At 35.7% G+C, this 72089-nt stretch overlaps 3 protein-coding genes across 4 annotated transcripts; 1 reads left to right on the forward strand and 2 right to left on the reverse strand.

Moving 5' to 3' along the window:
• Positions 1–14241: 14241 nt before the first annotated feature.
• Positions 14242–17246, reverse strand: LOC137744701 (29 kDa ribonucleoprotein A, chloroplastic-like). The gene is made up of 5 exons (XM_068484468.1): positions 16814–17246; positions 16591–16692; positions 14952–15263; positions 14763–14867; positions 14242–14520 (listed from the first exon to the last, which is right to left on the reverse strand). The coding sequence occupies exons 1-4, from the start codon at positions 17177–17179 to the stop codon at positions 14805–14807; spliced, it is 843 nt and encodes a 280-aa protein (XP_068340569.1). The 5' UTR covers positions 17180–17246; the 3' UTR covers positions 14242–14520; positions 14763–14804.
• A 2864-nt stretch (positions 17247–20110) lies between these two features.
• On the reverse strand, positions 20111–24407 carry LOC137744700 (synaptotagmin-3-like). Its single transcript, XM_068484467.1, has 12 exons — positions 24297–24407; positions 23761–23859; positions 23622–23672; positions 23413–23536; positions 23204–23322; positions 22971–23072; positions 22794–22868; positions 21763–21839; positions 21358–21610; positions 20725–21126; positions 20325–20450; positions 20111–20239 (listed from the first exon to the last, which is right to left on the reverse strand). Exons 1-12 carry the CDS (start codon positions 24405–24407, stop codon positions 20111–20113), a joined length of 1668 nt encoding a protein of 555 aa, XP_068340568.1.
• Positions 24408–37295: 12888 nt separating this feature from the next.
• On the forward strand, positions 37296–44877 carry LOC137744766 (ethylene-insensitive protein 2.1-like). Of its 2 annotated transcripts, XM_068484561.1 has the most exons (9): positions 37296–37551; positions 38147–38894; positions 39220–39306; positions 39447–39557; positions 39638–39850; positions 40547–40741; positions 40859–42100; positions 42140–43573; positions 44173–44877. In XM_068484561.1, the coding sequence occupies exons 2-9, from the start codon at positions 38646–38648 to the stop codon at positions 44542–44544; spliced, it is 3903 nt and encodes a 1300-aa protein (XP_068340662.1). In that variant the 5' UTR covers positions 37296–37551; positions 38147–38645; the 3' UTR covers positions 44545–44877. The 2 variants fall into 2 exon arrangements, with proteins under 2 accessions (XP_068340662.1, XP_068340661.1); XM_068484560.1 differs by having other exon boundaries at positions 40859–43573.
• The last annotated feature ends 27212 nt before the right edge of the window (positions 44878–72089 follow it).

A 72089-nucleotide genomic window follows, 5' to 3' on the forward strand; every position in this document is an offset into this window, starting at 1 on the left:
CACCCGTATCAATTGTAATTGATTGAATTAGTATTTCGATTGAAGACACTCCTTGTATCTGAAACGATTCTTAGATAAGATTTGTATCTCGAAGTGTTTCTGCATCATTTTCCATTGAAGATTCTAAACGTTGGTCAGCGACGTTGTCGTCAGTTGGGTCTTGTTATGGTATAGCATACACGTTCCTCTGATCCATCTTCTGAACAACTTTCCAACCTCTCCCGGCTTTAGGGTCATCTAGATACACAATCTGTTTTGCCATGTTTGCTAAAATGTAAGGGTCGTCATCGTACCAAGTTCTGTTAATGTTCACATATAGTAAGCCAGGGTCAATTTTAACACTTCTCTGCCCATTTGGGTATCGGTCTTTGTAAGGCAATTGCACAACAGTTGTTAGTTTGCCATAGAAATCAATGTTCGTACTTTCGCCTTCACTTAGGACATGGACACCGCTGTTTTGCATACACAACTTGTCATCTCGTGCAGTCCCCAAAAACTTGACGCCATTAACATGGCAACCCGAGAACAATTCAGCGCGAATCAGGCCGAACACCAAGTTACATAACTCTTCACTGTAAGTGGGGGAGTTCGATGCTTTCAAATTATTCACCTGATATTATACAAAAAAATAAACATTTTAGTTTGAGAAAATTAAATACTATAGTATAGATCACAAATACAAAACACTTAGAACTTACATATTCGAGAAACCACTGTGGAAACAATTCTCAATGTTGCTTGGCATACAAATGTGATGGATGCTCTCACTTCATCATCTCTTCATGCTCATCTAAGTATGCCAGTATCTCATCACAATTGTTCAGTACAAACCAATGCGCTACCTCCATGTAATTTTTGGAAAACGACTCACCTCGTACATGATCTCCAAAAGGTCATGCGCTTTGGGCAAAAACAAAAAGTTTCTCCTTTCTCACACCCCCGTCATTATTGCAATGAGGATGATTGAAAGTCATCTCCACATCTTTTAAATACATTCAACAAAAAGTAAGCAAGTCATATTGAACCTAAGCCTCTATAATTGATCCTTCGAGCTTCACCCTGTTGCATACACTTTGTTTCAGCTCCCCGAGAAGCCTGCCAAAATAAAACAATACAATACAAATTAGTAAGCATGGGCTAATGATGCATAAACAATTGATGAGGATTATATACCTTTCTATTGGATACATCCAGCGATAGTTGACAAGACCAACAAGCAATGTCTCTTCGGGCAAGTGAACCATCACGTGGATCAAACTTGTGAAGAAAGCTAAAGGGAATATCATCTCAAACTTGCATAGAAATTGGACAATGTCATGGCACAACTGATTAACGTCCATCTTTAGCAAAGTTCTTGCCGTCAGTTGGGAAAAAAAACTGGACAACAACATGATTGTCTTCACTACATCTTTCGGCAATAGGTGTCGAATACCCACAGGAAGTAGGCGTTACATAAACACATAGTAGTCATGACTCTTTAGTCCAGCAAATTTACCCCCGTTAACATTCACACAACGCGCGATATTAGAAGCATACCCATCGAGAAACTTTACAGATGATACAAACGGTAAAAATTCTTTTTTGTCATTTGGTTTCATGGAAAAAAAACGCAAGATCCCTTCTGGTTTTATCACTGTCCCTATTCATCCATAAACCTTTACGTATGCTCATTCTTTCCAAATCAAACAAGCTTTGATCTTGTTTTTTGTCTAGCCCTCGATATCTAGAATGGTGCCCACCAATATGTCAAAGACATTTTTCTCAACATGCATAACGTCGAGGTTGTGTCTCAATTTTAGTTTCGACCAATACAGGAGCTCAAAAAACATAGGCATGTGCGTCCAATTCATATATGTAGAAGGTCTGGTCCTACTCACTGTTTTCCCAAACGGAGCAAAATCCAAATGGTTAATCTGTTCCAAAATCTGATCACTGGACTATTCTCTAAGTCTGAGGCGATGCTCTGTGTTCCCATCGAACACTTTACCCTTTTCTTGCCACTCGTGGTCCCATGGCAACCATCTCCGATGACCAAGGTAACAAACTTTTTTACTGTGCCAACCAGATGTTACATCATTCTTGCATATAAGGCATGCCATATAAGCCTTAGTGCTGTACTAGAAACCATTGCATAAGCGAGAAAATCGTTCACAGTCCACATAACTGCTGCCCGCAAAGTGAACATCTTCCCAGTGGACTTATCATACATACGCACACCGTTTGTCCATAAATCATTTAGCTCATCAACCAACGACCTTAAGTAAACATCAGTTGACCTGCCAATATCCTCAGTTATCAAAAGTGTCATCATCATGTATTCTTTTTCATGCATTTCCAAGCGGCAAATGATATAGGAATACGAAAATCAGCCAAGTGTTGTGGTGTTGGTTTAGAACCCTGAACGGATTGAATCTGTCAGTGGCAAGTCCCAATCTAATATTCCGAGGATCAGCAGCAAACTCGGGGAACGTTCAATCGAACTTTTTTCATGCCTCCCCATCTGCAGAATGCCTCATCACATCGTCGTCTACTTGTTTTTTTCTTACGTCATCTCATGTCGGTGGCAGTATGTGTCAACATATACAATCGCTGCAACCTAAGTTTCACGGGCAGATAACGCATGACTTTTTGTGGGATCTTAGTCGTTCTATTATGAGATGTCACTTTGAACCTCAACTCATTGCATATAGGGCATTTATCCAATGCTTTATTCTCTTCGTAGAATAAATACAATTGTTTTTGCAAACGTGAATTTTTTTCATAACCCAATCCAAGACCATTCAACACTTTTTCCACATGTCTATGGTATTTCGGCAAACAATTGTCCTTCGGAAGCATTCTCTTGAAAAACCCCCAAAAAGTAATCGAAACACTGGTTCGACATACGATACTTTATTTTTCTATGCATTAGTTCCACAATGGCCATGAGAACAGAGAAGCTCTCGTACCCTGAGTATAACTCTTGGTTGGCATTTTTTAATAGTTTTTCATATTGTTCGAACTCTGCATTGTCCATTGGTGTAGGCACGTCATCTTCCCCTTCCTAATTGTTGTTTGTCGATCCAAATAGAAAAGCATCATTTATAATATCCATGACTTGTTCATTAGGATCCACAGTAGGTTCAACATTGTCCACTCTTGTGGCATTTGAAGACGAAGCATTGTCTAACTGTGGCCCATGATGGTTCCAAGTATTATATGTCTCAATCATTCCATTCCTTACTAAATAAAATCGAACATTATCAATTGTCTCCCTTAACGTGTTGTTACACCTCTTACAAGGACATCAGATTCTAATTGCATCCGGGTTGTGTGTACATGCAAAGTCAATAAAATCCTCGATTCCATCCAGGTATTTGTCTGCGCATTTATTCGGGTTTTGTATCCACATCCTGTCCATAATTCATGGAACCAAAATAACAATACAACAATCACAACAACTTCATACAAATGATAGTGTCACCTTATGCCTCCGGTAAGGGCCCTATCCCATTCGGGAATGCATAGTCATGTCACGTAATTTACAGCTACATCAGATTAGATTTCGACGTGGATGAATTTTGGCAGCATCTCGGTACAGTTCTTCAGGTGTACGACATATATATAAAACACCTATATGCCACCCGAAGAATGTACAGAGATGACACTGAAATCTCCACAACTGAAACCTAATCCTTCAACCATAAACTACGTGGCATAACTGTGCATTCCCAAATTGTCCAAATAATGGAACAATTCAAGAATTAATTGGAAACCAATCTTGCTTTCGCATCCATGCACGAAATCCAACTAATCCTCAAACGGAAAACTAAGTTTTACTCAAAATTAAAAACAAGTACGAAGTTAATTTCAATTAACTCCGTACATCACAAAACATATTTGTATGTCACATTCAAATTTAACAACATAATATAAATATAATTTCACAACACAATATAAACATAACAAACACGTTCAACATAATTTAATTAATTTGATATTTTTAAATAATAAAACGAAGAAAATACATTCTCAATCGTTCTCAACCAATTGCTAATCACACACAATATCCTTATAGACAAAATTAATGGTGTTAGTATGAATTTACATTAATACTTTTACCCTAACAAAAAAAAAAATTGCTTACCAAACACACCGAGATAGCTCGGTCAACCTAGAGAAAAAGATGAAGGGAGTATTAGATGATGAAATTGAGAGAAAATGGAAATGACGGATGCTGGATTGAGCAAAACTGAAAGGGATAGGTGCAGAGGCTACATCTGCAATTTTTGTGCAGTTTGCCTCTGCACAAGCTGAGTCTAGATTATAAAGTTCGCTTTTGGATGAATGATTTTGCGTGATGAACAAGGTCTTCATCGCGCAAATGACCTTTGCGCGACTAACATAGTCTTCATCACACAAATAACATTTGCGCGACAAAAAAAAAAAGTATTCGTCGTGCAAGTTTACCATTTTTTTATTTTATTTCCTTCACTTTATAATTTATTCTTTTCAAAAAATTGCGCGATGAAAACATGTATCATCGCACAATGCATATTTTTTAATTTTTTTCATGTTTTTCCGTTTTATTTGCATGTAATGTAAATTTTTATTTTATTATAAATAAAAAAACTCAAACCTAATTAAACATTAAATTAATTAACAAAACTAATTTACTATCCCAAATAGAAATTATAATTAATGTAAATATTAATCATCCACATAACATAAATTTATTAATTAAATTAAAGGGTAAATGACAAAAAAAACTACCTCAAATATTGGTGTTACGACTCTTTCATACCTCATCTTTTAAAATTGACAATGTCATACCTCGTCTTATGAATTTGTGACAATGTCAGACCTCCGTCAGTTTTTCTGTTAATTTCTCTGTTAAATGCTGACATGGCTAGAGATGGGGTCCACTCACTAATCCAACTGGATTAAAAAATAATTAAATACATTTTTAAAAATCAAATATTAAAAAAATTAAAAAATTAAGAATAAAAAAAACAAAAAAATTTTAAAATAGCCTAGGGATGCTGGCCTCCCCTTTCCTCCACTTGCACCAACCTTCTTCTTCTCTTCGACAACCACCAAACTCTTCCCCGTGCCTCCAATCTTCCCCAACCCTCCCCCATCCCCCACCTCTTCCCTTCCCCTACCTCTTCCTGTCCCTTTCGAACGCAAACCCTAACCCTAATTCCCCATTTTCAAATAGAAAACCCCAACCTTCCTCACCCATCCCCCTAACCTTCCCCACCCGTCCACCCTTCCCTACCCAACATGGGAAGAGAGCTATCCCCGGCGAAGAGGTGGTTATGAGGTGCCACTAAAACGTCCATGCACCAAATTTTCAATGTCATACCTCTGCACCAAATTTTCAATGTCATACCTAAATTCCGCGTACGCCTCAACCATATTTTTGCCTTCAAAGTACAGTACTTGCTTCCGTTGATGCCTCTCTAATCACACTACAAGTTTCTTTTTCCCAGAACCTTCTCCAGAATCGGCCATTCGTTTTTGAACAAAAAATTTTTGAAAACTAGGGTTCTAAAACTGTGTTTATATAGCACTAGGATCCCTTTGTTCGACGAAGATATTCGTTGCGCAAAACACGTCATAAATACGCAACAAATAGGAAGGTTTGAACGCAATCTGACTGTGTTTTGCAAGACAAACATCTAATGTTCGTTGCACAAAGTCATCTTACGCGACGAACATAGCATCACGCAATATGTTTAGCGATGAATAATCATTGTAATTATAAGGTTTACGTAAACATATATATCTATGTTTACGTAAACTTTATAATTACAAACAAATATTCAGTTAAATATTTTTTCAGAAAATATTTATTCTAAAAATAATTAATACTTTAAATATTTATTCTATAAATAATTAATACCAGAAATATTTATTCTATAAATAATTAATACCTTAAATATTTATTCCATAAATAATTAATTCCTTAATCCATATAATTATTTTGACCATAAGTATGATATTCATTGAAGATTGAAAACACATACAAATCAAGGATAGGGTGCTTGCATTAGGCCTCAATAAAAAAAATCAAACAGGAATTAAAGCCTAATTAAGTCCAAATACATAACTTATAAAAAAATAAAAAATAAAACCTTAAATTTAAATATTGTCATACAAAACATAAATTTAAAACTACTATTTCGATGATCCTGATCCATTCCGCAAGACTTCATAACGCCACCGATTGTAACCTCCCTCCAACACATCCTCCATCAACTTCATCAACTGTTTGTTCATATATCATCAAGAGTATACTTACACTGTTACACATATATGCAAATAATTAATTCTAACATATAACAAAAAATATCACAAAATTAATTATTGATCCATGAACAGTATACTTACTAATAATTCATCCATCACCGCCTTCTTCACATTATCGGGCACATTTTTCCAAAAACGCCACTCAGCAGTCGGACAATTATTCCCCATGGCTACAGCAATCACATGCGCAAACTCAAAATGTTGCCTCAAATCATTCGGGTTGGTGGCGGGCACGCTCTGATCCTTATTTTTATCCTCCATATGTTCTTGAAGAATAAGGAGAATAGAATTGTGAAAAATAAGGACAGCGGAAGAGCATATTTATAGGAAGGTTAGGGCCTTTGCGCGACGAAAGCTTTGTCACACAAACATCTATATTAGATACGATATTGATTCCTCTAATTCACTTGCAGTGAATGGTCTAAGTGAAAACTGACAGGAACTTGCACGACGAACTCTTGGTCGCGCAAAGGTCCCCTTTTTATCACGCAAGTTTTTCGCACCAAAAAAAATTACCCCGCATTTTCTTGCTGACTTTATTAGACGACAACAAATCTTCGTCGCGCGAAGTATTCTTGCGCGACTAACATTTTCTTCGCGCAAATTAATTTTATTTTTCCTATCTTGTCTATTTTGCACGACGAAGTATTTTTTTCCGTCACGCAAGTACGTCTTGTGCGACAAAATAAATATATATTTCATCGCGCAAGCTGTTTTTTCTACTAGTGGTTTAGGGATTCAAATTCAATATTTACTATATTGCCTTATTCAACAATGATGGCTTATTATCACATGCAGCTTATTACTCTGGCAAGAAAATGAATGATCCCTGAGACTGGAACTGGAAGTTACTGTACCCTAAATTATTATGACTGCTACCTTTACACATGCTGGCTGGTAATGGCATTGGTAAATAGGTTAATGAGCCCATTGTCTCAGTAATCCTCATATTAATTTTATCAAAATAGTGGCCATATATCTTCAAATCTAAACTAAGCAAAAACAAGCACAGGCTTAGGAATGATGAAAGCTCACAAAATAAATACACCTTATTACATTGTCTCATCTTAACTAATCTCCTTGGCTTACAATATATGATAAAGAAGTTTAAGTGGAAGGTAACATGAAGCTCAATTGAAGCATGTACAAGAGCAATTAAAAAAAGATCATAACAAGCAAAAATAGTGAACTTTCTTCGAAGCGAAACTTGCTAACGATTGGTGGGAAAATAGCAGTCCACTCACCGATGAGCATTGAGCTTAGCACTTCAGCTTAATTGACAGTTACCACGTTCGATTTTAAAGTCTTTATTGTTGATTACTTCGAATTAGGTCATGATAATGTGTTCATCTATGATTCCATAAGAAGGCATGATTAGTTCATGCCTATTCTGCTCGTTCTTCAATTTGATAGCCTATAGATTCCCATTGCTCCAAGACCAATAGTCATTTTTCCATTAATTCGAAGGACGTGGCTAATTTTAAAGAACAATTTTCTCAATGGTACAAAATTATTTGATAGGTAATAAGTATTGTTTGTGAATTATATAAATATCTAAGGATTTGTATCTACTAATTAACCCGTGAAAGTTTTTCTTTTGGGTAGTGTTGTTCACACACCCATTTTTACTTCCCACACACTTTTGTTGTTTTTTGCCCATTGATCTTCTCCAATTCAATCAATCTAAGCACCAGAAATTGAGAGTGGTGTGGGAGAGATATAAATGAATGTATAGATAGCACCACACTTTCTTTTTGTTAGTCGTTAAACTGGTTCAAAAAGAAGTAAATAATTTTAATAATTCATTAGAGTTATTGAAAGAGAGAAATAATTTTAGTCACTATAGTTGACTATATGGTATATTATTTTTACATGTAATACATATATAGACATTGCACTTTTAATCATAACTAACATATAAAACATGACAATTATTATTAAGGTGGTAAACAAATATTTCCTCTAGAGACAAAGTAAATATTTCCTCTAGATAAATTGAGCTAAATGCGCGCATAAAAAAATTCAAAAATGTGTAAAAAGTGAATGTTATATGACTTTCTTAGGCTTCAAGTCAAAGATTACGAACTACAAAGTTGTAGAATCATTGTGCTCACAAATTTTTTGTCTTTGATTGTAATCAAATAGCCAGGGTAAAAAAGCCTGAAAGCTAATGAACGTAAATGGCTATAAACCGATCAAAAAATAGGGGGAAGAAAGGAACACATGTCAACCCACTCATATCAAAATGTGACTTGAAGCCATGATTGCCTCAACTTCATCAGTCATACAAGAGTATGAGAAGCCTCAAAAGGAATGGACATCGACATAGGATTCGACTGCAGCCCCGTCCATGCCACCAAATTATTTAAAAAATTCAAACTCAAGTCAAATCATGGGTGTCTAATTTTTTTTAATTACAAATTTACTCAAGACATTTAGGTAATAAGAAAATTATCTCGATGAACCATACATTAATACATTTGAAGGATTAAACGATATTTAATTTAATAATTTTTTGTATAAATATGATCCTTAACTGTATATAGTGAATATTAGTTAATAATCACGGCTAATTAGTGGGCAATAAAGTCTTTAATGAGGATAATAGTAATGTAAGCATCCAACCCATAACAATTAGCAACGGGAGGAAATGCCTAATTTTTTTTTTCTACTTTGATACGACAATATAGTTACACTAGGTGGTGGGAAATAAAGTGGAGATACCTACCTTTTTAAATATATATATCTGTGTGTGTGTAGATGTGTGTGTATATATAGACACATAAAACTAACATAATTGCTAACACACTTAATACAGGTGGTCCATACATTGTATGTGGATTCCAACTATATTAGAGCATGTGTCAACAAGTCTGTCAATTTTGTATGTCCAAATAAAGATCTCCCAAACTTTTAAGCTACTATGTAAAAGCTTCCATTTCCAATGTGGAACAACTCGCTCAATAGACTCGTATCAAGGTTGATAAGGTGTTTTGTAAACCAATATAACGCATGTATAAACAAACGGAAAATGATTGGGAGACCATCTTTTTAAACCTCATTTTGTAAACCACATAATGTGGCAATAAAGTAAGACTTAATAAAAAATTTTAAAAAGAAGACCAAACCGTCAACAACCACATCATATAGTTTTCAAAACGTGGCTGAAAAAAGAAGATATCTAGCTTTACCTTAAATAAATAAAAAATTGATGTATGTTCATGTCAATTATCATCAGTTTTATTGTGTAAGTCGATTTTTCCAGCTTAGTTAATTTTAGTGATGATTTAAAATTATATTTCTCATGTCATATAGTACTACGGTTTAGTTGTATTTCTCTTCACTTGTAAGTGAGAGGTCTTAGATTTGATTCTAGCCAAATGCGAGTTTGAACTATATTATTGCTAGCCCATTATGAGGTTAAGCCCACATCTTCTCCCTTAATGTAGATAATATCGTTTGTTAAAAAAAAAAATTATATTTCTCACTAGAATGGACCAACCAATTTATTCTGGTCCTACTGGTCAAAGTAAATGGTGTTTAATCCTATTCTTTTCAAGGTGTGGAGGGGATTTTTGAAGATCATTTTCATCCAAAAAATCATGTCATTGGTCGGGACTCTTAAATTTGTAATTTTCAAGAAATAAAACGAAAAAGTGGGCCAAATCCCACAAATTCTATTTCTTTCCACCTTTATGGGTTTCTCCTATTTGTTTGTTTAATTTCGAACACACAGGTTTCTTGGGCCAGGCCTGTTTTCATTCAACACAGGCTACACATGGGCCACCACTGAATACATCCCTTACAAATTGCAATCAAGAATTTGTACACTACCAACGGCTGTCACACCACATTGTCGACACTACACGCTTCTATAGTTGCCCACCACGTACAAAAGTTGAAAAGTGAAAACCTTCTCCAATCCACGAGTTCAACAGAGTTGTAAGCGTCTTGTAGCTCGAATAATTATAAGCATTTACATCCGTACTCGAGTTCGTGTATTCGATTCTCTCCTCCTGCTAACTCTTGCATTTTGAGATCTGACTATGTGTGTGCACATGTGATTTGGTGCCACATTGTAAGCCACTCAAGTCCCATCTTGTTTCCCTTTGGGTTTTGCCTTGTAGTGCACCAAATAGTATGGTTCAATCTGGCAATCATGTCTTGCCCATCTCTAATGGTCCAACATGTGGCTGCAATAATTGTGCTTTAAATCTTACAACTGCAGTCAACAATTTCAGGGAATTTCAGATTTTAGTTATTTATTATTCTTTGAGATATTTCTTGTATTGATTACTTGTAAATGTCTTCTTCTGCAATGCTTCTTATCATTTTCACAAATAAGTGAAAGACCTTAAGTTCAAATTTCGTTGATTGTAAGAAGTTGTTGGATTTGCCAGCGGTGTAAAAGGAATAGCATTGAATCATGAGAATGAGAATGTAGGGATTGTTTTCATTGTTAGTGATATTGCTATTAAATAAGGATTTGGGTGTTCCTCTATTATTTGCGATTCATGGTGCTACCATAGAAAATACTCTATCTGAAAATGGCATGCCTATGACTTCGTTTCTTAGAAAATCTGTACAACGGAAGACCCTAAATTTTGAGACTTTCTACACCAAAAATATTCTCTTAAGTGAAAGTATTCGTGCTTGGATGGCAGTTCAAGATCAGCCTCATGAAGACCTTATATTCCCTGAGGAGGTTTTACCCCGTGGAACTCTTTAATGGAACTTTAGCTTTCTTAATGCTTGCGCTAGGGAGGAACTACTAGGGTTAGTGACTCACACTCGGGTACGTGTCCCTTGGACCCTTCCCCCGCCCGCCACGAGTAGAAGCACGCTAGCCCCCTATGTTTAGTCTAAATATATGATTGTAAATCATAAAAAATGGTTCTTATAAATATTAGGGATATAAAAAATTGCAAGATTAAACAGCTTTTACAGACTATTACAACCTCATGAACGTCAAGATTTGATTTGTTAAGAAAAATTGAAAACAATGAATATTAAATGTACTGTTACTAGTTATATCTTCTTCTTTTTTTATAAGACCAACTTTAATGGTGGGTTAAAAGCCAAATTACTTCTCAAAATTTCCCCCCAAACCCACTTCAACCCAAGGGGAAATTTTGGGCTAAATGCTAAATGCTAAATCAATGCCAAATTCTCCCCAAAATTTAGCCCAAAAATCGGAGTGTACTCCACCCAATATTTATCGGAATTTAAATTTTTTTAGATTAAAATGTTCATAACATTAATTTACGATAGTCTACATTTTTTTTTTTAAATTAATTTAACAAAAAAAATAGTCTAAGTTCATTCTTTAATAATCACGAGCTAAAATTTCAGGCTAGAACAGTTAGAGTAAAAAAACTGTTTCTGAGCTAAAAGATAAATTTTTCGGACTAAAAAATTAAATTTTTAACCTAACCAATAAAGATGCTCTAAAGAGGAGAGCAAAGCCCAGCAAGCATAACATAAAGACTAGGCAGGGATAGCCCTAAGAAGGGCCCTGCCAATAGTATCAGAATCTAAAAAATTAGTAGCAGTGGTAGGAGGAGAAACAAAACATGAAGACTAAGGGACAAGCCATGGCCCAAATCAGCCATGTGGTCAGCTGAGATATTTTTTTTCTCTATGGAGCGGGTGCAAAACCAAATTAGGTTGTTAAATCAAGGTAACAATAGCACAAGAGTCCCATTCAAGTATCACATCCCTGCATCTCTCATCCAAGTCATAGTGAGACTCATGTAAATACCTCAAAGCCCCCTACCCAAGTTAGCTGCAAAGCCCTTAATCCAATCCCCCTCGGAGTTACGAAGCAAAACCTCCAGCACTTATGTGGCTAACCAAGTCTTTACAGCTTCCATCAGTACTAATTTTGTATCCACCAATTGGCCGACGGATCCAATGGATTGAGATAATTGATCTAGGAGGCTTACTAGAAGAACATTCTTTGGCAGCGTACCAGTCCCTTGCAAAGTGAAAAATGGAATTTTGTGGTCAGAGAGGAGGCTGTTGACCATCATTGAACACAAAATTGTTCCTCCATTTCCAACAAAACCAGAGAGTTGAAGCAAAGATAAGGCTCCAGGGTAAACCATATATGGAGGTGCACTGAGTTTAAAGGTTTACAGCTATCCAGCTCTGAAAATCAAGAGCAAAGGAATGGCCAACTTCAAAGGGAATTCCAACATCATTCCAAAGAAAAAGAGTGTGCCCACAACGCCTCATGATGTAATCTATTGATTCCTCTTTAGTAGGACAAATTGGACATCGGTGGTTATTAGTAAAACCTCTTCTAGCTCCCTGCACATTAGTGAGCATTTTCCCAGGATGTAGAGTCTAGAGGAAAGTCGCCAACTTGGGTGGGAGATTAAGTTTTCCGAATGAATCCCAATTCCAGGAAATGATATCATCATCGCCAAATAGAGAGGTAAGTAATTTTCACGGAGAAAGTTCCAAAGTTGGTGAGGCTCCAAGTTAACTTATCTTTCATGCTACTAATTATATCAAATAAGCTTTTTATCATAAAATGCCTTGAAATTTAGGGATGGGCGTCAATCCCATTGCATCAATCAAAATGGGCCCATACGAATCATAGTGGTCAGTTTGGTTTGATTTTGAACACAAAATAAAGTCAAACGGTTCAAAAGCCAAACCAAACCATAATGAATTGGTTTAATTACGGTTTGAGCTTTTGTAAACTGATCTAAATCGAATTGGACCGATCACTTATGCATTGGTATTTAAATGATTTTATATTACACATGTAGCCTTTTCATTAGCTAAGAACTAGGTAAAAATATTGAACTTGGAGGTTGATGATGGAATATTGAAGATATTTGAGTTGTAACTATATTATGTACTAAAGTTGAAAGTTCGGTTTAGTGGCACTCGTTTTCACTTGTATGTGCAGGTTTTAGGTTTATCTCTCGTTGATAGCGAGATTGATACAAAATTATTATAGCTGACCCATTGTGTAACCCAAATCCCCCTCCTTTAATATAAATATATCGTTGTATTCAAAAAAGTTTGATAATATGTTGAAAGTTAGGATTGTTTGATGTACTATAAGCATAATATGTAACAAATTCTTGAATTGTCGTCGTCGTGTGTTAGGCTAAAATGTTGAAAGAAAAAAAAAGTTGGTTCGGTTTAGTTTCTCTGGAAATTTTTGTCAAAACCTAACCAAATCAAACTATTATATTTTAATTGGTTTGATTATGGTTTTGGGGCGAAACAAATCCAAGTCGGGTGTGCCCACCTCTTCTCAATTACCCTTCTTCTCATTTTGATCCATCAATTTCATTATTTGTTAAGATCATCCATGAGGTATGAATGTGTCATTATGTTTGAATTCCGTAAAAATATTTGCATGCATACTTCAAAAAATTTGGTCCTTTTAAAATTTTAATATTTTTTTATATGTATTCAATATGATGTTTGAAATGCATGTATGTCACGAGAATTTTATATGCATGATTGAAAAATATGTGAAAATAACATGTATTTAACCTGAAAAGTATGTACATTATATGTGTATAATACATGTAATGTTTGTTCTCGTTTCAAAATACGTGTAATTTAACTTATTATAGGGGAGCATTTGGAGCGTGCGTTAACGGGTGAAACGTTTAACCATTAACAGAACGGGTCACTTTGAATTCATCAATTTCCACTCATTGGCTTAATGGATTGGATTTGGATGACCCATTAAAAAAAAAAAAAAATACTAACAAAAAAATGTTTGAAAACTTCGAGTTTTAACAATAAGAACTAAATAAAAGGTAAAATAAATAGTATCAAGATTGACTTTTTAATGTAAAAATATAATTTTTCGTTAAAATGAACAGAAACTTTTCGTTAAAGTTCTCTTAAAAAAAATCAATTTTTGATCGGCCCAAACCTGCTAAGCCAACCATTTGCCAACTCTACCTTCAATGACGGGGGAGGCAGAATATGCGACAATGCTTTCGATGTACCAAAATCTATAAACTCTTAAAATAAGTTGATCACAAATCAGTTCTTTAACTTGGCCAAGACATTCGGAATATAAGTCTTAAAACAATCAAAACATTCTTCTCTGCTCTTGTCCATCTACAGGCAGATGTCAAAAAACCACCATTAGCGCTCATGAAACCAACCGTGGCTGCGCAAGGCAGCATGATCCTGTCATTCTTGACAAACAGCAATGGGGGGCACAGCTACAATCCTAACAACCTGCAATGAAGAACAGCAGATATTAGGATCATACATGCAAACGGAAGGAAACGAAACCGGACGCAAAAAAAAAATTATTAATCAATCGGACAGACACCGTCTAATACCAGAAACGCATGTAGGATTTATAATAGAACCCCATAATGATGTACCAGCACAGCTATATATAAATGATGAATACCATATCCTGTATAAGGAAGAAAGAGGTAGAATCAAACATTTACAATAGTTAGAAGCTGTACATCAAGTATTCTGTTGGCCAATGACTCTGCAACGTTTTATATTTAAAATTGACGCCTCGGCCTAGGTTCTGCCGCAGTCACTCGGATAGATCTTCCATTCAAGTCCTGCAGAAAACAAAATTTAGAAACACAAAGATTGTACATGTAATTGGAAACAATATTCTTAAGGAGAGGTAATGATATACGTACAACTCCATCCAACGATTCAATGGCACTGTTCATTTCATCAGCAGTATCATAAGTTACAAAACCGAAACCCCTCGATCTGCCACTGTCCCTGTCATAAACTACCTTGGCTTCCAAAACCTTTCCTTGCTCACTAAACAAGTTCTCAAGAGCCAAATTGTCAACACCCCATGCAAGGTTACCCACGTAAAGGCGGTTGTTAGAGTCATAACCTCCACCACCACCTCTGGGACCTCTGGCACCTCTGAAAGAGGAATCCTCAGTCCGAGGAGGAGGAGGTCCATAGTTTACCCTCAATGCCCTGCCATCAAGTTCCTGCCAAATGCAATGAAGTATTTCTTAGATACGATATACAGGGTTCCCATGAATGCAATTCAACCAAATGATGGCAAGACTCAGCAAAATTAATACAGAACTCAACCAATCACTACACTGAAAAACCAACATCAAGAAATGCAACACTGAGCTACAAAACAACCTTTTCAGAATGAAATAAACATCGACCAAGTTTCAAACATCAATCAATAAAATTATTTTCACAATAATGCCATGAAACTCTTGCTAACATAGTTATATACAACAAACAGAGATCTCAACTTGAACTGTAACCAATGACTTCAAGACTCAGAACAATCAACACGGTAATAAGCAATCGCGGCCGTAAAAAATTATACGCTACAAAAGCCCAGAGACTAAGCTCCATAAAACAATTGTTCAGTATGACAAATCTCAAACAAGTTTCAACAAATCAATGTTTAACAAATACGACTACGTGTTTTTATCGTTTATAGCCAAAATTTGACCACCCAATTCATAAATGTCAGTTTTCATAAAAAAAAAATCAATTATAGCAGAAGACTCAACTGAATAGACTTATATGCCCTCTAAATTAAATTCTAATTACCATTTAGAACCCTTTCAAAGTTTTTGCACGGTTGTTCAACAAGGAATGGGGATGGAAAAGGTCGGGAACCAGTTGCAGGCATATAGAACAAGCCATGAATACATGGTCAGCTGCGGATTGAAAAAATCGAAACTTTTTTCATATGAATTTACTTTTTTATGGAATCGATTAAAAAGTGTATATGCTCATGCTAAGATTGAATTTATAAGCTCCTTTTCTTGGGAGAAAATAAACAATCAATGAGATCAAACTTCGTCATTCTTTGTCATTGCCGTCAAAACCCTAATACTAAAATACCAGTTAATTGTTACACAAAAATATGCAGAAATTTTGTTCTATGAAATTATCATTATGACCTATGTTGTAGCTTTCTCAAGTAAGAAATGAATCTGACCGTTGTTTTAGCTCAATCTTTTTTCGTTCATTCTACTTTTTCAGATTCGGATCTGGATATTATCAGACATTCAAACTATAAAATCGAAAAGAAAGCCATCTCTTGTTAGTTTACATTTATACAGTTTTCAATGGTGAAGGCATTTGAGTCTATTTACTTGGTCTTTTTGATATATTTGAAATTTTTAATAAAAACTGATATTTATGAATTGAGATGCTAAATTTTGGCTAAAAATGATAAATAATCTACGACTACGAATAACATCCGAATTCACGAAATTTCAAACACTTTGGCATATATAAGAAAATATCATCAAATGGTCAGGCTTAAATATGAAGACTTACATAGCCATTTAGCTGGCGAGCAGCAGATTCAGCTTCTTGAACACTTGACATAGTCACAAACCCAAATCCCCGGCTTCTTCCGGTCGTCTTATCATATATCACCTGCAAAAACAAAACCATCCAAATTTAGCCCATAAAACACTAAACCAGCAACAACCCGTTTCACTTTTCACCCAAATTTCAAGTAAAAGTTACAAAATTTCGAGTGAAAACAAGGAATTACCTCGACCATCTGGACATTTCCAGCGCTCTCGAAGATACCAGCAAGCTGAGCGCTATCGACGCTGAAGGGAAGGTTACCCACGAAGAGTTTGAGGTCAGGGGAGGCCTCTCCGTCGTCGCTGAGAACCTCCTCGTCCTGCTCGAACTCGGACGAGACGGCAACGTTTCGTACGAACCGAGACGACACGCTCTGAAACCCCTTCCCGGAGTTGAGAAATGAAGCCGAAATTGAAATGGGTTTGCAGCCGAGCGCTAGGGCGGAGGAGGCGGCCGAGTAGAGATAGATTGAGGCGGGTTTGGGAGTGGAGAGGGCTAGGGTTTTAGGGGAGAGAGAAGGAAGAGCGAGGGAAGCAGTGGAGGCAGTCATGGTAGTTTCGCTCTGCTTTTAGTTTTGCTTCTATACCGATAAGGTTGCAAAGAAGAAGAGGATTTTTTAGAACTTGGGGATTCAGGGTTTATGAAGAAGAATTGGATATTTTTGTGACGGAAGTGCCCCTGGGGTTGGTTGGATTTACGGATAATGATCTGGTGCAGTGAGGATCACGAAGCTGTTGTGTTATGTGCCTGGCCCTTTTTGCCCACTTGGTGTTATATCATGGCCGTTTATTTGTGATTTAGCTGCCAGCTATTGAGGGAGATGTGAGATATTAGTTGGGCAGGACAGAGTTGAGGACAAAAGAGGGCAGTGTGCCTTGGCAATTGGCACTGTGGACTTGGATGGTTGGATCTGGTTGGAAGATTGAAGACCTTATTTGAAGTCCAAGATGGGCTCAATCCATTTTTGCATATATGGAAGTCCAAGATGGGGAGTAGAAGCCAATAACCTTCAAACCTGTTAAGATAACCATTTTTTAATGGTTTACTCGATAGCAACTTGAACCGTAAACAGATGATCTAAAATCTTTTATTTTTGTGTTGTTTCGTGTTAGATTAACGAATAGTGCAAGGAATTGTCAAACTTAGTTCATATCAGCATATAACATTTAATCTTATAAATAATGAATGATTTTCTCTTCCAATTACCGGCAATCATTGGGCTTCCAAATAGGTATAATCTTGTTCTACACTTTCTTATCTTTATTTTGATATATTATAAGTCGAATTTGGTTAAGAAACGATTGAGTTACGAAGCTTTGAAAATTACTCAAACTTCCGGTCAAAAGCTCCAAGACACTTAACAGATTTTTTAACGGAATGACCAAAATAATGGATGGTGGACAATCTCAGGGACTATTTCTATTGATTTTCAATCTGAGAGACCAAAGTTATGTGTTATGCAAATCTCAGGGACCATTTTGGCTAAAAAGCCTATGGATTTTGCTAGTATTAGTCGCTCATCTTTGATTGATTGATACCAATCATTCAATTTCAATCAACTAAAGGCAACAATTGCTTGCAAAACTCTATGAAAATATACTATTTATTGAAGGAAAAATTTTGTCTAACTCATAACATTTATGCATACAAGCATACATATTAACTCTTAAAGTAGGTATGCACTCAAAACAATTCTATAACCCATAAAATTCAAGGCCTAGTGTTGGTGAACTAAGAGTCTTTACAAACTAAAAAGAAGAGAGATCCAACTTTCATACCCTTGAAGCTCATCCTTGTGTTCACAAGGTTATCACACAAGTGGAGGCCTTCAAGTTCACTCCAAACTCCTTGGAAGCTTCCTTGTGTTTATGATCTTCTCTTCTTTGATGTTTGCTTCTTTGGTTCTCCTTTGCTCCTTGAGTATTTGAGGAAAAGATCTCCAAAGCTTGTAAGGTTTCAAGCCTCTAAGTATTCACACCAAGGATGAGGTGTGAAGAGAAGATGGATGGCCTAGAAGAAGTAAGATTGCTAGCTACCTTCTTCGAAGTATGGCCGACCTCCTTTGGAGAGATAGAGAGAGAAATGCCTTACACTTTATCTCAAGAAACCCTTAATGAGGTTAAGCTATAAAGTTACTTTTTATACCTCATCACAAATGAGCGGCAAACTTGTAATTAAGCTATTCCCTTCCCAACTAAAGCCTAATGAGCCTTTATGGACCAAACCCATTTGGGCCATAAAACCTGAAACTAACTTAAAGCCCAATAGGAACCCTTTGCATGCTCGATTAACCAATTATTTAATCTAGACCATACACAAGTAAACTATTTAATTGCTTATCCATCTTATTTATATTTCTTCACGTTCATCTTTACATGGTGTATGCTCAATTAGGTTTCAATTAGCAAGGTTGTGGGCAATTGTAACTCTTAACAATTGATTGTTAATTGAGACTAACTTTCGATTCTCCCTTTATTGAAGATTAGTGTTTGCTTATCTTTAGAACTTCCACAAACCATGAGTGACACCTAGTAGTTTGTCATGGGTACCTAAGCTAAGTAGAAGTGGTTGGAGAACTTATCCAGTTACAACTACAATGCAAGGTACGTAGTTCCTCTCTAATTTAATGCTCTTGACCACATTATTTAATTGATAGTTTGTTTTTTGTCTACCATCAAGTGTGATACTTCTCTATATGATTATAGTGAATGTGATTTGGAAAGTACTTCCTAAATCTCATTCATATGTTTTGGCCAATGACTCCTAAATCATATCTCAAAGTATTTTCCTTTCACCATGGAAGGTTAGAGATTCATTATTGTACCTTCACATGCTTACATGATTAGGTAGCTTAACCCTAACAATGTCGTGGACATCCTCAAATGGAATGCTTTAACATAGTCAAATATCAAGGACCTAACCACTAGACAACTATGATACCTCAAGTCAAATGACTACTTTGCATTATTGCAATTCATGAGTTCTTACATGATATGTATGTTAGAACTCTCAATTAATCATGTTCAGTGTACTCAACATCCTTTTAAGCACCTATGTGTTTGTCTTAATGTCCATCACTTACTAACTTGAGACTAGTCATACTCTTGCTTGAGTTAACATAACACATACTAACCTTAACGTATGGTCAATGCCTAATTGACAATCCTATGACTAGGAACATTTTAGGAATAAACATAAGAGAAATGTCTCATTGATCTAAACTTATATCACTTCTCTCTTACGTTGATTAGATTCATTTGATTATGTTATTGATTAAACACATGATACGTTAAATATTGATTAACAATAAGCTAGCCTTGCCCTTCCATTAAACAAATAAGAGTTTAACATAACAAGTATTCAAAAAACTGTTATATCAAATGAGTGGCTTTAAGGACATACTTCCAAGATATATATATATATATATATATATATATATATATATATATATATATATATTACTACAAAAGTTTTGATGTGGTCATGTAGAATTCCACTGCGTCTCAATATGTATAACTCCATTTTTTGAGTTGATCAAATTGTACTTCCCTCTAATGCGTCCATTGTATACCACATCACTAAAATTGATGTCAATGTACCCCAACGACTCCTAAATAAATAGTAGAAATTAGATGGTTTTAATTCAATAAATAATAAACCTAAAATGGTGAGGAGATTATGGTAAAAGATCCAACCTGTCGACGAAAACCAAATCTTTTCTTACTCATTACTTCAATATGGATCTTCTCCTTCAGTGAAGCATCTTCTATCACAAACTGGAATTCTTCATTCCAACTTGGACACTGGGTTTTCCTAAGCATCTAGAAAAGTTTGCATGCATAAAGTCATAATATGAACTAAATCGAGTCACAACGCACGTCATTATTAACCAATGAGAAACAAACATAGTAAACTATGTAGTCTATGTTATGTTGTCTGACTATCTATTTCAACATCATTGAAATGAATATTTACTTGAATATAAGGTTGAAATCGACAATATATTAAGAGAACATCTCCTTTTAACTGGTGCAAATAACAGTTTCCTACGTAATCTAAGATAAATGAGGTGTTTAGGAGTGCTAATATGCTCACCTTGGTTATTTTAGTTTCTTCTCCAAAGCTAACCAAAGCATAAGGGTTAGGGTTACTGCGATTCTTGCCAGAAACATCTTCAGCTCCCTGGACTGTAACTGAAAGCAAACCGGCTGCTTCTAGCGACGAAAAGCAAGAAAAATCCTTGGATCCCTTTCGGCTCTTACTTTGATGACTTTTTTCCCCTGCAACTTTTCCATCCAAAGGTCCACTGTAGTTTCCATGGTCATCTATAAAAGGATTGTATGTCAACTCCACTATGAGGTGGCCTCTCCCTTTCTTGTTTACAGGATCATAAGGGTTTGTGTTCTTCACCAAATCAAGAGTCAATTCTTTCGTCTCATGTGGGATAAGCACCTTCAGTGGAACAATTTGCATTCCTAAAAAATCATGTGTTCCAATCTGTGAAATGAACATAAAGAACACATCTTTTATTAGATAAATACGATCATTGGAGTTGTTAGATAGTATGAAATGTTATGTTGCCACACTATTAACCAAATCATTAGTAAAATTGAAATTATATGATTCAGTGCTCTTGAGTGAATATCAAGAGTCTAGCGTATATAGCATGTCTGTCTGTCTGAAAAAAAATCATATATTTCTCTTGTATTAATACGGGTTTGTCCAAACCTGTTCCCAATCATAAAGATCAAATTGAAGGATTTGGGTCTGGGGATCTTTAACTGTAAGCCTAAAACTCTCATTCCATTCAGGGTTAAGATTCCTCATCTTAATGGTTGTTTTCTTTGAAGGAAGCCTCTCCCCACTTAGTTTGATTTTAACATAAGGGTCAGATGTTCCAATGATGTCCATCTTCAAGAGTTTGAGTGCTTTTACAACCTTCACATGTAGTATCCCTACTGGCTTCTTTATTGTCCCTGATCTGGGTAAGCAAGAAAAATAATAATGAGTTAAATATTATACTTGATACATAATTAGTGTTCGTATATATAAAAATAAAATAAAATTATACATGATTTCTAAAGAGAAATACATCCTTTAACTGTGCAAAAATGTCATATCATATAAACTTACAGGGAACTATCAAGAATTGGTATGTCCAGAGTTTGGGGCCATAAATAAAGGCTAGCAACTTGTCTTTTTATAAATTCCTGCGTAGCACACAAAAAATAATCATACAAAAAGAAATTATTAAAAAGAGAACATGTGTATAGAAATTCTAACATTTTTTATGTCATAATTTAAATCTGATGAAACTTATGCATGTTTAAAATATTAAGTACCATATCCTTACCCACTTTTCATATAACCACACTTATTTGATGACAAAAAGAAAATAATAAATCACGTATCTCTCACAAAATAAATTGGCAACGCTATTAATGGGATCTGCTCAGCTTGCTCTCCCACCCACTAGCCCACTCCAGCACAAAGTTTGTATGAAATATCATCATCCTTTTTGATAGGGCTTAAAAATAGGCATCGTTCACAAATAAGATCCTCGAAACACCATCTTATAATAAAATCACCTAAAAATATCATTTTGAAAGGAAAGGAAACTCTCAACACAGCTGTTATTAAATTATCATTTAGTAGGTGAGGTTTATGTTTTTTTATGTAACTTGATTTTTGAAGTGTTTCTTATTAGCATAAACAGTCGTAAAAAACCACACTAGTTAAGCATGAAAAATATGAAAGCCTAAGTGCTTGTTGAACCTATTCAAGCATCGGAAAGAGTATGACTAGCTAACATCATTTTCAAGTCCTAGGTGATATGAGAAAATGACCACACTAAAAAGTCAACTGAAAATAGAAAATAGTATATTTTTGTATAATTAGGTTTATCATTATGCTTTGTTTATTTTTATTTCCTATAAAAAAACCATATAAGCTTCATGATTTGTTTCAATTCTTTATAGGCATTGCCTAAGAACTAATATTATTTTGAAACGTGTACTTTAATTTATACATTATTCTAAAGTATGATCATGATGACTGTTTTTCCTTCACTCAAAACTCAAAAGGTCAACATAAACGAGCTTAATGATAAGTTAAACAATTCAGAGGTGATTACTTTACAGAGAGAGAGAGAGAGAGAGTTAGACCTGGATGAATTGGTACAAACCAGGGATTGCCATCACATCCCCTCCCTGAATTTTGAGTCCAAAATCCACATGTGGCTGCAATTAACATAATCTGCCACCATAAGAGCATGCCACTTACATGAAGTTTTAAAACCAACTTTGTTTTTTTTTTTTTTTCTAAATTTTTTGTTAATGTACCTTATCTATCAAACTCACTACTACGTTTGCAAAACATGGGAATGATGGCACCAGAGGCCTCAAAATTATCCTTGGTGCTGCAAATATTTGGATATCCACCAACTGAGAACCGAAAAATGAACAAGTTCATGAGACTATTTTTCATGGTGATTGCAGGCAGACAGACTGCACCCGACGAGGGTGTAATTTGCGTGTGCATGCAGCGGATGTAAGGTTCTGTAATTTACTCTGACCTGTGCTGTAAATCGAAACGGCAACAGTTTCAACACCACTGTTATGTGGGGATTTCCTGCCCATCTAATTGCAGGCTCAAATATCAGTTCGTTTTCAGTGGTTTCATGCACTCTCATGCCTGCAAAACTTCGATGACTTGGTAAGATCTCTCATATACCACAAATAAAAACACACACACATGCAAATTTAAATGCTTGCTCTAACTTACCGTAAATTGTAGGAGGAAGGCTTCCGAGAGTCAGGGTCTCGAATTCGATCGATTTTATCTGATACTTTCCAATGTACTCTGCAAATATAGGCTTCGTGGCGCTTCGTATGATACCGCATATTGCCTATTAAGTGTAAGAACACAAGTGACGCATCAAGAAGACTGACTAGTTCGCTAGGTTTTAGTTACTAGGGTTAGCTCCAAATCACCTTATCAAGGTAAGGCCACATATCATATAAAGCCTTGTTAAACCAGTCAATCTGCAAAAGTTCATTAAAAAAAAAAGTTACTAGGAGTAAAATGCCACAGTAAAATGTAATTAAAAAGGAGGTAAAGTTAAACTCTCACTCTTTCATAGTCAGGATGTTTCACCCATGGAGGAATCTCATGCAAAAGATCAATCAGAGAGCCTGTATCAATCTCATCAAGGGGTTTAATAATTGGATCCTGCATAATTAGGTTTAAAGGAAATTTAATTACTTAATGGCCATAAAATGAGAGGAACCATGTAGTGGAGGATTAAGAAATTTGTTCTCAGGGTAAGACGAAGCTGGTACACCATTTTGGCTAGTTACTTTTGAATACCAATCTCGTCATGGATTTTTTAGGCATTTTGTTAAGCACCTTACCGCTACATGTTAGCTATTCTTAACAAGGACGTAAATGAACAATGAATAATTTCAATGCGAAGCAATCATGTGAGATGGGGGCAAGTGGGCAAATGTAGACCAAAACAAAATTGAACACATATAGCATTGGAGATGAAGAACGATGTTTAATTGACATTCCCAGATCAGACATGGCATTCATGGAAGAAAAATGAAAATTGTCATAAAATAATGAGACGAAAAATTAAGGAAGTTCTCGATTTTGTGGTTAATTACCTTCACATCTTCAGGCTTAGAGTATATAAATATGAAAAATCCCAGTACAAGGCCGATTGGAATTCCAAATCCAAATCCAATAAAATCGAATAAAAGACTCAGAATTCTCATTTTTCCCTACAGAAAATTGAAAATTAAAATCCAGAAATCCATCATCAATACAATATCTGGAAGAATTATGTAAAAGAAAAAAAGAAAGAAAGAAAAAAAAGGAGGATGCAAGGATCAGAAATTGCAAAAAAGTAAAGGGATGCAGAAACTGCCAAACTAGAGTGTCGTTGTACAGTACACGTGTCAGAAAAAGAAGAGGGTTTTACTTTATAATTACGGGCTTAACTGTACGCTCCACGTGTCCGGTAGTTAAGCAATGTAATTGGGAACCGAATCTCCAAAGAAACTGAGCTCACTAATCAATGTATTCGAATCATTGAAATTTGATCCAACGGTTACAAATAAGAGAGATTTTTCAGTGTGACTGGTACACGGGATGGTACATCACGTGTCACTAAACAAATGGTGGGATATGTGTGCTAAAAAGTTAATAACTTAAAAAATAAAATTTTCCATCATTCTTATTAAAATACGTGGTGTACTACTTGTATTCCCGTTATAACTAAAAATTTCTCTACAAATAAGGTGCCCCATAAAAATTATAATTATCGTAACTGTTGGATCAAATTTCAATAGTCTGGATTCATTAATTAGTGGGCTCAATTCCTTTGGATCCGGAAGGGATCGGTTCCATGTAATTGCTAGCCTGTAGGAACTTGACCAGAGATGGTGTGAAAAAGCTCCTCTCATCCTCCTACTTTTGAGAGTTGAGAGCTTATATAGAGAAAAATGTTATGAAGTATCTATCATTTTACAATTTAATATTAATTTTTATGTCAATATTATATTGTTTCAAAAACATAAGACGGCTCACTTCGAGAGAATTGGATCCCCTCCTGACCAAATGGTGGGGATCCTCATGACCACACAACACAGGTCGTTGAATTTTGATCCAATAGCTCTCCGACGGCCCGTATTGTGTGATCATGAGGATCCCCACTATTTGCTCAGAAAGAGATCCAATTCCCACTTCGAGAATCCCTTAGCATTTCTCCTCAAAAGGAATGTAATACATTGCACAATGGAGGTTGTGGATTTCCACACAACCTAAAAGGCTAAAGCCTAAATAAAGCTTTCAGAGTTGATGACATGATATATCAACAGATGATTTATTGGTGTGGGAATCCATTTCTATCTAAAACAATATTAACATGGGAATCTTAATGAAACATTCTTAGTATTATTTATTTTAACGTTAAGAATATTTTTACTTTGAAAAGTCACTTCTGGTATTATTCACTTACACATTTATTTTGTCATTTTCATTAAAAGCTAAAGTTTTTGAATATTTTTTGTTAGTTTTCCTTATTAATATTGGTAGTTTATTTTAATCATTGATGCTTTTTGCGTTTTTCACGCGTATAACTAAAATAGTACACAACGAGATACCAGTCTTAGCATTTATTTTTTTAGGCCAAAGCATTGGTGTGATGTGACATCCCACATCGCCCAGGGGAGTGATCTTTAAATGTATATTTCCATCCCTACCTAGCACGAGGCCTTTTGGGAGCTCACTGGCTTCGGGTTCCGTAGGAACTCCGAAGTTAAGCGAGAAGGGGGCTAGAGCAATCCCATGATGGGTGACCCACTGGGAAGTTGCTTGTGAGTTCCCAAAAACAAAACCGTGAGGGAATGGTAAGCCCAAATCGGACAATATCGTGCTACGGTGGTGGAGCGGGTCCGGGAAGTGATCCGCCCCGGGCCGGGATGTGACAATTGGTATCAGAGCCAATCCCTGGTCGGAAATGTGCCGACGAGGACGTCGGGCCCCTAAGGGGGGTGGATTGTGACATCCCACATCGCCCAGGGGAGTGATCCTTAAATGTATATTTCCATCCCTACCTAGCACGAGGCCTTTTGGGAGCTCACTGGCTTCGGGTTCCGTAGGAACTCCGAAGTTAAGCGAGAAGGGGGCTAGAGCAATCCATGATGGGTGACCCACTGGGAAGTTGCTTGTGAGTTCCCAAAAACAAAACCGTGAGGGAATAGTAAGCCCAAAGCGGACAATATCGTGCTACGGTGGTGAAGCGGGTCCGGGAAGTGATCCGCCCCGGGCGGGGATGTGACATGTGACCTGAAACGAATTGCATATATTCATCTATTAATACATTCACTGGTGTGATTTTTTTTAGGTCTCTTAATGTATCATAAAATTCCAATGAGGCAACTCTCTTGTAATTCATCTCTCACACTACACGATTTTATTCGTGATAAAAGAGATAGACATTTAAATATAACAAACACATCATGAAAGTTTTTTCCCAAATTATGGTTGGATGATTTTCGAAAGGGAACTATTATTAGTACTTCAAAATTTTCATTATATACTCCTCAAAAGTGTATTTTTCTTTCTAAATATAGAAAGTTTAGAGTGCAAAATAAGATTTTTAAAGTGTCATTAATAATTTCGAAATAGCAAGAATAATACATATAATTCTTCTATCTTTTCTAACTGTATCGAACCCATCTCTAGATATAACAAATCGTAAGACTTTATTTAATTGAAATTAGTTATTAGAATTTTTACCACATGTAGGGTCCACGAACACATGTGGATTCCATCTTTATTAAAGAGCTGGTATAAATGTGATATATATAGAAAAATATGGCAAGCATAGTATTTCTGTTTTTTTTTTTTTTTTTTTTTTTTTTTTTTTTTTTTTAAACAAAACCCCAAAAATCTGAATCTAGTAAACAAGAGTTTTTAACCAGATCCTTGGAGCATGGTGATATGTCCCATGTTGGTCTCCTTTAAATGCCGCAAACTCTGGACTTTTAACAGCATAACTTTTACAGGAATATTAATTAATTAATAGTTAAATGGTATCTGAAACTATAGATTATGAATTAATTAGGGAGAATAATATAAATAATTCCAAAGGACTTGGATGATTGAAGTTCAATGTATATATGTTCATATCAACTAAAGTCAGATCGGTCTTGTTTCTCTGGGGTGCCCATTGATATTAATTGTTTTTTTTTAGAGATAATATTGATTATTGTTTCTCAAATTTAATTATAAATTAGTCTTCATGCACGCGCGTAACCGCGTGCCTAAGACATTTTTTAAATCACGGCATGTTACGCGTGACTTACACGCTTGAAATGTATTTATATGCGTAAATTGACAAAAGGAAAGTCAAATATTTGAAGTATATGAATAATTTTAGATCATGCTAGAAAAAACCCCTCATAAACCAATTAAAAGAGCTGAATTCACATAATAAAATCAGTTTCTATAGAATTTACATTAAGAATAGAGAAAATATTATTTAATAAACAATTGATGGAATCACATTATTGTTAGCTCATTGTAAGGCTAAGCCCACCCCTCCCCCTTAGTATAGATAATATCGTTTGTTAAAAAAAAAAAAACAATCATTTGACAATTAATTTAATCACATTATTATCCACGTGCGAAAAACTTTCTTTTATAAAGAAAATAATATTTAATAAACAACTGATTGAATTACATTATTGCTAGCCCATTGTGAAGCTAATCTCATCCTGTGATAGCCCGTCCTGGATTTTTCGTACCGTAGGGGTGAAATGACGGTTTTGCCCCTAGTGTGTTTGTTTCGTTGTGTGGTCATTTTGGGGTTTTGGTTGGCTGATTTTGGATCACACACACACACCCACACTCATTCCTATCTCTCCCATGTCCTCTCTCTCTCTCTCTCTCTCTCTCTCTCTCTCTCTCTCTCTTTCCCTTCTTCTTCATATGTACGGACAAGAGTCCAATTGCTCGAAAACTTGGTAGATCGAGGAAGAAAACTACATATTTGTGCTCGTGAGGTTCTTAGGAGTTCAACCATACCCATTTCAGGTAAGGAAACCTTTGTTTTCACGTCGAACCCGAGATGTTCAAATCGGGGTATTGTTCATGAACACGTAAATTCTTGTGTTTTTGGGAATTTCAAGTTTGTAGGAAGCTTGGTGAGGTCCTTAGGAGGCTCGGGGTGGTTTGTTTGAAGGTTTTGGACGTCGGGATCGTGAGTTGCAGGTTTGGCCGGTTTTGGTGGAGTTTTCCCAATGAGATTCCGTTGGTTTTAGTGCTTGAAAGTGGTAAGGATTTGTTCCTCTAGTTGTAAGCTTCATTTTGGTACCAATTTCGTGAAATTTGGGTGAAAAACGAGTGAGATATGAAGTTTAAAAAATTTCTCCTTTTTCCGACGACGACGATGGTGCCGGAGTTTGGCCGGAGAAGACGACGGAATATTCCTAACAGCGTTAACAGAATCTGTCAGACTTAACGGAATATTCCTGACAGCGTTAACTGATGCCGTCAGTGTGCTAGGCACGTGCCTGCGCGTGGGCGGCGCGTGTGGCCGTGCCTTGGCAGGCTCGTGGGGGCGAGTGCGGTGTCAAAAAATTATTTTAAAAATATGGGGATGTTCGTGAGGTTAAGTAGATCACGTTGGTGTATTCACACATCCCATTTCAGCATTGTATGAGAAGTTTTTACCTAGTTTGGGTTATGTGCTTTAAATTAACGTTTTTATAGTTGTTTCGCATATAGGTGAGACATATCCCGAGGACGAGCGCAGTCGCTCGAGGTAAGGGGGTTACGACCCTTCTACATACCAGTGAGTGGGCTTTTGGTTTTCCGTATATACCTATATACTTGTGATTTTCCCAGAAAATGAAATTAAACGTTTATATGTTTTAAATGCCATGCTTTGCGTTTGCCTATTTAATTATGCATTAGTAGTTGCATATATATATATATATATATATATATATATATATATGTTTGGTGCTGCGAACGCACAGGTAAGTGCTAGGTAAGTTATGGTTTATGTCTATGTTTAATAGTGATTTGAGATGCATAGGGAGCTCATAACCTGCACCCCTAGGGTTAGTGCTCCCGTCTTGAGTAGGGCACAGTCCTTCACGTGATGTTCACCTCTCGCACCACACGTTCATCTTGGATCCAAGTTAAGTGCACAGTCATGTCGTACAAACCACTTTAGGTGGTTCCAACTCGTAGGTGACCCACGATTATTCGCCCAGTCTTCATGTGATTGTAGCACTTGAATGTATTTATTTACACCCAGTCCTATCATACAAACCACTTTAGGTGGTTCCGACTCATGTGCATGTACAATTAGTGAGTTAGAGACTTGAGCTCTAGATTCAGCCGTACAGGTCACGTTAGGTGACTCTGGCTGACAGATTATATGGCATTGATTTGACATTACCTGAGTACTTACATTTGTATGTGGAGGCATTCGACATGGCATATTTCTAAGCATGTTTTATATATATGTGCATACTCCATTTTCTGGGAAACTATACAGGTTTTACGGCGATGGGTTAGTACTTTTGATATTGAAATGATTTTGAAAAGCTTTGTTTTTTTGCCCACTCACACTTTCTGTTTCGCGCCCCTCCAGGTTCTAGTTTGGATAGCTCTGTCGGTGGCTCTCGAGGGATTCACGGCATATCTGACAGACTATCACCAGTGTAGGACCACCTTTGGGTGTGTTTATTTAGTGTTTGTTTCTCCCGGATTGCACTAGGTCTTCCGTTCTCTGAATATTGTTTTTCACACTTACGCTTGCACGTGTATGTTCTCTACTTAGTGTATAGCTTAGTTTTTATTTATTCGTACTTTTATTATTTCTTAGCTTTCTCACTGTGCACATGGTTACGTCACTTCCACATGACGCCCAGCATGCCTTGATCTCAGTCGGGGTGTGTCACATCCCCTCCCCCTTATTGAATCACATTATTGCTAGCCTATTGTGAGGTTAAGCCCACCCCCCTTCCGCTTAGTGTAGATAATATCGTTTGTTAAAAAAAAAAAACAATCATTTGACAACTTATTTAATCACATTATTATCCGCGTATGAAAGACCTTTTTAATAACCGGCATTACACGACTCTTAAGATGTTTTAAACACAATATTCATGATTTTCCTTATTTTTTATTATATTTTTTCTTTCCCTTTCCTTCACGCGAGCACCATCAACTTTCACTCATCCTTCCATTTTTTTATTCTTTTATCTCTTCCCACTTATATTTATATTATATTTTATGATGACCAAATTACCCCTACATCGTTTGATATATTATATTTGGCTGCTTTTGGATTTTTTTGGTTGGGGGGCAATTTTGTCCTTATATTTTTGTTGAAGCCGTGACCCCAAATTGGGGCTCTGGCTTAATATATAACTAGCCTTCATGCACACGCTCATGCGTGTGCAGAAGACATTTTTTAAATCACAGCGTATTACGCACGACTTACACATTTTAAATGTATTTATCTGCATAAATTGACAAAATGAAAGTCAAATATTTGAAGTAAATGAATAATTTTAGATCATGCTAGAAGAAACCCCTCATAAACCAATTAAAGTAGATGAATTCACATAATAAAATCGGTTTGTATAGAATTTACATTAAGAATAGGAAAAATAATATTTAATAAACAATTGATTGAATCACATTATTACTAGCACATTGTGAGGCTAAACCCACCTCCTCCCTCTTAGTGTAGATAATATTGTTTGTTAAAAAAAAAATTCATTTGACAATTAATTTAATCACATTATTATCCGCGTGCAAAAGATCTTTTTTATAAAGAAAATAATATTTAATAAACAACTGATTAAATCACATTATTGCTAGTTTATTGTAAGATATTACATTTAAAAAAAAATGTTGCTAATTTATCACCAGCACTATGCGCCTCTTAAGATGTTTTGAACACAATATTCATGATTTTCCTTCTTTTTTATTATATTTTTTTCCCCTTCACGTGGGGCACCGTCAACTTTCACTCATCCTTCCATTTTTTTTAATCTTTTCTCTCTTCCCACTTGCAAAAGACATTTTTGAATCATAGCGCGTTATGCGTAACTTAGATATTTTAAAAGGAAAACTAATGAAAATGGTTTGAAAACTTTGAATTTTAACGATAAAGACAAAATAAAGGTTAAAGTGAATAGTACCAGGTTTGACTTTTTAGTGTAAAAATGTGGTTTTTCGTTAAAGTGAACAATACCGTAGACTTTTCATTAAAACTTCCTATTTTAAATCTATTTATATGCGTGAATTGCTTCAATATTTTTTTTATTTCGTTATTATTTTTTTTTAACACCAGCGCTATGTGCCTTTTATTATGTTTTGAACACAACATTCATAATTTTTCTTATTATTTATTATATTTTTCTTCCCCATCACATGAGCACCATCAACTTTGTCATTTGTTTATTCTTTTCTTTTTTCCCTTTTATTTTTATATTCTTTTCTTTCTCTTCATTTATATTTATATTATATTTTATAATGATCAAATTACCAAATTACCCTTGCATGATTTGATATATTATTTTGGGTAGGTTTTGAATTTTTTTAGCTGAGGGGTAGTTTGGTCCAATTATTTTTGTCGAAACTTTGACCCCAAATTAAGGCTCTGGCCTTATATATAAGAGATAGATTATAATTAATGAAATAATAGGGCTTTTGGTTTTTTTTTTTTTTGGGGGGGGCGGGGGGGAAGGGGGCACGTATTTCAGTTCGATGCGTTGCATGGCCAAAAATTAAAAGCATTGATTAAATAGTAGCAAAGTACTTATTTGCCATTACGTATCGTATCCACCGTAGTATTGTTGTGGTTTTTATTTATTTATTTATTTTTATGGGAAATTCTTAATTTCCCGTTTAAGAATACCAAATTTAGAAATTTTCCATTTTGGCCATTGGAAGATTTATGACAATTATTGGTGTGGAACAAAGAAACAATTTATAGATGCGATTGCTACACCGTTATATAGTTTTATTAAGAATTTAGATTATAGAGTATAACATTTATAAATATAATATTAGTAGATTAGTAATCTCACGTAACAGTGGTATAGTCACGCTAAAAAAATTACCGTGACAAGATAAATTTTGTCTTACATACTGATGCCCTACAATATCTTAATTTTTTTAGAAATTGTGATTAAAACAATAGACTTGGAAGCAATAGAGGTTGAGTTCCTTATACCTACTCCTAATCTAGAAACAGTTTTTCTCCTCCAATAGTTTTGGTTTAAAATTTTAGCTCGATATTATTAAAAAATGATTTTAGCTTAATTTTTTTTTCCGGTAACTTTTTTAAAAATAAAATTTATATAGATAATCCTAATTTATTTTTATGAACAATCACTAAACCTACCTCATTCTTACACATATGCACCACATGAAAGAACATGGAAAACCACACAACCTAACTCATTCTTTGTCACATCCCGGCCCGAGCCCTCATCACATCTTGGCCTCGACTCCACCGTAGCATGATATTGTCCGTTTTGGGCCCCGACCATGACCTCATGTTTTGTTTCTGGGAACTCACACGAGAACTTCCTAGTAGGTCACCCATCCTGGAATTGCTCTCGCGTGAACTCACTTAACTTCGGAGTTTCGATGGAACCCGAAGCCAATGAGTTCCCAAAAGGCCTCATGCCAGGTAAAGATGAGAATATACATATAAGGCTTAGAGGATCCACTCCCCTGGGCGATGTGGGATGTAACAATCCACCCCCTTTAGGGGCCCAACGTCCTCATCGGCACACTTCCCGCCAAGGATTGGCTATGATACCAAATTGTCACATCTCGGCCCGAGCCCCCACCACATCCAAGGCTCGACTCCACCGTAGTACGGTATTGTTGCTTTGGGCCCCAACCATGCCCTCATGGTTTTGTTTCTCGGAACTCACACGAGAACTTCACAGTGGGTTACCCATCCTGGAATTGCTCTTGCGCAAACTCGCTTTAACTTCAGAGTTCCGATAGAACCCCAAGCCAGTGAATTCCCAAAAGGCCTCGTGCTAGGCAGAGATGGGAATATACATATAAGGCTTAGAGGATCCACTCCCCTGGGCAATGTGGGATGTAACATTCTTAAACACAAATACATAGTTGACTAGAAAGAAAGAAAAAGGAAGAATTGTTTGATGATTTTGTGTGGATATTTGAACAAATACATACATATATATATATATATATTTATAGAGTTTTTGGGTGAATTTTGATTTAAATAATTATTTTTAGCCGTTGGATTTAATTTTGGGTTGTTAGATTTTCTTTTTATCGTTAGATTTGCTCATAGTCGATCTCAATTGTTGGCTTTAGTGTATTTATAGTTTTATTTAAATAAAAATGAATCTAGACTGTTGGTTTAAACCAACGGTTCAATCACATGGGTCGTCCAAGAAAAAAAAATAGTCGTTGGTCCTTTAACAGGTGGTTGACATTTTTACTAACTATATTTTGGCTCATTTTTGGGTTAAATTTGGCCAAAAAATAATTTGTAACCCAAAGCCTTTTTTTAGTCCAATGATTGGAGAAGCTTTGAGTGAGTTTAAAACTTAAGTTTTGAGTTTTAACCAACCATAGGAGTTGGTCTTAAATATGTAAATTGGTTATTAGAGCATCTCCAAGGGAAATGTCAAATATAGTATGTCAAAATTCTATTTTATTATTTTATTGGGCCTAGAGTTACATTAACTATTAAAAAATAATCAAAATTAGTTTTAGTTTTTATTCTATTGGTTGTTAATGGGACCCATGCATTAAAAATTAAATTAAATATATTTGACTCCTTCTTTGTTTGCTGTCAAAAAAGGCAGCTAGAAAACGAGGAGTCAAATGACTCACTTGCCACATCATATATGACATATTCATTGGAGAACACTTAAATGTCTTTTAATCCTATTTGGCATATTTGACATCTCATTTGGAGATGGTCTTAAGCTTCGGCCCTAATTGTACCAAAAAATCACGTGCAACGATCATCTGTCTAACACTGAGTCTCTATATGAATGATTAAAGCAATACAGATAAAAAAAAACAAAACATGTAGTATTTTGCTTCTTATGAAAGTAAATGCTAGCATCTATTTTCCACGTGTATATTGACAATTGCTAGTCGCGAATCACAATATTGATTAATATGGATTTTCGAAAGGGAACAATTATTAATACTTCAAAAATCTCATTCTATTCTCCTCACAAGTGTATTTTTCTTTTTAAATATAGAAAGTTTAGAGTGCAAAATAAGATTTTTAAAGTGTCATTAATAATTTCAAATTAGCAAGAATAATACATATAATTCTTCTATCTTTTCTAACTGTATTGAACCCATCTCTAGATACAACAAATCGTACGACTTTATTTAATTAAAATTAGTTATTAGAATTTTTACCACATGTAGGGTCCACGAACACAGGTGGATTTCATCTTTATTAAAGAGCTAGTATAAATGTGATATAGAAAATATGGTAAGAGTAGTATTTCTGTTTTTTTTTTTTTTTAATTTTATAACAAAACCCCAAAAATCTGAATCTAGTAAACAAGAGTTTTTAACCAGATTCTTGGAGCATGGTGATATGTCCCATGTTGGTCTCCTTCAAATGCCGCAAACTCCGGACTTTAACACCATAGCTTTTACAGGAATATTGATTAATTAATAGTTAAATGGTATCTGAAACTATAGATTATGAATTAATTAGGGAGAATAATACAAATAATTCCAAAGGACTAGGATGATTGAAGTTCAATGCATATGTTCATATCAACTAAAGTCAGATCGGTCTTGTTTCTCTGCTGTGCCCATTGATATTAAATTTTTTTTTTAGAGATAATATTGGTTATTGTTTCTCAAATTTAATTATAAACTAGCCTTTATGCACGCGCTTACGTGTATGCAGAAGACTTTTTTTAAATCACGGCATACTACGCGTGACTTACACACTTTAAATGTATTTATATATATATATATTGACAAAAGGAAAGTCAAATATTTGAAGTACATGAATAATTTTAGATCATGCTAGAAGAAATCCCTCATAAACCAATTAAAGCAGTTGAATTCACATAATAAAATCAGTTTCTATAGAATTTACATTAAGAATAGAGAAAATATTATTTAATAAACAATTGATTGAATCATATTATTGCTAGCTCATTGTGAGGCTAAGCCTACCCCCTCACCCTTAGTGTAGATAATATCGTTTGTTAAAAAAAAAAAAACAATCATTTGACAATTAATTTAATCATATTATTATCCGCGTGCAAAATACCTTTTTTTATAAAGAAAATAATATTTAATAAACAACTGATTGAATCACATTATTGCTAGCCTATTGTAAGATATTAAATTTTTTTTTTTAAAAAAAAACCTTTACTAATTTATCACCAGCACTATGCGCCTTTCAAGATGTTTATGAAACACAATATTCATGATTTTCCTTTTTTTTTTAATTATATTTTTCTTTCCCCTTCATGTGGGCACCATCAACTTTCACTCATCATTCCATTTTTTTAATCTTTTCTCTCTTCCCACTTGCAAAAGACATTTTTTGAATTATAGTGCGTTACGCGCAACTTACATATTTTAAATGTATTTATATGCGTGAATTGCTTCAATATTTTTTTTCGTTATTTTTTTATTACCAGCGCTATGTGCCTCTTATTATGTTTTGAACACAACATTTATGATTTTTCTTATTTTTTATTATATTTTTCTTCCCCATCACCTGGGCACCATCAACTTTGTCATTTGTTTATTCTTTTCTCTTTTCCCTTTTATTTTTTTATTCTTTTCTTTCTCCTCATTTATATTTATATTATATTTTATAATGATCAAATTACGAAATTATCCTTGCATGATTTGATATATTATAGGTAGGTTTTGAATTTTTTTAGCTGAGGGGCAGTTTGGTCCAATTATTTTTGTCAAAACTATGACCCCAAATTAGGGCTCTGACTTTATATATAAGAGATAGATTATAGTATGTCAAAATTTTATTTTATTTTATTATTTTATTGGGACTAGAGTTACATTAACTATTAAAAAATAATCAAAATTAGTTTTAATTTTTATTCTATTGGTTGTTAATGGGACCCATGCATTAAAAATTAAATTAAATATATTTGACTCTTTCTTTGTTTGCTGTAAAAAAAGGTAGCTAGAAAACAAGGAATCAAATGACTCACATGCCATATCATATATGACATATTCATTGGAGTAGGATTAAATGTCTTTTAATCCTATTTGACATATTTGACATCTCATTTGAAGACGGTCTTAAGCTTCGGCCCTAATTGTACCAAAAAAATCACTTGCGACGATTATCTTTCTAACACTGAGTTTCTAAATGAATGATTAAAGCAATACAGATAAAAAAAACATATAGTATTTTGCTTCTTAAGAAAGCAAATGCTGGCATCTATTTTCCACGTGTATATTGACAATTGCTAGTCACAAATCACAATATTGATTAATGTGGATTCTATATCGGGTCTCGTATCGATGTTTAAGAATCTTCAAACTACGTGCAAATTAAATAACTGAAAGGAACTAGTGAAAATAAATTGCATGGTTGAATGTTTGTGTAAAACATATGTTTTTGTGTCCAAAACTTGTAACGTGTCCGACCCCTTGAAAGTTACACAAAATGAATTGATGAATATCTCCTCTTGGCACTAATATCAAAATTCTTACTAACTACTCCATATTGTCTCTTAAAAATCACAAAATGTCAGTTACTTGTAATACAAATATCTTCTTGAATAAATGTGTGAAGGTCACACACATGAATCAAAAAACAAGAACCAAGATGGCCATCGGTCTACTTCTCCTCAAATATATTTGTGAGTTTTTTCGGCCTCCAAAAAGTTAGACTATCGTGACAAAATCATCAATTAATTTTTTTTTATAATAAAAATCAAAAGAGGAAAATAGGAGGTAACACATGATAAAGAAAAGTAGAAACTGTTATTAGGAACTTTTAATTTTTTTATATTTTATGTTTTGTCATCCTTATTAGAAAAAAAGACACATTTTGTGAAATTCTTTTCCTCAATACCTCACTTTCACCATCTGTCTTCCCTTCTCTCTCTTCAAGAATCAAGATGGCCTTGAAAGTTGAAACCCCACCAATAACTCACTCTCTCTCTCTCTGTCTCTCTCTCTATATATTTATATATATCCGGTACAAGATTATCTACATAAATATATAAGCTTTGTGGGTCTCTTTGGAGTCCTCTGAGATCTACTGCCTGTGTAGGACTTTAGATTAGGAGATAGAGATTGGCAGAGAAACTGAAACAGAACATTATAAGTGAAGGGGAAGGCTCACAGAGGAAGGTTGAGGTAAAGCTATAGCATTTCGAAAACCCTAAAAACTCATGAGCCAAAGGCAGCAACTTTCTGTGGTTTTTTACTTTGATTGATCAATTGATTGTATCGTCTTCCTCGACTCTTGTGTAAATGGCTTCTGGGTTTTGCTTGTCTTGGTGCCTCAGATCCATGGCAATGAATTCTGATGTCCTTCTCATCGTAATGGGATTCTAGGGTTTTGGGATGTCTTTCAACTGTTGAGTTATTGTTGTTTTGGGACTTTTATGTGCCATGTTGATTCTGTTTATGTTTGGTTTTGTTTTCTAATGTTGGGGAAGGATCTGACATGGGTTTGGAGCTGGGTTTTTGCATTTCTGCTTGAATATGTTGTGTTGGAGTTTGATTGGTTGCTCTTAGATTCTTGTTAAGGTTGTTTTTGTTGTTCTGCTCTAGTTTTTCGATTGACCATTTCATTTTTGGAAGATAGGCATGTTTTGGAGATGAATTGTTTTGGTGCATATGATGTCATAAAATTTGAATTAGTCATAAAAATAGGTTTGAAGATGCTTTGATTTCGATACTAGCCCTTTTCTTTGGTGCATCAAACTAATGTGATTTTGTGGATCAGGATTGATGCCAAAGGTAGAGTACCGAATGATTGGAGCGGTTGAAGTTCGTTCCATGGATGGAGTTGAGACCGTCTGTTAATTTTGCTCTGTAATTATAGTAATTGGCTTGAAGTTTCGCGAGGATTGTATGGACACTCTGTTTATTCTCAGGATATGAATAGAAAATTTAATGGGCTAAAGTTTACCGTGCAATGGAAACCAATTGGATGTGGTTTAATGATAATGTAGTAGCCATTTGGAAAAGTTAGGTTTGATCTGCGCAACTGTATTAGAATAGCCTGCGCGACTTATCCGGATCTTCATTTGTTGCTCTATCCTTACCTGTTTATGTCCTCCAAAGACAGTAAATTGGGTTCATGTATTGTGGCATATTAAGTTGGTGCTAGTGCTTTTTTCTCTCCTGCTGCCTCAGTTTGTGAGTAGTTTTGCAGAGTAGTTCAGGAAGGTCATCCGTAATCCATTGCACTGGAAATTTGGTTTCTCCTAGAGTTGATAGCTATGGAATCAGCCAATCCTAATGCTAACATTATACCGGGTGTTCTACAGCGGTTGATTCCTGTTGTTGGACCTGTGCTTCTGATTTCAGTTGGATATATTGACCCTGGAAAGTGGGCAGCAACTGCTGAAGCAGGTGCCTGTTTTGGCTCTGACCTTGCAGCATTGATGCTTATTTTCAATTTGGCAGCTATTTTATGTCACTATCTGTCAGCTCGGATTGGTGTAGTCACCGGAAGAGATCTTGCACAGGTATCATTTTTCTCATTTAAGGGTTTTTTAATGCATAATTCTTCTTATAAGTGGTATTGGTGGAGGCGCTATTACTTATGCATATACTCTGTTTGCAATCATGCTTTCGAGCTGCGTCCTAACCAGGATAGCTTTTATAGTTGCCTCTCCTTATTTGATTGGCTATGCAGTTGGTTTTTTGATCTCTCTGTCTCTGTTTCTCCTTCGTTCAGACAATTATGTGCACGTAGGATATGCAGTGCGGAGCATGACATTTTCTTTTTATGTTAAGTCGACAAGTGTTAACATCTTCTTTCTCTTTCTTAAATTTTGTTAATGTCAAAAGATATGCAGTGAGGAGTATGACAAAGGCACTTGCATATCCTTAGGAATTCAAACTGAGGTTTCTGCGATCCTGTCAGACCTAACCATGGTAATTTCTCTATCATGACCAACTTACCCCACCTCCAATTTGTCAAAACTATGTGGCAGCTGCTGTAGCTGTTGCATTAAGTTATGATCTGTATTATTGTTAACAATTCTCGTAACGTATGATTGCACTAATTTTACCAGGTCCTTGGCATTGCACATGGGCTTAATCTTCTGTTTGGTTGGGACCTGTTCACTTGTGTCTTTTTGACTGCTGTTAATGCCGTTCTATACCCTCTTTTTTCCACCTTCCTGGTAATTTCTGTTACTTGAATTTATTCCTCTGTTGCATTTGCAATATTGTTTACAATGATGATGGAGTATCCATATTCCAGGAAACTTGCAAGGCGAAGGTTGTATGCATATATATTACAGGATTTATACTCCTTTCCTTTGTTCTTGGAGTAATTATCAGTCAACCAGAAATGCCCCATTCCATGAATGGGATGCTAACAAAGCTGAGTGGGGAGAGTGCATTTGCGCTGATGAGCCTTCTTGGAGCCAGCATAATGCCTCACAGTCTGTATTTTCATTCTTCTATTGTGCAGGTATCTGTACTTCTCATTCTCCCCTGTTTTGGTCTCTGCATTTACGTTCACATCCATGCAGATATTGCTGGATATGAGCTTGTGCAAGCATCTGTATCTTGTTATGTATACACACATATTGATTCTTTTGTTGTATGCTGTTTTGTCTGTGCATATTTGGTTTTACACAATTGCTCATTGCAGATGCAGATTGTTTCATATGGGAAATTTTGGTTTAATTCAAATTGTAGCAAATGTTTCTCCCGTGTGTTGGATGTGTAATGGTTTTCAACAGTTGACTTATTTAGATATACATTTAATGCATGGATATGCAGTGTCCGTCTTTTTCTTGTTTTTCAAGATTACCTTCCTTTCAGGACGTGCTGCTGAGTCATCTATTCCTTTCACTTGAAAGAACTTCCTTACAAAATAATGCAATTAAGGACAAATGGTGCCATTTTCGATTGTCATTGGAGGTTGTTAGAGACCGCCAAGTTGACATGCTCATACTTCTTTCCCAAGTAGAAAGGAAAAAGTTCCATTAACGGGAGATTGATATTCTCTTGCTCGACTAGGGAGCCAAGAAGCAATCAATTTTAATTTGTGCTTCAACTAATACACTTGCATCACTCCTGTCTGTTAACTACTTGAAAATTGTTCATATGATTATTAATTTGCAGTGATGGTCTCTAAAATTCCAATTTTCTAATTTTTCAGCAATATCAGCAGCAGGCAACTGTTCGCAAGGATGCTTTGTGTCATAACCATTTAGTTGCCATCATATGCATCTTCAGTGGTATTTACATGGTGAATTATGTCCTTATGACCTCAGCAGAAAATTTATTCTACAGTACAGAGACAAGTTCAGGCCTTGTTCTTACGTTTCAGGATGCAATGTCACTAATGGAACAGGTTACACTTTCTTCCCCCAAGCCAATTTAATCTTACAATATCATGCAGCATTCAATTTAATCTTGCAATATCATGCAGCATTCTGAGCCAATTAAATCCTTTTCTGATATTATGCAGGTCTTTTGCGGTCCAATAGTGCCAGCTTCCTTCTTACTGGTTCTCGTTCTGTCAAATCAAATTACAACATTAAGCTGGAGTCTGGGTGGGGAAGTAGTCCTGAATGAATTTTTGAAAGTGGACCTTCCTGGTTGGCTTCATTGTGCTACAATCAGAATTATTGCCATTGTTCCAGCCCTTTATTTTGTTTGGAGTTCGGGAGCTGAAGGAATGTATCAACTGCTTATATTCACACAAGTTTTGGCAGCTCTGCTACTGCCACCTTCTGTGATCCCTATTTTTCGAATTGCTGCTTCAAGACCAAGAATGGGCGTCCATAAAATTTCTCAATTTGTTGAATTCTTATCCCTGATTACGCTTATTGGGATGCTTGGATTGAAAGTTATATTTGTAGTAGAAATGATTTTTGGGAATAGTGAATGGGGTGGTAACTTGAGGTCGAACAGCGGTAGTAGTATGTCACTATTCCTCACTGCTTGTGCATCATTTTGTTTGATGATTTGGCTGGCAGCTACCCCATTAAAATCTGCGAGTGTCCGATTAGAGGCTCAGGTGTGGAACTGGGAACTGAAGGGTACACCAGATTCGTTGAAAAATGAAGAGGAGAGTAACATAGCTGAACCTCAGTATCAGAGAGAGGCAAGTGTCCAGAACCACGAACCATCACCATCATTTGGGTTGGATGCTGATTCTGAAGTTGCAAATTTTGATCTTGATCTGCCTGACACTATTGTGGAGGCTGATCAGGAACTTCACCAAACAACTGTAGTGGAGAATAGTAATTCTCATATTACCTTTCCTACCTCCCCTAAAAGCTGCATGGAGGGATCCACATCTGCAGTGGAGTCAGTTCCAGTCGCAACTGTCGTTAATGATGTTTCTGATGTCACATTGGAGGACACCAGTGCACTGAAGGTCAAGTCAACAGAAATTGAGATGACAGTTGAAGTTGAAGGAGTTGAAGGAGACTTACCAACCGAAAAAGATGACGATGAGGGAGATACCTGGGAGCCTGAAGAATTATCAAAAGGGGTTTCTGGGAGCACTGCGCCATTGGCCTCCGAGGGGTCAGGATCATTTAGGACTCTAAGTGGAAAAGGTGATGATTTGGGGAGCAGTACAGGAAGCCTTTCAAGATTAGCAGGGTTGGGGCGTTCTGCAAGACGTCAACTAGCTACTATGCTTGATGAATTTTGGGGACAGATGTATGATTTCCATGGGAATGTAATTCAAGACGCAAAGGCTAAGAAGCTGGACCCTTTGTTGGGATCAGATTCAAAGGCAGTGTCGTCCTCGCCGAAAGTTGATACTGGTGCAAAGGAATCTTTGGGATACTTTCCATCTGTAGGAGGCAGAGGATCTGATTCTCTTATCAACTCAAGTTTATATGACTCTGCAAAGCAGCATATGGTTCAAAGCAGTTTAGAGTCATATGCGGTCCAAAGGGGATCTTCCTCATTGTTGCCCAGCCACATGCAGTTGTTAGATGCGTATGTGCAAAGTTCAAGCCGTAGCATTATTGACTCTGATGAGAGGCGCTATTCAAGTGTGCGCAGTATCCCAACTTCTGAGAGTGGTGGGAAGCGCTATCCAAGTATGCGCAGTATCCCAACTTCTGAGAGTTGGGATTACCAGCCAGCTACAGTACATGGTTATCAGATTGCATCGTATCTCAATCGATTGTCAAAGGAAAAAAATTCTGATAACTTGAACCCTCAAATGGAGCCATCAATCCTAAAGTCCGGTTCTTCGTTGGGTGCTGGAAACTACAGAGATTCACTTGCATTTACCATGGGGCAGAAGTTGCAAAATAGGTTAGGATCTGGTCAGGTCTCCAATTTTCAGAACTTTACAGTATCTAGAAATAGTCCAATGCAATCTGGAAGACCGTATTATGATCCATGCTCTTCTGGAATTGCTGAGAATGTGGTAAGTCCAGCCAATGCAAAGAAATACCATAGTTTACCAGACATTCACCGGGAGCTTTACATGCCTGATAAAAATGCTAACTGGGAAAGTTCTCTCGGGTATGGATCATCTCCTGGGATGGCTGGTTATGAATCATCCTTGTATTCAAATTCTGGGGCACGAACAAGAGCTCCTTTGGCTTTTGATGAACTCTCTCCAAAAGCCTACAATTCTCTGTCATCACAACAGAGTTCTACTTTTAACACTGGGTCACTCTGGTCTAGACAGCCTTTTGAGCAGTTCGGTGTGGCTGATACTAGTCGTACTATTGGTAGTGGAATTGGTAATAGGGTAGGTTCTGTAAATCAAGAATCTACTTCGGTTGCATATTCAGAGGCCAAGCTTCTTCAGGCTTTCAGGCATTGCATTGTGAAGCTTTTGAAATTGGAAGGGTCGGACTGGTTGTTTACACAGAATGATGGGGTTGATGAGGATCTAATTGATTGCGTGGCTGCAAAGGAGAAATTTCTTTATGAAGCTGAAACTAGAGAGATAAATCGAACAGGTCAAGTGGGCGAGCCTCAGTACCATTCTTCAGATACGGAGTCCGCTTCAGCATTGAAGAATAATGATTTGAGTTATATTATGATTTCCTCAGTTCCACATTGTGGGGATGGTTGTATATGGAAGGCAGATTTGGTAGTAAGCTTTGGGGTTTGGTGTATCCATCGCATTCTTGATTTGTCACTTATGGAAAGCCGGCCAGAGCTATGGGGGAAATATACCTACGTTCTCAACCGACTTCAGGTAAACACTTAAAATCTTTGTCTAATAAACTACATTCGTGTCTCAAATTTTGCAATAACAAAAATGAAATCAAACCACAGCATGAATAGAAATCCTAGAATAAATTAAATTAAGTAAAGTAAACCCTAAATAGACTTAATTGGTTCTGACACTCCTCAAGCCGCTGTAGAAACATGCCTTGAACACAACTTAGAATCTTTGTGGAACAGATCTTCCAATTTCAAAAGCTACATGGAACAAATCTTTGTTCGAGCACAAAAACATTTCCATAACCTGAGCCCTATTTACCCTTTTTTTTTTTTTTTTTGTCTAATCAATCTAAAAACTTTCGTTTTGGACGTTGAACTTTGACTGCTTTGTATACTACATTGTATGCTTCTTATAAGGTTTGTTTATTGCTGCTCAGTGTGAGAGGAGGATTATAAATGATTAGCATGGTGAAATGCATGAGTTTTGTATATTTGGTGAATTGTACTGGAGTTTCTACTTGCATTGCACTAATGCTACTTCTGTATCAAGTAGATTAACTTCAAATGTATATTTATTTCCAAAGCTTCTTGATCAGTAGTGTTACTGGCTCTGTATCTTGTTAATTCTAGGGGATTATTGATTCGGCATTTTCAAAGCCTCGTTCTCCAATGTCACCATGCATCTGCCTTCAAGTTCCCGCGGCACACCAGCTGCAATCGAGTCCATCATTTTCTAATGGAATACCTCCTCCTGCAAAACCAGCCAGGGGAAAATGCACAACGGCAGTAACGCTTCTAGACATGATCAAGGATGTGGAAATTGCAATCAATTCTCGAAAGGGCCGAACAGGGACAGCAGCTGGTGATGTAGCTTTCCCAAAGGGAAAAGAAAATCTGGCATCTGTCCTCAAACGCTACAAGCGTAGATTATCCAACAAAACTGTTGGCACTCATGAGGGTCCTGGTTCGGGCAAGTCTCTGACATCTGCTCCTTATGGGTAAATAACTCTCAGTTTCATACACAGACACAGTATGTCTCAACTGGGCTATCGAGCTGTTTGATTCTGGGAAACGGCTCATCTTCTGGATCAAAACGCTCAGTTAAGACAGTTTCTCTCACTGTATCAAAGCCGTCGCTGCAATTTGTATGTCCTTGTATTTTAACATATGCATAGGTAATAATTGCTGGATCTGTAATTGCAGCATCATCAAAGAAAATGGGTGGAAGGTTGAAAATTGGTTGTTGCATATTTTGATTTACTTTGCTTGCTTGCTTTCTTCTGTTACTTTTTCCGATAAGATTGAAATTTGAAAACGCCAGGGGTTTTTCGTTCATCTCTCCTTCCATTGCAGGAAGTTATAGGGATGCGATGTAATCCAAGATGCTGCTGACATGAAACAAATGAACATGAATGCAAATACTAATCGGCCAGTTAACAGCTTAGGCAGGAAAATACTTCGATTTTGAGTATTTAGACCATTTTGGTCACTAGTCTCCTTAATTTTGTGCACTAAATTATTAAGTTGTGGAGCATGAGATTGGTAGTTCAGTTGGTTAGGAGTATTTAATCTCGGCATGTAAAGTTCCAAGTTTGGATTCCTCCTCTCAGTATCGCTTGTATATACGGGTGTTTGTGCTAGTGAGTCGATTCGGCTGTGTCCCATATAATGTAGTTGGTAGTCACCAACCAGACCAACCCATCTTTTATCAATTCGGGAAAGGATTTTGGGAAGAGGAATATTTGGTATGCCGAAATGAATTCATGGGAAATGATTTTCCGTCTTTTCTTAGGGGAAGGGAAATACAAAATTATTTTATTGTATCTTGTAACGTTGAGAAAGTCGATGGGAAATATCACTTTTTTGAGATATAATACGAATTTTAAATTGTTAACGGGAACATTTTTGTCATAAAAAGATATCAATTAGTGCATCTTTTTTTTTTTTGTTTCCCTTGGGGAAGGAAAGTGAATACAAAGGGAGCAGTGGTATTCACTTTTACCCCTGTTGGTGGGGAAATCATTTTTTTTTTTTCAAGTCTAGACTTACTATATATGGGGAAGACAGCAGTTTTTTAGTCGGAATTGGATCCTCTCTTGACCAACACATAAGGGTCGTTGAATTTTGATCCAACGGTTACAAACATGAGGCATTCTAAAAGTTGTAATAATTGTAGCCATTGGATCAAAATCCAACGGTCCTTGTGTGTTGGTCAGGAGACTCCTGAGTTTGAGGAGAGGATCCAATTTTGAGAGTGCTAAGTTATGTATGACTCATGTCAAGGTTAGGATTCGTACATGTTCTAAAGAATCTACCTCTTACGTCAAGTGCTCTTATTTTTGAGACTTTAGGTTTTTTTCCTTTGTTGTCTACTGACCACGTTTCATCCCTGTTGTATGGAAACCTCCTATGCTGGGGTGGACCAAGGTAAATACTAATGGGTCATTCAAGTCTATAGGCCGTGCAGGTTATGGTGGTGTATTTCGTGATTCACAAGGTATTGCTTTGGGTGCTTTTGCGTCATTCATGAAATTTTCTAGTTTGATTGCAGCTAAGGTTCTTGTTGTAATTGAGGCTATTTGAGTTGCTTGGGTGCATGAATGACATTACATTTGGTTGGAGACGACTCAACTATGGTGATTCACCACTTTTTTTTTGGTTGATGGTGATTCACTACTTAAACGCTCCTAGTTCTATTATTTACTTGGTATTTGTGTGTTGATTGGAGCAATTGCCTATGGCAAATTAGGCATATACATGTTTGTGTCTCCCATATATTTTGCAAGGGCAACTGTGAGACCGATGCCTTAACTAACTTTGGTACAGATCACGATGCATAGTAATTCATGATTTTTCTGCGTCTACCAACTATTGTTTTAGATGATTTTTATCACATTTTTTCTTTGTAAGTGCCCCCTCATTTCTATTTCGTTTAAAAAAAAAAAAAAAGAAAAGAAAAGATTATGAGAATGATCAGTGAACACCATCACCTCATTTCATAAAAAATTTAAAAAAAAAATAAAAAAATGAGGACCGACTCTTTACAGTTAAAGCAATGCAATGTTCGTCGTAAAATCCTTCAAGGTAACTTGTATGCTTCATTGTAAAAAAATTGTGCCCACTGTCACCAAGACATGTATATATGAACATAGAAGTTGAATTTCAATATTGTAGAAAAGCTTCTTAATTCTTTGTGTTGCTTCTGTTACTTGATCATGAAGGCATATATGGTGAGGCAAAGTAGAACCAACCATTATCTCAACTTTTTAATACCGATTGACGTGGTACATTATACAAGAGTTACTCATCAATTATAATGTACCGCTCATGAAATGATGCCATGATTTTAAAAGTAGACTATGGGTTCGTGTCGATAGGTTTATCGGAAGATAGGTATAGCAAGCAACCAAGACAGCAAATGCTGTTTCAAATTTTCTGTAGTCCCCTTCTACAGAATTGCAGCCAGCACTCAGTTTTTATTTCTGTTTATGCATAAATAACAATGTGTTGGGATTTACGGCTCAAAATTAGGATGATGAAGAAATTAGGTTTGTGTTACCTATTTTGTTTAGTGTTCTATTTGGGTTTGGATTTGACTTATTCGTTGGACTCCATAGTTGGTAGAGATATTTTGTTAATTACCTATTTAATTACGATTTGGATTTACTTCCAATTATGATTAGGATTCTCATTGTAACCTAAGTCCTATACATTATAAATAGGATTTTAGGGTTAGTTTATTTTTGTGTGCCAACACCATTAACTTAGAGAGTTTTCTCCCTTTGAGTTTTGGGTGGAGTTTACCGTTTGGAGTCATGAATGTGTGGCAAATTCTTGGCTCATTTGTGTGGCCATTTGGTGAGAGTCAATTTGTGAGCTTGTGAGTTAGAGAGCAATTTGGGAGAATCTTCTTAGTTAGTTTAGAGTTTGTAATTTGTGGGATTTGGGTTGTGAGAGTTTAAACACTGTATTGTAATCTCCGTTTTTTTAGTAAAATTCCTAGTCGTGCTTCACCCGTAGACGTAGACTTTATGCCAAACCACGTTAAATCTCTTGTGTTCTTACTTTTGAGATTGTTCTTTGCTTTTTCCTACGACGTTGATATTTGGTACAATGCTAGAGTTCGCTTCTGTTTGTGCATAAAAGTACAACAAGTGGTATTAGAGCTAAGTTTCGGCATGGGCTTTGCTTGCCAGTCACAATGAAGCCTTTTGTGTCATGGGTGAAGTTTGATATTTGAAGAATTTGACGGAGGAATGATCTTGGGAGTATGTATATCAAATTTTTTCAGTTGTCTTTAAGGCAACATTTGTTCACTCTGCATTTGTCATCAAGTGGAGTTTGAAGTTTGAAACTTTGGCGAAATGTTCGCACTTTTTGGTTCATTTGCTCGAGCTTTGCATAGATTTTTTTTGCTTTGATTTGTTAGTTTCTGTAATGGAATTTGTTGGAGAAGGCGTTCGAGGAAATTTCAAGTTTTGAAGACTTTTGGATTTTTTGAGTCGTGGTGGAGATCAGTTTTTTCAAAGAATTTGATGCATATTTGTGTTAGTACTTTGGTATCCCAATTTGAAGTTTGTGCTTATTTTGGAAGTTTTCTAATTTCTAACTGAGGTGGAGATTGTTGGGATTTACGGCTCAAAATTAGGATAATACATGAATTAGGTTTAAGTTACCTATTTTGTTTGGTGTCCTATTTATGTTTGGATTTGACTTATTTGTTGGACTCCTTAGTTGGTGGAGTGATTTTGTTAATTACCGATTTGATTACGATTTGGATTTACTTCCAATAAGAATTAAGATTCTCATTGTAACCTAAGTCCTACGCATTATAAATAAGACTTTGGGGTTAGTTTATTTTTGTGTGTCTCTGTCACCACCGTTAGTTTAGAAGAGTTTTCTCTAATTGAGTTTTGGTTAGAGGTTACCATTTGGAGTCATGAATGTGTGGCAAATTCGTGGCTCATTCGTGTGGCAATTTGGTGAGAGTCAATTTGTGAGTTTGTGAGTTAGAGAGCAATTTGGGAGAATCTTCTCCGTTAAGTTTGGGTTCTCTACTCATTTGGTTTAGAGTTTGTAATTTGTGGGATTTGGGTTGGGAGAGTTTAAACACTCTTTTGTAATATCCGTTTGTTTAGTGAAATTCCTCGCCGTGCTTCGCTCTTGGACATAGGCTTTACGCCGAACCACATTAAATCTCTTGTGTTCTTATTTTTGAGATTTTTTGTTTCTTCGCTTTCGTTTACGACGTTGATATTTGGTACTTTTACCAGAAGTTTCTTTGTTTACAAGTTTTCTGTATCAAGTTTCTTTGTTTACAAGTTTTCCGTATCAAAAGTTAGATCACTAACCATTGGGTGTTGAGTTTTTACTCCTGCATCCAGGATTTGAAGTTTCGGTCTGCTCTCCTCATCGTAATAATAATAAATTAATAAAAAAATTACATTGTTGACATGTGGACAAGCTTAGAGGCCTCCTTAGTTGCTCAATACACACACACACACACACACACACACACACACACACACACATATGTACTCTAGTCATTAGTACATTATTAACAACTCAAAGCTACAAGTTTTTCTTTTTTGCAACAAGCCCATTACATAGCTTGTTATTGGAAAACAAGCCAGATCAAAGACAGAGAGAGGTAAGACCGTAAGAGCTGCATTACGTTTGGACTATCTACTCTAGTCAATGTAACTACGCTTACACCTGCAACTTTCTTTTTAATTTATGTGCTTCATTTTGGTAAATACATTTTGTAATTTTGTAGACCTCAAAGTTCAAGAAAAATGAGACATGTCACTTTGGTGATATCTATTTCAATGGTACTGGTGATCTGGATCCTGGTCTTCGTGCATTTTGTGTTGGTCTAGGCCTAAAAGTGCGGAATGTAGAAGAGTCCCAATGAGTCTTGGGCCTGCTGCACCTTCAGGACCGCCAACACCTGCAGCCCATTTTCCGGCCCAGGTCGATGTCGCATGAGATTTCTTGTGTTGTTTTCATGGACAATTTTGGATGGTGAAGGAGAAGCTTGAGCTCTTTTGGTTCAAGCACAATACTTTTGTCCACTTCAAAATTTGAGTTTGATTCTTCTAGACAAGCAATTTGTAGCTCTTTTGGTTTGAAACATTCACTTCTTGCACCTGAAGCCTTAAATTTGATTTCTCTTCTTTTTAATAACACTTGTATTAAGATAAGAAAAGTCTAGACATTGCATCTCTAATGGGCTGCTGTTTGAACCCAATTTGGCATCATCGGCTTGTTTGATTGAGGTACTTTCATGTGATACATATTGGATGATAGATTGGTAGTTTTTCATAAAGAAATACTGTATGAAGTTAACTTTGGAGGGTAATTGGTAGTTTTTCATAAGAAATAGTGTAAGTTAACTTTGGAGGGTAAATTAGACGTTAGATTCGCAACCTATATAAAATGTTGAGGGCTTATAAGTGAGAAAATGACGGTATTACACTCTGAAATGTGTCTGATTTAAGTTGACGAAAAATTGGATAAAATAACTTTGAAAATAATAGCAAAGATGAAATTAGAAAATTTTAATAAATTTAGGGACTTATTTTATTGAAAAAATAATTCAGGGACCTAATTTTCACTGAGGTGATACTTCAGAGATTAAATTGACACTTCATCCTAATATTTTTACTAAATATTACTATTGGATTTTTTTAATAATTATCAAACTATTATTTGGAGACGTGGATAAAACGAAAATGGGTTATTCAAAAGATAGGTTCCACACCATGTTGGAAATCACGAAATAATTGGATTGCAGGATAATCATCATGATCGTACAACCCAATATCAACCTCCAGAGAGACTATTTTGCCTTATCAATGCAATTTAAATTGAAATGGGGCTGTTTGATTGCATGTGGACGTGTGGAATTACGTAACATGGGTGGAGGAGTTGGTTTAATATTGGTGGAACGTATCTTGTTGGTCTCATCACACGTGTTGAATTTCTATCAAGAATTTTAAGTTCATAAGAAACCAAAAGAGATTTGGTTTGGTGGCTGGTGGAATGAATATTCCGATAATATCACAGACAGATGGGTGCAATTTGGAAGTAATAGGATTCTCTTCCTTCTTCTTTTCATCTCTTTTTATTCTTTTCTCTTACAATTTATATTTTGTCTTTCTCTTTCTATAAAAAATTAATATAAGATATTGACATGGCTTAATCGTGACTGTTCAAATAGGAAGGAATGGAAGGGGAGGGAAAAAAGAGGGGAGATAATCCTTTTCCAATTTGGAAAACACGTTTGTAGATTGATAGTCAAAGCGTACGAAGAGAATCCTTTCTATAAATAGAAGCAATTCTGCAACATTGAAAGGATCTTCAACTCAACACATAAATTGTTTTGCATTCTTGCTCTAAAACCTCTCAAACTTTTGAGGAAACACTAACTTTCCTAACTTTGTCAACTCAACATTTAGTTTGGATTAACAGCACTGTATTGACAACCAGAGACATCTTCAGTTTGGATTAACAGTACTGGAGCTGTAAAGTCAGGCAACCGAGTAGCACCTTTAGTTTGGGGTAACTTCCAGTTCAGCTGACTATTTATTCAAGTCTCTGTCGAGCCTTTGAGTCCTTGTTGAAAGAGGTCATCTCATTAGCCTTGTTGACGAAGTGAGGTGTTCCTAGTTACTTAGTGTTCAGGACATTGAAAGTCGAACATTATTTGAACTTCGTAGGTACAAGTAGCCTTATCTTTAGGTTTAGGACTAGAGGTCGAGATGAGTTCCTTCCTCAGCCGTGATTGCTCATATACAAAAGTTAGTAGCATGTTTGACACCAGCACCACATTCATTCTACTTGTCGACCGAGCTCGATGGTAAGGTGGCACGCCCGCATTCACTAGAAGGACATAGTTAGCTCATTAGCTATTCAACATGCGAGCCACCTAGACTAAGTAGTTTTTAGAGAACAACTTCGTAAATGAGCTCCTAACTAAATTTTAGAGACGAATTGGGAATTCCATCTCCAATCACACTCCCTAACCACCTCCTATGATAGATATTCTCGTAGGAGCTCATAAATTTAGTGAGTGAAAAAGGATATCCTAGCATTAATTATTAATATTTTAAATAAAAACTTTATTCCCAAAATGGAATGAGGATACTCTCCAGATCCTTTTTGTGAGGATTTCGAGGATCCTTCAGTCACGTCCGTTCATCGTACATAAAAAATCATTGTAAATTTTTTTATTTAAAATTGAATATAAACAGTACTTATTGAAAACTAGCTGCACGATGTACAATGAACAGACGTAATTGGAGAATCCCTAGAATCCTCACAAAGAGAATCCGAAAAAGATCCTCATTCTTCCCAATGGTCAACAATCATTGTGACTCTCTATTTAGCCGAAATAATTAGTAATTCAAATGAAGCAATACGTCCTAATATAAATTTGGAGAATAAATAGAGAATTTGGTTATAAGTAGCTAGTTGACAATGCATAAGCACAGTAGCATGGGATGAAGCAATGCGTATCAGAACGTAAGTGATTTTAGAACTTGAAGTCCAGTTTACAAAACTTCTTATCATCAAAACATAATTGAGTAAAAGCATTCTCATGTCCTTTTTAATAAGGAAAACTAATAAAAAGTTAAAAAACTTTAGTTTTAATGAAAAATGACAAATAAAGGTGTAGTGAATAGTAGCAGAGAAAAATAAAAATATGGTTTTTCGTTAAAAATGAACAGTACGATGATTGTTTTGTTAAAACTTCATTTTTAATATTCAAGTGATTTTAATCTGCTTAAATTTAGACTAAAGAGCGGAAGGGGGATATATACAAACTCGAGTTCATAATGAGGTGCACATATACTTTAACCAATGCAGCTACACTCAAATCTTTTAAGCATTCTAATAGTTAAATATAAATTTTGTATCCATACTTTTATACCTTTCGTGATTTTTATCATCTTTAATGAAAAGTATAAGATTATTAAATATATGCATGTATTATAACATAAGTGAATTTAGACATCTTTCCAACTCATAAAACCACGACTAACATCGACAGCATCAACGATTCATTGCTTCACAAAAATCCTAGTGGAGAAAAACAATCTTGGGACCAAAGAGATTCAAATAAACTTAAACTAAAATTCCAATCCAATTTGTTAAAAAAAAGGATTCCAATCCTAAAACCTTATAAAAATCATATGGAGAAATAAAAATTAGGAACAAAATTGGTTGGATGAACTGATTACAAAACCTAATGGGCGTTATCAGTCTTTAGACTAATTGATGGTTTTGTCATGGTATTTTACCTTTTTGAAGGTTGGGAAGACTCACAAAGGTATTTCAGCCTTCTCTGGTTACCATCGTGCAATTCACTAAAATCGAACTCAGAATGTGCCGTGTAAAATATGAGCATGAAATTTCTCTCCAACCACTGTAGAAGAGGAGAGTGTTAGGCCAAAAACCAACTAGTTTGATCCATCCAGCATTACATATAATCACGTGCCATCGTCCAGTGCCTTTGATTTCTACTGTAGAAGAGGAGAGTGTTAAGCCTAGTCACGTGACCCGTCTGGGCCATGCATGGTTTGCAAATCTACCAACTCCTCTTTTGATTAATTGTCAACATCTCAATGACTTAATTAATCTCTTTATTCAGATAGAGCATGTTCACTTACATTTTTTGAAATGACAATGATATGAGATAATACATTAATGATATGTGAAGTATTTTTGAACATTAGTCATTGCAAAAGATTAAAATTTAAAAAAAAAAATTGGTGCTAGATTACATATTCAATTGAATCCTTTAAAGTGTACTTTTATAAAAAAATTATATTCAAATTTTGTTATTTAATGTGTATTTTTATTTAATCTCTCCACATTAAATTTTAATTTTATTAATATGCACATATTTAGTTCTTTAATTATAAATGAACATAAATGAGAAAATATTAAAAGAAATTTGTGATACAAAAATATATAAATACATAAGTGTACAGAAATGACTGTGCCGAAATATATAAAATTGACTTTTTTGTACCGAAATATTTGTACCTACATGATTGTACCGAAATATATTATAATGAACCTAAATGTATATACCGAAATGTATTATATTAAATTAATGTACCTAAATGTCAATACCGAAATATATGTGCCAAAATGTACATACTGAAATGTATGTACCGAAATATAGTATATTGAATTAATGTACCTAAAAGTCAATACTCAAATAAGAGGTATTAGGTTCGAATCTCGTGGATGATGAATTCAATACCAAATTAAGTTGTCTATTGTGTAACTTAACCGACCCCTTGAAAAAAATAACGGTTGATGGCTTTTTCCTAAAAGAACAAAATTTCGATTAAAAAAATGAAAAAAGACGTAGAAAATGAAAGACTCATAATGATCTTCCAAGCTGGCAGTTTGGTTGAATCAGTAGGCACACACTACATATTTCATGGGAATGGAAGTGAAAAATCCAGGAAAACGATAACCACATATCAAATCACAGCCGTCGCATACTTTGATTCTAGTGAGAGAGAGAACCTCCATATTTGTATATGGTATGAAGCATGCTTTCGTTTGTGTTTGGTTTATGGTTTTGGTAGGTGGAACGTATGGCGTCGGATCCAACTTATTCCATTACTATTTTGGATCATGAGAACAGTAAGTGTTACATTGATGTGGTAGCTCAAAAACTTAAACGTCTAACAGTTAAGGTCCAGCTAAGATCTCAGTGTAATTCAGATTATAAGATAAACTTGCATATATACTTCATAAAACTTAAAATTCTTCACGGATGCCCGAGGTTTGCGACGGTAAATATGTTGAGAATGAATTTCATATTGATGGAAGGAAGGACCTTGCATGGAGTTATAAGTAAGTTGAACTGCTCTTTATATTATTATTTAGTTTTATGGTGAAACCTCAACTCCCTTTAAGACGTACGAATAACTGTCTTGTCATGCTGAGAGTAGAAACTCACACCAGTAAAAGGACTTTGCATGTTCTTATAAATAGTTGGGTTACTCCCCACCAATTGGTTTTATGATGAAACATTAACTTCATTCCTGGTATTAGAGCATGGTGCCTCGTATGTGAAACCCAATGCCACACGTACTCCACGTCACTTGATTTGTGTTGTTCATGTGTTAAGCTCAAAAATTCGCTACACATAAGCTACTCTCCATATTATTAATTAATTTTATGGTAAAATTTCAACAATCTTCATTTGCAAAATTAGAATGTATTGTACGTTTTAAACTCTACCAATTTTCTTTGTGAGGAGAATTGATTTAAACTTACCTTGTATCGTTTGGGCGATAATTAAGGCGAGTATATTATTAAATCACAATTGTCTACAACTTTGATTTGATCACGTCTATGTGACATATTGAGTTTATCAAAGCTGAATTTCCTTTCGTAAACAAGAAGGTTACTACTACTCATGAATTGACCGCTGGATAGCCTATGGCCTACAAATAAGTTTTTATTTTTTATTTTTTTTAATATAGGCCCACAAATAAGTTATAAAGTTCAATTTAACGTGCATGATTCATTGTTCTTGTTCAAATAAAAAAAAAAAAAAAGAAAAAAAAAGAAAGGTGTATCATTGTTGTATATTCATAGGGAAAGCTCCAAACGCATAACAGTGAAGAGCGCTCAATACAGATGATACAAAATGAGCGCGAAAGATTAGGGCTCTGTCTGCCTCCCTCGCTCAATACAGATGATACAAAATGAGCGCGAAAGATTAGGGCTCTGTCTGCCTCCCTCTACTTAAATTTCATATCTCGGTGATCTTAAATTTCATATCTTGGTGATGTTCTATTACTTATGTTTGGTCTTGAAAGGAAAAAGAAAGCAGCTAGCTGCATAGGTGCCACTGGTTCCTTTCCAATATTCTTATTTATTTATAGCCATGGATTCATAGGGATTGAGGATAAAAGAATAGATTACTAAGTGAAAATTAAGAGAAGAGTAATGTTAGGGAGACCAAAATTTTAAATTAAATTTTATAAACTAAATGATGTGGTTGTTGATGATTAGATTATCAAGTGTTGATTAACTTGCTTATTTCTTATTAATGACACATTATTTGATCTACAAATATAATTTAAAAGTTTGGTCTCCCTTGCATTATTCTTAAGAGAATAGATTATTAAATGATAATCAAAATTGTGGGTACCAAAGAATCTCAAGCAAACCAAACCAGAAAATGCTTGTGTTTTCCTATGAGGAACTTGCTTGTCCCCCATTTTATAATTAATGTGTCTTCATCGTACAAATATTATAATCGAAACTGTTTATTCTCTTTGTTATTATCTAAAAATCATATTGCAAAAAAGTCATTCAATTTAGAGATCGTTGATTCATCTATGCATGTCAAACAAATTAACGGTTTTGATAACAAGTAGCATCTTTATGATGAACCGTTCATTTGTTTGATGCATATTAATGTCTAAATGATCTTCAAATTAAATGATATTTTAAATTATAAAGTACAATTCAAAATAGCATAATCGGAACCCTTCATGCTTACACAATTTTTATAATTCAACCTATATATATATATATAAACTAATTTGCTTTTTGACAAGCTCACACTAATTTAAGTGACATACAAACACTATAGATTTATAGTTGAGTTTTTTTTCCTAATTTTAATCTTGGAGTGATTATTTATAATTATATACTCCATGAGATTGGTGTTACTAATTATCCAAAAAAATCCAATCATTAACAGATAATATGTCATCTGTTGTAGTGTCAAATTCATTAAGAGTGTGATTGTGTAAATTCCAGTAGGAATCTATAGTATTTATTAGATATTTTTCTAGTTGTAATTGTATTCCTTGGAGAGTAAGATTTCATCTCCATTTATTACAATAAATAAAGGCACAATAGAAATAATCACCACATAATCACCAAATTCTTATTTAACCGAGATTTTTGTCATTTTTTCTTTATTTAACAGAGATTTTTCACGAAATAACCAAAATGATTGATGATGGATAAACTGAAGGACAATTTTATCAATTGTAAATAAATAGGGACTAAAGTGAGGATTATGCCAATAACAGGGATAACGTTGGTTAAAAAGTATTTTCATGCATTTAAGTATCACAATACATGACTGATCTGTTTAGTATTTGTAATTAACATAAATATTCGTAATATATTGTAACTATTTATTGATTTATTTATTTTTTAAAAAGAATAACAACGGGTGATAAATCACGATTATAATATTATCATTCGTTCTTTTGTACAAATAAAACATATGGAAAGGCTAGGTATTTTTACTGCCCAATGATACAGTTATTGCTGCTGGAGGAATGTTTGAATGCATGGTGTTACGTTGTTATGGGTCGCTAAGACTTGGATGGAATTTTGGGTCAATCGGTTTAAACCTAAAGTACATGCAGCACAAGTCAAAAAGCCTGTAGGAGGTCCGCCTTTTTCTTTGCATAAATATTGCATCGCCGCCGCAGTTTTGTAATATCTTTCTTGTTTCAAACCCACTTACGTAGGTGTAAAGGGAAAATGAGTGGAGGTAGGTGGGTGAGCATGCAGTAAGGCTTAGTTAGCTGAAGAAACCACACCTTAATAAAGTCAACCACCCTCAAAGACACCGACTGACCTAACCATGATTAGGCATATCATATTTCACCAAAACAATTTCCGAGTCGCTAAAAGTACATACTCCATGGAGATCACATGCATAAATTTTAAGGAAAACTAATGAAAAAGGTTTGAAAATTCTGAATTTTAATAATAAAGACAAAATAAAGGGTAAAATGAATAGTATCAGGTTTGACATTTTAGTGTAAAAGTGTGGTTTTTTGTTAAAATAAACAGTACTATGTGCTTTTCGTTAAAACTCTCTAAATTTTATGTAATTTGTGATAAGTAATTAGTCGTAAATGTGTTATAACCTGATGTTTAATCAAGATACGTTTGATAATCATTTTCTTTTCAATTTTTCTTGGGGCATTTTGATCCAAGTATAAAGAAATCAGCTACTCACATTAAGTCCAGTTTCATCTTATTTGTTATTATGCCCGTTTTGCCCCGTAGAGTAAAAATGAAAATAAATCTAAATTCCTTTGAATTCTAAAATTTGAAGTTTTAAATGCCTTGAACTATCATGTAACATCCCACATCGCACAAGAAAATGGATCTTGTAAGCCTTATAAGTATATTCCCATCTCTACCTAGCACGAGGCATTTTGGGAGCTCACTGGCTTCGGGTTCCATAATTGTCACATCCTAGCCCAGGCCCCCACCACATCCCGGGCTTGACTCCACGGTAGCACGATATTATTCGCTTTGGGCCCCGAGCATGCCCTCACGGTTTTGTTTCTGGAAACTTACACGAGAACTTCCCAGTGGGTCACCCATCATGTGATTGCTCTCGCACAAACTCACTTAACTTCGGAGTTCCTACGGAATCCGAAAAACCAATGATTTCCCGAAAAGCCTCATGTTAGGTAGAGATGAGAATATACATATAAGGCTTATAGGATCTATTCTCCTGGACGATGTGGGATGTTACAATCCACCCCCCTTAGGGGCTCGACGTCCTCGTCGGCACACTTTTGACCAGGGATTGGCTCTGATACCAAATTGTCACATCTCGGCTCGGGCCCCCACCACATCCCGAGCTTGACTCCACCGTAGCACGATATTGTCCACTTTGGGCCCCGACCATGCCCTCGCGGTTTTGTTTCTGGGAACTCACACGAGAACTTCCCAGTGGGTCACTCATCATGAGATTGCTCTCGCGCGAACTCACTTAACTTCGGAGTTCCTACAGAACCTGAAGCCAGTGAGCTTCCAAAAGGCATTGTGCTAGGTAGAGATGAGAATATACATATAAGGCTTACAAGATCCATTCCCTTGAGTGATGTGGAATGTTACAACCCACTTTCAAATCAAAAACATTTTTAAAAACTCATATACAACAAATATTATAAGTTCATAAAGATAAACCAAAACATTGTGAGAGGTGGATAAAAAAAAGTTACGATGTTGATAATATTAATTAATTTGTAATAGAGGTAGATTATAAAGAACAAAAAACATGCGGGGTAAACTATGAACAAAAACTTATGGTATAGTTAGATAGGAAAAAAGTATTGTTTACCTCTAGATACATTGTATTTCTTTACACCTACTCTATAGGAAGACAAATACTTCACACTTACAGAGCAGATATCTACTTGCTATATACCCAAATTATTTTCTATCTCTACCTATTTTAACATTCATCTACGTAATACATAGGTATATAAACAAAGTAAGTAAGGTGTATTCGGAATAACGTTTTTACTTATAAAAAGAAAAGTTCATATAAACAAACAAAAAACTGAGGAAGACATTAACCGTGACTCAGTGAGGGCCTACAATTATATATACACATGAACATCCACCATTAGTAGAAAAAAACCTATTTGCGTGACCAAACTTTATGCGACAAAAGCAAACTTGTCACGCAAAACAGGTTAGTGTGACAAATAAACAATTTCGTTGGAAATAATTTAATGGGACAAACAAATTGTGCAACGTAATATTTTGTCACGTAAAATGACTTTGCGCGACAAAAAAACCCTTTATTGCACAAAGTTTCGCAAAAAAACGTGCGAATGCTTGTATTTTGGCGCCAAAATCCGATACGGCGTGTGTCACTTTGCACGACAAATATTTTGTCGCGTAAACACACATTTACTAGACTGCCAGTTGTTTAGTCAAAATGTTGAACGCGGTATTTACTCCATGATTTTGCGCGACGAAAGTTTCGTGCAAAGAAGCCATATTTCCTTTAAATTGACAGTTTCGCTCAATCTCAACACAATTCAATCTGAAAACTCTTTACTTTCACCGAATAGTTATTTCAATTTTTGTTTATTTTTTCGTACGCGATGATAGACTCTGGTGGTCCTTCATCAAAGAGAGTTCAAGGCGAAGGTTCTGAGAAAGGTAATACACACTAAATTTTGTTGGTTATGTAAATTAATTAAATATTTAAGTAGACTAATATAAGTTTTTATTTTGTTGGTAGATAAGAGAAAGAAGAGAGCGGCAACATGTGTTCAATACACTTCTTCTGCTAAGAACCGTTACCGAATCACTTACGTAGAATTAGTAGGATATGAGAAGTCGGATATGGTTAACAAGTTTAGGGCTGACGTCGGGGTATTGGTGTGTGAAAGATGCAGAGTGAATTGGGAGTCTTGGAGAGACGTCCCCGAGGAGATAAAGACGGTAATGATCGATGCATTAGCAGTACGTGTAAATTATTAATTAGTTAAATAATAATTTAGTTATTTAGATAAAATAGAATTGTGATATGTATAATTTATTTATTTTGCATATCAGCCTAATTGGGACATTGACAAAAGTAATGCAAATCTGATGAAGTGCATCGACGTTGTGTTTAAGTATCGTTTCCGTGAGTTGAATTTTGATGTTGAACGTGACGCAGGGCGACACAGAGTGGCTGGACCAGTGGATGATTAGAATAGTTTTGATTATTAGTCTATTTATGGTTTATTAAATAATGACACTGAACTATTATTAATTAGGAAGAATAAATTTATATGGACTGCATTTATTTTGTTTTGTCTCGAGAAAAATTTCCAAAATACTATAATATTGACATTAGTATTTTGAGAAACTGTTGTCGAGACGGAATAAAATAGATATTTTCAATCGTCGCGCAAAAACACTGTAAAATGGTCGGTTAGCGTTTAAGTCGTCGTATTTACTACGTATTTACCGCTTAATAACGCGACGAAGGTTTGGTCGTGCAAAACCTTGTGGAATGAAACTTTGTCACTCAAAGCCATGGCTAGTGGCGTTGAAGTCGTGTCATTTATTGCGTATTTATTTCATACTTTGCGCAACGAACAGTTCGTCGCGTAAAGTGTTACGTGTTCTTTATAAGCACATATTGTGTTATAGTTTTTTTCACATTATTTTGTAACATGATGACAGATAGTAAGGACAGTAGGAGAGTGGCGGTTCGGGCTCGAATGGAGTAAAGAAACCGGCAGTAGAGCATGCCCCTTGGGCCCAGGATATGACGCAATATGTGGAGTTTGCTTGTGCAATTGGTGTAGCAATGCGGAACAGTTGTTTTACTGCTGAGTGGCGTTCTTGAAAATATGTGCCTGAGGATGTGAAGAAGGCGGTGATGGATCAATTATTCGTAAGTGTGACAAATGTTGAAAATAATTAATTTTGTGAAATTGTTTGTTATATGTTGTAATTAATTATTTGCATATATGTGAAACAGTGTAACTATACTCTTGATGATACCAATGAAGAGTTGATGAAGTTGATGGAGGAGGCGTTGAAGATGGGTTACAAGTAGTGGCGTTATGATGTGGAACGGAATGGAGGACGAGCAGAGCAATAGTTTTAAATTTATGTTTTTGAGGACAATATTTAATTTTAAGGTTTTCTTATAGGTTATGTATTTGGACTTAATTAGGCTTTAATTCATGTTTTGTTGTTTAAATAATTCAATGGGTTAATTTAATTTATTTAAGTTTTGAATTATTTTTAGAATAAATATTATAATTGAATATTTGTTTGTAATTATGAAGTTTATGTAAATATAGATACTAAAGATCTATGTTTACGTAAACTTCATAATTACAATCATTTACATATTCGTTTTTCGCTATAAATTTTGGGCCACAAAATCTTAGTTGCATAGAATTTATGCAATGATCTCTCATAAACACGCTTGTGCGACAAACATTTCGTCGCACAAAGGGTGTAAAAAAGCGATTAAGTTTACCGTCATATTTCGAATTTATATGTTTTGCGCGACAAATGGTTCTTTGCTTAAGGTGGTAAAAAAACGGGTATATTTGGCGCATATTTCAAACCTATATGTCTTGCATGACGGCTTGTTCATCGTGCAAATTCTTCATCTTTATTATCAGATTCCTCAGGTGCAGAGGCAAAAACTGCAAATTTTGCAGTTGCTACCTTTGCCATCCTTCTTCACTGCTGTATTCAGTCAGTATTTCCGTTATATATTTCATAATTTTGTTCTGAATTCAAACTAATGCCATTAAATTTGTTGTGCATAGGGTTGGTGTGCAAGATTATCGCTCGGTGAACAACAAAATTAGAGGTATATTGTTTGGTTTTTTAATTAAGAGTTATTTGAATTTACAACAAATTAGATGTGAATTGTTAATGAGGGTTGTTAATTAGAGGTGTATTGTTAGTATTTGGTTTTTGGATGAAAACTAACTCCATACTTGTATTTTTAATAAAAACTTAGTCTCCCGTTCGATGATTAGTTAGATTTCGCTCATGGATGTGAAAGCATGATTGCGGTCTAGTTGATTCTTGAATTGTTCCATTATTTGGATAGTTTGGGAATGCCCAGTTATGGGGCGTAGTTTACGGTTAAAGGATTAGGTTTCGATTGTGGGAATTTCGGTCACATCTCTTTACGTTCTTCGAGTGCCGGATATGTATTTTGATATCTATGCCGGCCACTTGAAAAACTGTAAGGAGATGCTACTGGAATTTTACCACGTCGAAATCTAATCTGATTGAACAGTAAATTGAGTCATATAACTGTGCATTCTCGAATGGGATTAAGGCCTTAACCGGAGGTATAAGGTGACAATATCTCGTTGGAGTTGGGTATTGATTGCAATTTTATTGTGCTTGCAGAAATTATGGACAGACAGTGGATACATAATCTGAACAAATGTGCACCTGAGTACTTGGATGGAATAAATGAGTTTATTGAGTTTGCATCAAGACACAACACGGGGGCAACTAGAATCCGGTGTCCGTGTAGGAGGTGTAACAACTCCTTAAAGGAGACTTTTGAAAATGTTAGATTCCACTTACTAAGAAATGGGATGAAAGACACATATACAACTTGGAATCACCATATGGAACAATTAGACTATGATTCGTCGTCAAACATGACACAAATGGAAAATGTTGAACGTAATGTGGATCCTAATGAATAGGTTATGAATATTATAAATGGAACTTTTCCATTTCCCTTGATTAATACAAATGAGTGAGGGGATGATGGTGTGTCTGAATCGATGGACAGTGAAGCTTTCGAATAATATGAAAAACTGTTAAAAAGTACGAACCAAGAATTATATCTAGGATGCGAAGACTATTCCATGCTCACGGCCATTGTGGAGTTGATGCATGGCAAAATAAAGTATCGAATTTACAACCAGTGCTTAGATTATTTTTTGGGGGTTATCAAGAGAATGCTGCCAAAGGACAATAGTTTGCTGAAAATTCATAAAAGTGTGCAAAAGGTGTTAAATGGTCTGGGATTTGGATATGAAAAAATTCAAGCTTGCAAAAATAATTGTATATTGTTTTATAAAGAGAATAAAATGTTAGACAATTGCCTGGTATGTAACGAGTCGAGGTTTAAAATGACATCGCAGAATAGACCGACGAAGATTCCACAAAAAGCTATGCTTTATTTACCACTAAAGTCGAGGTTGCAACGATTGTATATATTGACACATACTGCAAGTGACATGAGATGGCATAAGGAAAGTCTGGTGGATGATGACGTGATGAGGCATCCTACAGATGGAGAGGCATGGAAAGATTTCGATCCTATGTACCTCGATTTTGTGGCTGAGGCTCGTAACGTTAGGTTGAGACTTGCCACTAATGGATTCAATCCTTTTGGGGTTCTAAACCAATACCACATCACTTGTCCGATATTTGTTTTTCCTTATAATTTTCTGCCTTGGAAATGCATGAAGAAAGAATATATGATGAAGACTCTTTTGATCACTAAGGATCCCGGTAAGTTTATTGATGTTTATTTGCGGCCGTTGGTTGATGAGCTAAAAGATTTATGGGATAATGGTGTCCGCACATACGATAAGTCTACTGGGAAGATGTTCAAAATGTGGGCAGCAGTGATGTGGACAGTAAACGATTTTCCGGCTTATGCCATGATTTCCATGGAGAGCACTAAAGGTTATTTTGCATGTCTAGTTTGTAAGGATGATGTCACATCTGGTTGGCACGTCGGAAAAGTTTGCTATCTTGGTCATTAGAGATGGCTGCCTTGGGACCACAAGTGGATGAGAAGGACAAAGAGTTTGATGGCAAAATAAAGCCTCAGCTCAGACTTAGAGAGTGGTCCGGTGACCAAAGTTTAGAATAGCTTAACCGTTTGAATTTCGGTCCTTTTGGGAAAACTGTAACTAGGCCCCGACCAGTAACCCATCTGAATTAGACCCACAAGTCTGTTTTTTTAGCTCCTATACTGGTCCAAGCTAAAACTGAGACATAACCTTAATGTTATGCATGTTTAGAAAAATGTGTTTGACACATTGGTGGGCACAATTTTAGATATTAAGGGCAAAATGAAAGACACTGTCAAAGCTTGTCTCAATCTGGAGCGAAACGGAATACGACCCCGTTTATGGATGAATAAGGACGACGACACAACAAAAAGGTTCCTTGCGTTTTTTTCACTTTAACCAAAAGACAAAAGAATTTTTAAAGTTTCTATCTTTAGTCAAGTTTCTAGATGGGTATTTTTCAAATATTGGCCGTTGTGTGAACGTTGACGGCGGAACACTTTCAGGGTTAAAGAGTCATGATTGCCATGTCATTCTACAACGCCTACTTCTGGTTGGTATTTGTCACCTATTGCGTGATGATGTCGTGAAGCCAATCATATTGTTGTCCATATTTTTTTCCTAATTGACTACAAGGTCGTTGGAAAAATCAAACATTAATCAGTTGCACCACGACATTGTTCAAGTCCTCTGCAAGTTCGAACAAATATTTCCTCCAACTTTCTTCACAAGTATGATCCACGTTATGGTTCACTTGCCGGAAGAGGCATTGCTTGCTGGACCAGTTAACTATCGATGGATGTACCCAATAGAAAGGTATAAACTCGTTATTCAAATGTTTATTCGTCGTCATACAACATTTTTATCTAATTTATTTTGTAACAGTGTTTGTATTTTTCTAGGCTTCTTGGCGATCTAAAAAAAGGTATATGAAATAAGGCCAAGCCCAAAGGATCCATTATAGAGGCTTGGGTGGTAAAAGTCCTTTACATTTTGTGGAATGTATGTAAAAGATGTTTAGATGACATTTAATCGTACTTAGCGCAATAATGACGAGGGTGTGCGAAAAGAGAAATTTTCTATTTTTGCCCAAGTCGCATGACCTTTTGGTGAGCCTGTTCGAGGGGAGACATTTAACAAAAAGGACATGGAGGCTGCACATTAGTTCATACTAAAAAATTATGACGAGACAATGATTTACCTAGATGAGCATGAACAAATGATGAAGTGCGATTATCCTTCACATCTATATGCGAAGAGGCACAGTGAATTCTTTTCTCGGTGGTTTCTTGAATATGTAGGTTTTTTGTGTTTGTATTAACATGTTGTATTAATTTCATCAATATATTCGAAGTGGCTAAAACAAGTTGTGATTTTTGGCTACCGTGTTAGGTAAATTAGTTAAAAGCATCCAATTCACCCGCTTACATTGAAGAGTTATATATCTTGGCATTCGATCTTATTTGGGTAGAATTGTACTCCGGTTACCATGTTAATGGCGTCAATTTTTTGGGGGTTGAGCGTGATGACAAGTTGTGTACGCAAAACAGTGGTGTCCATGTCCCGAGTGGTGGGGAAAGTACAGACATTGAGTTTTATGGCAAACTATCCAGTGTCATACAAGTGTTGTACAAAGACTGTTGCCAAGTTATCGTTTTTAAATGCCGATGGTTTGATACAAACCCACATAGGCAGGGAAGTGTGAAGAGGGATCATGGCTTACTCTTAGTTAACACTACTAGAACTTGGTACGATGACGACCCTTACATTTTGGCAAGTGTGGGAAAATAGGTTTTTTATGTAGATGACCTTAAGGCCCGAAGAGGTTGGAAAGTTTTTCAAAGGATTGAGCATAGGAATGTGTATGCTATACCGGACCAAGATCCTAGTTCCGATGGGGACGACATCAACGTCGCGGACCAACGTCTTGAGTTTTTGATTGAAATTAGTGGGAAAATAGTACGGGATAATAATCTTGTCCAAGAACCATTTCAGATACCAAGCATTGCTGGTATCGAAATACTGTTTTACTCAATTTCAATTGACCTCAGTGATCTTCCCCGATATGATCCACCATAGGATGCGAACGACGACGGTGATGTACTTATCGATGAGGAGGAATAGGACACTAAAGATGATGATACTGATGATAGTGAAACTTACTATAGTTCGAACGAGGATTAATTAATATAATTTTGAATTGTTTTGTAAATTAAATGCAATTGTATTTATCATAAAATAATTTTAGTGAAATATATGTAAATTTATGTATTTATTTATGTCGTGTTTACCAAAAAAATTCCTTTTTTTTATTTTTTATTTTAAATTTACACGCTTGCACGATGAAATATATAAATTCGTTGCGTAATTTTTTTAATATTTCACGGGGACACCATGTTGGGTCCTATAAATTCAATTTTTTAGGAAAAATTTTGAATTTTTAAAAATTATTACACATTCTTCCGCGACGAATACCAAGAAATCATTGCGCAAAGCCTATTTGCGCAACGAATTTTCATGTTTTGTCACTCAATTTCTAATATTTGGCGCGCCGTTAAATTTTGTCTTGAAAAATTTAAATTTCCACAAAAATGCAAAAAATGTGTGACGACTTTAGGGTTTGCGCGAAAAACTGTGTGTCACACAAGGGTGTTCGTTTTAATTTTTTTAGACAACCCTCATCCTTTCCCCTAACTTTCTTCTTTCTCTCTCCCCCGTGCACTCCCTCTCTCTGCCACTCTCTCCCTCTTTTAGTTGCACTTTCCTTCCCTCCCAGCCACCGTCCTCCTCTATCCCACCCACCCACCCCCTCTCTCACCTGCTATCTCCCTCACTCAGGTATCTTGCTTCTTTTTTATTTATTTATTTTATTTATCTTTTTAATTTTTTTTAATTTCATTTTAATTAACCATTTAGGCTTATGGATTAGGGTTTTCCGAATAGAATTTCGATTTAGGGATTAGGGTTTGCCAATTAGGATTTCAATTTGGGGATTAGGGTTCGACATTAGAGTTTCCTGATTTGGCGAATTTTATAATTTGGCCTTAATTTGTAATTAGGGGTAGGTTTTAATTAGGGGGAATTTAATTAGAGAATGTAATTTGGGGGATTAGGGTTAGGGGTAGGCAAGGATTAGAATAGGGATAGGGGAATTTTCTAATTTAGGGGAATGGTATATAATTAGGGTTAATTTTATAATTAGGGTTCAATTGAAATTAGGGCTATTTTGTAATTAGGGGTAGTTTTTAATTAGGGGAAATTTAATTAGAAAATGTAAATTGGGGGATTAGGGTTAGGGGTAGGCACGGATTAGATTAGGGATAGGGAAATTTTCTAATTTAGGGGAATGGTATATAATTAGGGTTAATTTTATAATTAGGGCTCAATTGAAATTAGGGCTAATTTGTAATTAGGGGGAGTTTAATTAGAAAATGTAAATTGGGGGATTAGGGTTAGGGGTAGGCACGGATTAGATTAGGGATAGGGAAATTTTCTAATTTAGGGGAATGGTGTATAATTAGGGTTAATTTTATAATTAGGGGTAATTTGTAATTAGGGGGAATTTAATTAGAGAATATAATTTGGGGGATTAGGGTTAGGGGTGGGCATGGATTAGATTAGGGATAGGGGAATTTTCTAATTAGAAAACTAGATTTTAATCCCTAAATAAGATGAAGTTTAGAAAAATGTCTTATACAAGATTAAAAATTAATTTTAGTCCCTAGACTCTATTTAATGTCAGCATATGTATTCAATGTTTCTTTTTTTATTTATAATTTTATGAAAATATTATAAATTTTAAGTCTCATTATGGTAGGCATCTTATATAAGAAAATATTTTCATAGGGTGTAATGGGGTAGCTTTTAATTAGGGGGAATTTAATTAGAGAATACAATTTGGGGGATTAGGGTTAGGGGTAGGCACTGATTAGATTAGGGATAGGGGAATTTTCTAATTTTGGGGAAGTTGTATAATTTACTTATAGTTATATAATTAAAATTACATTTAGTTTAATTTTCTAAATTATAGTTATATAATCAAATTAAGGTTAGGGATGGTTTTTAGTGGCCGGATTAGGTTAGGGTTCTAGGAGATTAGGTTACGGTTGTATTGGATTAATTTAAATTTGTACATTCATGCTATATATTTTTGTAATTACATATTTAGTTTTAAATTTTTTTGCCTATAATAGTTAAATTTTAAATTTTGTTTCTCTTTAAATTTTTTAAATATCTCGCCTTATATCTACCTGAAGGGTTGCGAGTAGTGGGTCCCTTGCACCTCCTCCACCACCTTTTACTGTGAGGAGCGCTCTAGCGACAGTGGACCCTCCCATAGCTGCGTCAGGAGGACCCGACATGGCACATATGCTTGCATCATGATGTCTTTGGTGGCGTTTGCCTAGTGCACGTCGTACTCACCGGCGTGCCCGGATTCTTGACACAGCATCTGCATTTGCATCCGATGCCACCCGTCCAGATAAAATAACAAAATCCATTTAATTTAGCTAATCCAAATGCAGTTATTTGCTATTTTAACAAAAAAACTGGAGAAGAAAAATCTAAACGTAGCTAAATGACTAGTTAAATATATTTACAAAACTTGATTTTTATCTTTAAAAAATGCGTTTTAGATATTTCGTCCCTTAAGAAATTGTTCACAATGTTGCCCCCTATGTGTTTTATTGTTTATTATGGTTTGCAGGTTTTGGGAATTTGTATAAATATAGGGGAGGTTCTATCGAAATTTTGGTAAATTTTTAACTTAATGTTTGACGTTTGTTTTGTTGTTTTGTAGCTAAGAAAAACACTCGGGGACCTTGCCAACAATTGAAGACGAGGCAGGTCACCCAAGTGACAAACGATCGTATCACGATAAGATATGACGAGAGGCATCGAGCTGCACCTATAGCAGAGCAGCATAGTGCATTGGCCCACGACGTGGGACATGTCGTGGAAATCATGGCCCAAGATCTCGGCAAAGATGAAGAATCTAGTTCGCAACTGTTTATCGATAAGTTCCTAACTTTTTTTTATTCAATTATATATCAAGTTCATATTTTTATATTATTATTTTTTTTCCTTTTTTCAACTTTGACTTCAATTTTAATTTTGGTTTTTTTTTTTAATTTTAATTTAATACTCAGTAAATTGTAGACAAACTACAATTTTGACGACATAAACGAGTCGATGGACATCTACGTGGACATGTTGTTTTACAAGCGGTACAAGCAGTGGAAGAACGACCTCCACAAACATTATGAGTTGTTTGATGATCCGGAGGTCACTCTAGAGGAGGGTTGCTCGCTGAAGTTGGAGGATCGGCCAAACAAGTGGGTGTGGCTTTGTGGCCATTTTCAAGACCCCGCATATATGGTACGTTTTTTTATATGTATTACTTATTTAATTATAATTGTTTTAAAAATTATTCCTACTTTGGGTTACGCATTTGTTTCATTATCTTTAAATATTACACTAATCAGTTTATTTTATGTTAACAAAAGAAGGTGAAAGTGAACAAGATCAATTGGGAGAAGAAAACTCTTTTTCACTATTCTGGTTCGAGACCCTTTTCCTATATGATGGAGGTGCGACAACAGGTAATGAGATATTAATATTTGCATTTCCAATTTCTTACAAATATTCAATTTATTTTCTGCAGTCTTTATGTTTTTTTGTTGCTTTTATTCCAGGGGGGGGTTCTAAATTCCCCGAGATAGGCGTCTTTAAGGACGTTTATGTTCGGCCCTTGGATGAACTTACCGAGCAGCTGCAGATAAGTACTTCTTTTCAATTTCCTATTTTACCCTTCCAAAAATTAAAAAAATAATATAATATTAATTCTTATCAATCCATTTTTGTCTTATTGTCATAGTCGACGATGGTGGAGAGGACCTAGAATGTCTTTCAGGAGTTTGCCTCCCAGCTTCCCCCAAGCACTCTTATCGAGTCTGTGCCTCTACCTGAGGATGCGCGGTTTTAGATCTTGACTGAGACCTTGGATGCGACCCTCAGGTGGAGGTATTGTCTGTGAATGGGGTATGCTCGTCAGCGCGCTATTGGGGCCTTATCATTATCGCAACCACAGGGCCCCAGCGTCATTGAACTGATGCATGAATTAGCCAACCTACGAAGTAAGCTCGCATTGATCGTTGAGGCCCTCAGCTCGAACGACATCTGTCTCCCACCCGTCGTTACGGTCCCCTCCACCTCTGAGCCGCATAACTCGTTGACCTCCGAGCCTCGTTCACCAGCCCAACCATCATCCTCCCCAGCATACTAACTCGTAGTCTGACTTCCAACTCGACCTGCGCCACGACTCGTACCCCAACCCGCAAATGACCCCATTTAATGACCAAATAGATTATAGGTTTCTTTTTGGGAATTATTATTGGCACTCCAAATTCCTCATTCTACACTCCAAACTTTCTATATTTAGAAAGAAAAATACACTTGTGAGGAGTGTAAAATGAAAATTTTGAAGTGCCAATAACACTTACCTTCTTTTTTCTTAGTTTTAAACTTTTTACTTGTACTTACATTTTTATTTGATATATAAATGTCATTTTTTTCCTCCATTTATTATAGTTGCAATTTTAATAAAAAAAAAGTAATTATTATTTAAATGAATTATGTAACCAGAACAAAAAAAAGAAAGAAAAAAAGAAAAAGAAAAAAAGAAAAGGAAAACAACTAAATTAACAAAAAAATAAAAAACAAATAAATTATTTAAAATTAATTTAAAAAATTGACACCACGCGACGAACACTTGGTCGCGTAAAGTTTTTTGTGAACTAGTGTCCTATATCAAGTATTCGTCATGCAAACTTACTGGCCACCAGAACCATTGCATTAGGTCATGCGCAACAAACTAATTTCGTTCCCTTCAATTCTGAGCGACAACGTCTCCGTCGTCGCACATTTTCATTCTTATGCGATACAATTTTTGTTCTTGTCGTGCATAGTCAGTTTTCAGGACCCTTGCGTGCAGATTTCTGCACAACGAACTTTTTGTTGCATAAATACCAGTGCGATGCTATGCCGCTTTACGCGACAAATTGCCCTTCGTCGCGAAAAATGTTAAATGTAGTAGTGCGCGGTTACCGCGGCTTCAAAGGCTTTCTTCCTCGCCCTGTGGCTAAATTCTCCAGCATGAACACCCATGGTTATGGCGTTCGAAGACTGGTACTGGAGAGATGATGACGTTAATGATCACGGAATGCAATTATATATAAACAAAAAAAAAAAAAAAAAAAAAAAAAAAATATATATATATATATATATATATATATATATATATATATATATATATATATATATATAAGGAAGAAATGTATATGTAAACTAACGAAATAAGTGTAATCTGATGAATTCACCTCGCAAGAAGTTTCTTGAAAAAATATATGAATAGACAAGAATCATGAGAGTGTGCAATTCGTGGATGAAAAAAGAAGTGATTTTGTGAAGGAGGAGGAAAAAAAAAAAGTGGAAGAAGAAGACCACGCATAAGAGATAATACTGCTTGTACGAGAGTTATGAGGAAGGAGAGATACTGTTGGCTGCTGCATTCACAAAATAGACACTTTGACATTCTGTTGACATGCTGTTCTTTGATATTCGAGTTGTTAATTTCCTCCATCTCTCACTCTCAACTCCGGATCCTCTTTGTAAGGATTTCGGAGATCCGTGAATCTTGTCCGTTCATCGTATATCGTGTGGTCATAAATTATTTTAAATTTAAAATTGAACGCAAACAATATTTGACGAAAACTGACCACACAATGTACGATGAACGGACACGATTTACGAATTTCCTGGATCTTCACAAAGAAGATGCGGAGAGGATCATGTTGGCTCATTCCCAACTCTACATCATCACACGTGCATGAACCGCACTCCAATTCTAGGTCTCAGCAGGTACACACCCATACCCGGCCTCTAAATTCCCGGATCTTGTCAAGTGACCCTAAGACCTGGAGCCAATACCTCCAGTCTCCACATGGCCCCGAGATTCCCATGCATGACTCGGTCTAGAGATGCTGAAACTTAATGCCGAGACCCTAAGGATTGGCGGATCCATACTATAGCAAGGCTGGGAACATGTCCACCCAAACCTCGAAAATATACCCTGTGCCGGATATCGCGCCCTGAGCAGCTGGAGAAGGCATGGTGGTGCGACAGCTACCCATGGCAGCAAACGTCTGCTTGAGCGCAATGAAGAAGAAATCCTTTAACTGTTGTTCCTCAAATTTCTTCTGGTCCTTCAAAATAATTGACAATATCCTTTTGTTTTTATCTAGGTTGCGGATCCGTTTTTCACCTGAAACAGCAATCATTTTTTGGTTCTCTTAAATTTCTCCGCCCCAACTTTTGTTGGCAAACTTGGCAACATAGATGCTATTTCTCTTATAACAAATCACATAAAAT

Source organism: Pyrus communis, chromosome 9, assembly GCF_963583255.1.
Source record: "Pyrus communis chromosome 9, drPyrComm1.1, whole genome shotgun sequence".
In the NCBI taxonomy this organism is placed as follows: Eukaryota; Viridiplantae; Streptophyta; class Magnoliopsida; order Rosales; family Rosaceae; genus Pyrus; species Pyrus communis.

Bases quoted from the DNA above. Each gene is read 5' to 3' on its own strand.
- LOC137744701 (XM_068484468.1), bottom strand. From the start codon at position 17,179: ATGACTGCCTCCACTGCTTCCCTCGCTCTTCCTTCTCTCTCCCCTAAA. The intron at 16,693-16,813 runs GTAATTCCTTGT...TTGTTTTTGCAG, and splicing joins GAAATGTCCAGATGGTCGAG to GTGATATATGATAAGACGAC. The intron at 14,868-14,951 runs GTACGTATATCA...TGTTTTCTGCAG, and splicing joins TTGAATCGTTGGATGGAGTT to GACTTGAATGGAAGATCTAT.
- LOC137744700 (XM_068484467.1), bottom strand. From the start codon at position 24,407: ATGAGAATTCTGAGTCTTTTATTCGATTTTATTGGATTTGGATTTGGA. The intron at 23,673-23,760 runs GTGAGAGTTTAA...GAACTTTTGCAG, and splicing joins AACATCCTGACTATGAAAGA to ATTGACTGGTTTAACAAGGC. The intron at 20,451-20,724 runs GTGAGCATATTA...AAACTTTTCTAG, and splicing joins AAGAAACTAAAATAACCAAG to ATGCTTAGGAAAACCCAGTG.
- LOC137744766 (XM_068484560.1), top strand. From the start codon at position 38,646: ATGGAATCAGCCAATCCTAATGCTAACATTATACCGGGTGTTCTACAG. The intron at 39,558-39,637 runs GTAATTTCTGTT...TCCATATTCCAG, and splicing joins CTCTTTTTTCCACCTTCCTG to GAAACTTGCAAGGCGAAGGT. The intron at 43,574-44,172 runs GTAAACACTTAA...TGTTAATTCTAG, and splicing joins ACGTTCTCAACCGACTTCAG to GGGATTATTGATTCGGCATT.